Source organism: Strigops habroptila, chromosome 19 (assembly GCF_004027225.2).
Source record: "Strigops habroptila isolate Jane chromosome 19, bStrHab1.2.pri, whole genome shotgun sequence".
Lineage (NCBI taxonomy): Eukaryota > Metazoa > Chordata > Aves > Psittaciformes > Psittacidae > Strigops > Strigops habroptila.
Window position 1 is genome coordinate 1113753 of NC_044295.2, and position 68004 is coordinate 1181756.

General features: G+C 52.3%; 4 protein-coding genes and 1 non-coding gene across 10 annotated transcripts; 2 read left to right on the forward strand and 3 right to left on the reverse strand.

Annotated features, from left to right (window-relative positions):
* The first annotated feature begins 3002 nt into the window (after positions 1–3002).
* PHOSPHO1 (phosphoethanolamine/phosphocholine phosphatase 1) lies at positions 3003–9909 on the forward strand. 3 transcript variants are annotated; one of them, XM_030508764.1, is made up of 4 exons: positions 3003–3166; positions 4693–4795; positions 6991–7095; positions 7782–9909. In XM_030508764.1, the coding sequence occupies exons 3-4, from the start codon at positions 7051–7053 to the stop codon at positions 8541–8543; spliced, it is 807 nt and encodes a 268-aa protein (XP_030364624.1). In that variant the 5' UTR covers positions 3003–3166; positions 4693–4795; positions 6991–7050; the 3' UTR covers positions 8544–9909. The 3 variants fall into 3 exon arrangements, with proteins under 3 accessions (XP_030364624.1, XP_030364626.1, XP_030364625.1); XM_030508766.1 differs by lacking the exon at positions 3003–3166 and adding an exon at positions 3432–3488; XM_030508765.1 differs by lacking the exon at positions 3003–3166 and having other exon boundaries at positions 4197–4795.
* Positions 9836–14817, reverse strand: ABI3 (ABI family member 3). The gene is made up of 8 exons (XM_030508763.1): positions 14516–14817; positions 13418–13585; positions 12488–12664; positions 11913–11995; positions 11713–11808; positions 11172–11326; positions 10945–11070; positions 9836–10754 (listed from the first exon to the last, which is right to left on the reverse strand). The coding sequence occupies exons 1-8, from the start codon at positions 14627–14629 to the stop codon at positions 10594–10596; spliced, it is 1080 nt and encodes a 359-aa protein (XP_030364623.1). The 5' UTR covers positions 14630–14817; the 3' UTR covers positions 9836–10593.
* Positions 14757–18911, forward strand: GNGT2 (G protein subunit gamma transducin 2). 3 transcript variants are annotated; one of them, XM_030508768.1, is made up of 4 exons: positions 14757–14863; positions 15800–15921; positions 16771–16860; positions 17193–18911. In XM_030508768.1, exons 3-4 carry the CDS (start codon positions 16777–16779, stop codon positions 17316–17318), a joined length of 210 nt encoding a protein of 69 aa, XP_030364628.1. In that variant the 5' UTR covers positions 14757–14863; positions 15800–15921; positions 16771–16776; the 3' UTR covers positions 17319–18911. The 3 variants fall into 3 exon arrangements, with proteins under 3 accessions (XP_030364628.1, XP_030364627.1, XP_030364629.1); XM_030508767.1 differs by lacking the exon at positions 14757–14863 and having other exon boundaries at positions 15617–15921; XM_030508769.1 differs by lacking the exons at positions 14757–14863; positions 15800–15921 and having other exon boundaries at positions 16613–16860.
* A 511-nt stretch (positions 18912–19422) lies between these two features.
* Positions 19423–19494, reverse strand: TRNAQ-UUG. Its single transcript has one exon. It is a non-coding gene; the product is annotated as a tRNA-Gln (tRNA).
* Positions 19495–27600: 8106 nt separating this feature from the next.
* On the reverse strand, positions 27601–56667 carry IGF2BP1 (insulin like growth factor 2 mRNA binding protein 1). 2 transcript variants are annotated; one of them, XM_030508842.1, is made up of 15 exons: positions 56393–56667; positions 55335–55395; positions 36387–36435; positions 35873–35924; positions 35162–35225; positions 33331–33612; positions 32533–32667; positions 32187–32309; positions 31618–31753; positions 31396–31518; positions 30985–31101; positions 30746–30820; positions 30353–30484; positions 30052–30165; positions 27601–29256 (listed from the first exon to the last, which is right to left on the reverse strand). In XM_030508842.1, the coding sequence occupies exons 1-15, from the start codon at positions 56565–56567 to the stop codon at positions 29164–29166; spliced, it is 1731 nt and encodes a 576-aa protein (XP_030364702.1). In that variant the 5' UTR covers positions 56568–56667; the 3' UTR covers positions 27601–29163. The 2 variants fall into 2 exon arrangements, with proteins under 2 accessions (XP_030364702.1, XP_030364703.1); XM_030508843.1 differs by lacking the exons at positions 35873–35924; positions 36387–36435; positions 55335–55395; positions 56393–56667 and adding an exon at positions 35549–35563.
* Positions 56668–68004: the final 11337 nt, after the last annotated feature.

Consider the following 68004-nt stretch of genomic DNA (forward strand, 5'->3'; position numbering starts at 1 on the left):
AAATTCCTACTTGGCCTGAAATGTTGGCTGGGGTTCTGTGAATATTTAAGCTACTACCAGAAAACAACTGGATTTTGCTATACAGTGACTCATGGATTTTAATTAACTCATTTTAGACATGTATTTTCACTGATTACAGTAATCCAGCCACTCTGCCTGCTCTTTACAAAAATCAAGGAGCAATGTTAGATTCACACAGAAGAGAAATTCAGTGGTTGAGTTTAAACTAACATAACTTGTGGTACATTATGTTGCTGTCAGAGCTCTTGGTTTTTCCCATCCCACAGAGAAATCAGTCCCCAGGGAGCTGCAATTTAATCTATGTCCTTTCCGTTGAGGAGAGCCCTGCAGAGGACCCGCTGGAGGAGGATTAGCCAGGAGATGGCAGTGGAGCTGATCGCTGCCTGCTTCTCCAAGCAGCAAATGAAGCGGATGGAGGAAGGCAGCTCGCTGCTCTGCCGGTATCCAGGTTGGAATCTGAAGTAACTTACTGAAATAGAAAACATCTCCAATTTTCAGCTTGTTCCTAAGTAATCGCTAATGCCCTGATCCCTCAAGTTGTCACGTTGCTGAAGTGTTTCCCTAATTAGAGCCACTGAACACTACGTCTGCGTTGCAGTGACTCTTCGTGACTCTTGTCGGCACAATTGTCTGAGCTCATTTAGAACTTGCACCGAGACAGAGCCCAGAGTTTTGTTCTCGAGTGTTTTCTAAACACACTCAGCAACTTGAGGCTGCGATGAGACATTTGTCACCCCTGCCAGTCTCTTTAGAAACCACTGTGGTGATCGGTGTCAGTTACGTTGGATGACTGGCAAGGAGTAGGAGGCTTTTAAGGCTTGGTTTATGACAAAGCAGATTAAGATTGAGCTTGCTTCCATGGGTAAGAATAGGCTTTCCAGCAGCGTGCTCTACAACAAGGGCTGCAGTTACCGAGAGCATCACCTTGCTCTGCTCACCAGCACTGTGGTGTGAGCGTGGCCAACGTGTCGTGTATGGAGATGGTCAGTGTTACCTCTGCATCTCTTGTGCCACCTCAGCAGAGCTCATCCCACCTGATGAAAAGCTCAGTCTTGCCGCCTACATTTTCTGTTTTCTCCATGTTATCTTGAACTGAACATAGGAAATACTTTGAGTCCTGATGGGCAGTGACCTAACCACTCCTCTGGTGAGTCCTTATTTCTTCTTTGGTGACTTTCAGTGCTAAATACAAAACCAAAACCCATGTCAACAGGAGGAACTTAGGGAGGCCCCATGAAATGAATGGAGCTCGCTGTTGTCTTGCTTGTTAGTTCTTGAGGGTTTTCCTGATACTGACCATATAAATATTATTCAACCACCAAAACTCTGTTGCTATGAAAGACACGCTTTGTTAGAGAACACTGTGTTGAGATGGCAGGAGGTGACTGGCCGCAATTGAAGGTTCCTTTATCCATGTGCCTTGAAGACTGAGCCATAGCAATGGTAAAGGAAAGCTTTGGTTTTACACAGAGCCCAAAGGGCACCAGCACAAGGGGGTCCGACACAGATTCCATGGGTGCTACTGAATAAGTCGTAACCCAACAACTTCTGTGCGCTGCAGGATGGAAGTGAGGCAAGGGAGGGAAGGGACACAGCGACGTGGATGATGTGGGTTTTAGCTTGCTTGTGTGCTGATGCAATCTGCTTGTTGGTGAGAAAACAAGACCAGCTCCAAGAGAAACGTGCACCAGGGTGTGTGTTGTTGCGGGGACTCCGCATGTTGGGGCGAGGGCTGCCTGCCTGTTCGGGGCTGCCAGGAGCCGGGTCAGCCCAGTGCAGCAAGCGCTGTCCTCACTTGCTCTCCAGGGTTCTTAACAGTGGAAAATCACTGGGATACAAGGATCGCTCCTTGCCAGACTCCTCTGTCTGCGATGGTTCTGGAATGATCTTTGCCCCGCTGCCTGTCAGTGGGAAGGAGACGGAAGGCAGCAGAGAATTTGCCCTTTTGAGTGTCGTATCCCCACTGCCGTGCTTTGAACACGTCTCCTGGGTTAACAGGAGCTGGTCTAGCTCTGAAGGTGGGGAATATGTAAGGAGAACTGTCAAAGCCCACGCTGTGCAGGGGAAGCGGGGTGCACTCTGCCTCAAAAACCCTGAATGCCTCCAACTAAATAGAGGATAAAACACTTCCTTGAGAGCCAGGCTTGTTCCTGGGGGAGGCCGGTGCTGTTGGTATATAGAGGTCGGTGTCCTTTAGCAGCAGGGTGAGGTTGAAGGTCTCGGAATAGCAGCGGTTTGGCTGCAGCAACACTCAGAGCTCTGAATGGTGCCAGAATGGGGGGGAATGGAGAGCTTCGGGGGCTTCAGCTTGAGCCCGGGGACAACGTGGCAGTCCCTGGAGCAGCTCAGGGCAGGGAGCACAAACCCGCGGGGGTTTTTGCAGACCTTTGGCCTTTTATTTGCGTCCTTCTATTCTTGAACATCCTTAATTAAAAAGCAAGACAAAACCCAACCGCTGACGGGCTCTTAACGACGTGTGTTTAAGGCCGGGCGGCCGCGTCCCCTCCCTGCCTCCAGCCTTTGAACAAGCTCGGCTTTATGTGGTTTATCAGCACAAATGAGAGGTCCTGCAAAGCCACCGATACCGCTGCACCACCGCCCTGCAGCCGAGGGGAGGATTTGGGGCTGCGGGCGCGCCTGTGCCATCATAATAACCCGGCTTCCCGCTCCCCCCGCGCCCGTTCGGGGGGACGCTGCTCTTGGTCATTGCCTGGGGGCTGCCTCCCTGCCCCCCCTCCCCCTTGTTTTGGGGCAAAATCCCCCCAAAACGGCTAAATTGTTTCTTATTGATGGTTTTGCTGCTGTCGGGGGTGGGGGGGGGTGCGGAGTGAGCGGCCCCTCCCCGCGGGGAAAGGGGCGTGTCTATGCCAGGTCCCGCCCCCTCGGTGCGCGCCGGCGCGGCTGCCATTGGCTGAGCGGCGGTGACGTATGCGGACTGCGGTTGTTCCGCGGGGCAGCGCCGCGGCTCCGTTTGCGTCGCCTTAAAGGGGCCGCGCTCGGGGCAGCCCCGGCAGCGGCGCCGGCCCCGCCGCACCGCACCGAGCACCCGCCGGTGCCCGGCCCTAACAGCGGCCGAGGGGCTGCGGCTGCCTCCGCACCCGCCGGCACCGGGGCGAGCCGGGCGCTCCCGGGAGGTTCCGACCCGGTAAGGAGGCTCCGGGGGTTGATCGGTGTGAGTCGGCACCGGGGCGGCCGCTGCCGGTACCGGGAGGCGCCGACCCGGCAGGAGGCTCCGAGGAGTGGTGCACCGGGTGTCGGCACCGGGAGATGCCGATCCGCTGCGGCTGGTGCCGGTACCGGGAGGTGCCGATCCGGTAGCACCCTGCGGGGACCGGGGCGGCTGGTGCCGGTACCGGGGGGTCCCTGCGCGGTTGGACTCTGCGAGGATCGGGAGATCCAGTGTTGGGACCGGGAGGTGCCTCCCGGCACCGACCGTGCATGAGTCAGCCCCGTTGCGGCTGTCACCGGTACCGAGAGCGCCCGCGGAGTGGCCGTGCGTGAGTTGGCAGCGGGCTGGGGCGGGCCGGTGCCTGCACCGGAGCAGCCGCCGCTGTCACTCCCGGCACCGGTGCCCTGGAGGGCGAGCGGATGCGTGTGCCCGGCGGCGGGTCCGGCACCGCAACGGGGGATCCGGTTTTGGACTCCCCCAATCGGGCACCCGCCGGCCGCGGCGTTTTGGGGTGAAAACCACCTGTTTCGGGGTTGGCGGTGGCAGCGCAGCGGGCTCCGGGCCCGGCGGGAGCCGGTGGCTGCGGTGACACTGCGGCTCGGGAAATAGACACCATAAAACCCATGGAACATCCCCAGGGTGACCGGGACCATGTTCCCATTGCCGTTCCCAGGGGATTTTGGGGTGAAGCAGGAGCCGCGGAGCACAGGAAGGGGTGAGGGGGCGCTGGGCAGGGCTGGCGGAGACCCCTCCGAGCTCTGCTCTCCGCTGATCTGTTGTTATTCACTCATGTGTGGACAACCAGGGGTGGGAACGGGGCAGGTTTTATTCCAGGAGCACAGAAATAGTCTCATGATCCCGATGACGTGCCAGAGAGAGGTTTTCCCCTCCTTTGCTTTGGGGCAGCAGGACTTTATCCTCTTGTTTTGCCCTTGATACTGGCCTGGTGGGAGGTGGACACATGAGTTTGCCAAAGGTCAGTGGTGAAATTAAGGTGAAAAACGTTAAAACCAGGCAAGAACTGGGGATGGCGGGTGAGTAAAACCAGCCCAGGGGCTGGGAAATGCCCCCGTGTCCCCTCACTCCTGAGGCTCAGCAATTCCCGGGTCCAGAACTGGGTGCTGATCCCCACCCACACTGCGATGGAGGGTGGGTGTGCAGCTCAGCACCGCTCCTCTCCATGCAGCTTGTCCTGCCTTGAACCCGCTCCAGGATTAAGGCCAAAGTCTGCAGAGGTCTGCAGAGATAACAGGGGTGGAGAGGATTGCTGGGCCTGTTGGGGACAGAAAGATCCCGGGATGGCTGGAAGGATTGCCAGAGGGGAAGGAAATCTCAGGATTTTGGGGATAAACCGCCCTGGGAGATGGCTCTGAGGCTGAGCCCAGCAGCTCATTGCTTTTACCCGGCGTGTTTTGCTCTTCACCCTGAATTCAGTTGGAGCCTTTTCTGTTTGATGGGATTAATGAGCAAATCCCTCTCTTCTGTTCTGTTCCAACATTCAGGCTTTGCATAATGGTCGGAAGCGCGGCCACTTTTCCCTTAGCTTGGAGGGAGTCCCTGCTTTGTGGACGCTGGACGGACGCGTTCCCGGGAAGCAGCCGCTGGGTGAGTCATCTCCGTGCAGAAATAGCTCTGCTGGGAGCAGTGACACGATCCCGATGGGATTCACTTCTCCCTACTCCGGATGGAGCCGGCTGCTCCATCCCACGGCGCTACCGGTGTGCCCACTGCCTGGATTGAAGTCATTTAGGGCTGGGAGACTCCCTGTCCTGCATGGGGCAGAGCCAGGGGTTGAGGTCCCACGGCTCGGCTTTGCTTGTCCTTAGTGAGCACTGATTTATTAAGTCACTCCCAATGCTGGGATCTCCCTTTTCTGTATCCTAAAGGGAAAACAACACATAGGCAAAGGACATAATTTGCCCAACAGCCTCCAGAGGCTGGTGGTAAGTCCCATCCCGGGTCATTATTCCCTAAATAACTCTGGTTTAGGTTTTAATTTCCCCTTTGCACAAAAGCAATGCACGTTTGGATGCAATGAATAGAGGGCTGAGAGCAGAAGGCAGCTCTTGCAGGAGTGTGGTGGGATGCTCTGATCTCCTGCTGGTAGATGGGAGCAGCAGTTGTCCAAACTGACTTAATGGATTATCGTTTTCCTTAGAAATCCCATAGAAAATGGCCCAGTGGCCTCTTTCCTCCCCACTAACTCCTGAAGGGAAGCTGCTGTCTCCAGCAGGCTCCATGCAGCTGCACTGGGACACGGGGGCAAGGAGCCCAGTACGGCAACTGGGTTTGTTTTCCAGCTCTTGGGAGCAGTTGGATTTATCCCTGCTGGGGCTGGTGGTGCTCATGATGCTTTAGGAAGAGCTAAAGCACCACCGGGGAGCTGCAGGGAACTTTGCTGAGGACAAAACAACCTGACTTGAGGTGGGTGATGAGCTCATGCTGATCAGCTCATGAAGGAGAGCTAAAGGGAGCCAAAAGAGACCAAACTGGTTTTGTTCCAGCTCATAAGTCGGCTTTTGATGTAGAATCATAGAACCACAGACACTGGTTTGGCTTGAAGGGATCTTAAAGCTCACCCAGCTCCAACCCCTGCCACGGGCAGGGACACCTTCCACTAGAGCAGGTTGCTCCAAGCCCCTGTGTCCAACCTGGCCTTGAACACTGCCAGGGATGGAGCATCATCTACCCTATCTAGCTTGCCCTCAAACTCATCTAGTTTGACCTCATTCACCCAAAATCCAATATATCTGCTTCCTTGCTTTGCAAAATGCAAAAACCTTGGGCCCAGAAGAGCTTTTCCAGCGCGGGTTAGCTCCCTGTATCCACATTGTCCCTTAGAGTTGCCCAGAATGGTGTCCATAGGATCAACCAGCTATTCCAAGGCTTCTTCCTTGTACCACAAAGTCTCCTAAGGCTTCGACCCAAATTCTTTTCTCACTGTTGGCAGCTCTTTAGTGTATAAAAAGACACAAAAATGACAATTCCTCTTTTATGTTTACCCTTTTTCTGTTTCTTTTGGTTTGGACCTGCAATTTGTGGTGGCTGATTCCACTCCCAGGCTAAATGGAGCGTTATTTGGCTCCCAGTGATGTCTGTAAATACCCATTGGCTTTTGGTGGATGCTTCTACAAAGAAATAACTGGTGTTTGGTTGGAAGGTTCCACAAGAACAAGGTTTCAAGCTGGCCTTTCATTTTGGGTGCCTTTCGCACCGCGCCGCCGCCGAGCTGCACTTGTGGTTTGTTCTTTTAGCAGAGTCATGAGTCGTGGTGGTGCCCAAAATAGTTTGGTGCTGGGCTCCCATCCAGCCCAATCCCCCACAGATCACCTTCGGCTGAGAAACCCTTCCTGCTGTCGCGCTGATGACAACCACGTCATTGCAATCCTCCTCGCCCCAGCTAAGCCACGCTCCTGGTGCCCAGTTAAAACAGCCCTGGGTCCCAGCGGGTTATTCCTCTGCCTGGTTCATTCCAGGAGGATTCCTCCATTGAAAAACCCACCCCAAAGTAATGAGACTGGGGGAAAAAAATCAGGGCACCGTTGGAACAGAGCGTGCGTTGATGGGGTTTGTGGCTGAGCCGCTCTGCTGCCTGCTCTCACGTGCGGCAAAGCCCGGGTGCTCGGGGGAATTAAGAGGGATCAAGAGCATTAAAGGGGCTCTGCAGAGACTCCTTTAATTCCTCTGTTCCTGGTACAAAAGGCGCCGAGTTTGGGAGTTCGCTGCAGGACGCAGAGCCCGGCTGTGCCATTTGGTGCCAGACCCATTAACCAAACCCCTCTGTTCTTGGTGCTTTGCAGGCAGGAGAGCCCTGAGCGCTGCCTTCAGCAACACGCTGCCTGCAGAGTGATGCTCTTACCATGAAAAGGTGCTGTGAGGGCGTGGGGCTGCCATGCCTGTTTAAGGTCAGTGCCGTTCTCACCCGCCTTGTCCCCTCTCTCCTCAGGAGCAGGAATTGGGTCTCCCCATCCTGCAGATCTCCGGTAGGGATCATGGGAACAGCGGGAGGTGAGCAGGGGCCATGGTGGCTTTAGCTGAGGGAGGCACCGTGTCAGCTTTGGGGGTTAGAGCAGGGCGGGAGGAAGCTCTGAGTTATCCCACACTTCTCTGTGGTGCCTACAGAGCCCAACCGAGGGGGAAACTGTGTCCGGGTGATGGAGGAAAAATCGACTTGCAAAGTGTTTTCCTGTTGGGAAGAGCCAGACTTGTCCTGAAGGGACACAAACCCCTTTTCCGAGGTGGCACAGGAGCAGGTTGGGGGGTAAACCAACCCCCAAAGTGTCCCCTGGAAAGACGTATGCGGTGCTTGCTTGGCCCAGTGACCACCTTGACTGCAGGAACAGGATTAGCAGGGACAAAATGATCTCTTTATGGGCAGGATAAACGCCTTAGGGCCGGGGCTGAGGGATGTCAGCAGGGATTAGCCCCCCCCAAAGCCTTGCTGGGCTCATTAGCTGCCAGGGGGGTAACTTGGCCAAGGAGCACTGCAGGGCTGGCAGCATCTTGCTGCTGTGGTTGCCACCATGGCTGGTGCCGGGACTAAAACAAAGTGCCTTGAACTAACGGCTGGGCATCATCTCCCACCCCGCAGGGTGTTGGCATGGCCAGTCCCCGGCCTCCCAAATACCTCCTCGTCTTCGATTTCGACGAGACCATCATCAATGAGAACAGCGATGAGTCCATCGTGCGGGCAGCGCCGGGGCAGGCGCTCCCGGAGCACATCCGCCAGACCTTCCGCGAGGGCTTCTACAACGAGTACATGCAGCGGGTCCTGGCGTACATGGGGGACCAGGGCGTCAAGATGGGCGACTTCAAGACTGTCTATGAGAACATCCCCCTGTCTCCCGGCATGCCCGACCTCTTCCAATTCCTCTCCAAGAACCACGAGCTCTTCGAGATCATCCTCATCTCCGACGCCAACATGTTCGGCATCGAATGCAACCTGAAGGCAGCCGGTTTCTACTCGCTCTTCCGTAAGATCTTCAGCAACCCGTCCAGCTTTGACAAGAGGGGGTACTTCACCTTGGGGCCCTACCACAGCCACAAGTGCCTTGATTGCCCGGCCAACATGTGCAAACGCAAGATCCTAACAGAGTACCTGGCAGAGAGAGCCCAGGAGGAGGTGGAGTTTGAGAGGGTCTTCTACGTAGGAGATGGTGCCAATGACTTCTGCCCTTCCGCCACTTTGACTTCAGCTGACGTGGCTTTCCCACGGAAGGGCTACCCCATGCATCGGATGACCCAAGAGATGGAGAAGAAGCAGCCTGGAGCCTTCCAGGCCACTGTCGTCCCCTGGGAATCAGCCTCAGAGGTCGCCCGCTATCTCCAGGAGCTCCTGAAGAAGAAGTGTTGATGGCTCAGAAGAGACCTCTGTGCTATAAGCAGCTGGGAGAGGAGAAGCCTGGGGGGGGGGGGGGGGTGTCACACCGTGGACCCCCCACTCAATGGCACTGCTCTCTTGGCCCCCATTCCTGAGCTGCTTTCCTGCCTTTCCTCTCCACACTCCTTCCTCCTCTGTGATAAAGCACTTTTTCCAGGTCCCCCCTTCTCCTTCCCCTGCCACATTGAGATGAAGTCTTCTCTATGCACTCGGACATCTGCCTATGGGTGTTTGCCAACACTAATGGTGATTTGGGGAGGGTGTGGGGTTGTTTTCTTCCCTTTCCCTTTTGACTTCACACGAGCAATTCCCAAAAGCCCAGATGCCTGCTCCCCTCGGCTGGGCCCTGCACATGCTTCTTCCTGCCTTCATCCTCCTCGCCAAGAGCTGCGTGCTGCTGCCCTCATCCTGATGCTCGAGGGCTCTTCGCCTCTTCGTGAGGCCGCTGGAAAGGGGATCCAGGAAATCCGTGCTGCCCGAGCTCCTCTCTGCATCCCGCCTGGGCAGGCAGCTCCCGGCCCTGCTCCTGAGCCTTGCGATGGAGCTCATCGTCCCTTGAGACTGTATTCCCTGAAAACCCCATGACACGAGGAGCGGAAAGCCTTTGGAAAGGTGATACCTTGGAAAAACACCTCCTCTAGCGCATCCCCACCTGCTTGCCCAGGACATGGGCACTGCAACTGCATCCAAAGGAGGAGGACCTGCCTTTGCCTTCCACTGCCATCCTCTGCTTCTGCTTCCAGGGCGGACAGATTCCTCCTCATCCCAAGCCATTACCAGTCATCTCTTTGTGTCTGCTGGATCATATCAACTCCCCTCTTACCCTGGGGGATGAATTTCCCTCCTGACCTGGTTGAGAGGTGCTGAGCCTCCCCCGGGAGGTCTGGTGCTGTAGCACTTCTCCTGGCATCAGGTCCCCAGAGGCCAAACCCCCCCCCCTTCCCATGTCCCCTGCCCCGTTGCAGTATTAATTGCCCCTTCTAATTGCACTCTGCAGAGGGGACCTACAGTATTTGCTGCTCTCTGGTGTTGGCTTCTCTTGGATTTATCCACAGCCTTACCGGCCCCTGAGGGTGGCGTGTAACTCCTCCAAAGCATAGGAACCCTGACAGCAAACCTGAGCAGTAATAACCAAAGCAGCCCTGAGTTGTTCCTCCTCTTCCTTCATTCCCCCAACCCTCCTTTGTTCTTCCTCCTCTGGACCCTGTTCAACTGTGTGGAACTTAAAGCCATGGAATTAAAAGAAATACATATATATGTATATAGATAGCTATATCTATATATTGCAGATACACAAGTTGTTTGTAGCCAGGACATAAACCTGGGTGTGAAACAGCTCCGAGTTGCACGTACGTGTTGTTTCTCTTCCTTGGGCTGGTGAAAGGGAGGGGATGGTGATGGAGGGGGAGCAGCAGAGTGGGGCCAGGCTACAAGCGATGCTCTGCAGGAGGGAACCCTCTGGGCACCCCTTTGGTGGAGGATTGGGTCCTGGGCTCATCCCTTTCTGCATCTCAACAGCCACTGACACAGGGTGCCCAGAGAAGCTGAGGCTGCCCCATCCCTGGCAGTGTTCAAGGCCAGGTTGGACACAGGGGCTTGGAGCAACCTGCTCTAGTGGAAGGTGTCCCCGCCTGTGGCAGGGGTTGGAGCTGGAGGAGCTTTAAGGTCCCTTCAACCCAAACCAGGCTGGGATTGTGTGACTCGAGCTGATGGGGAATGGCCAGCAGGTTCCTGGGGCTGGGAGCATCACCAGCATCAGCCCATGGGGACCAACGTTTCCATCAGCTGAGGCCATCCCTGTGCTAAACCTTCCCAGTACCAGCAGCGACCAGTGCTGCTGCCATCAAACACACAAAGGAAAGGGCAGGGGTTGCCCTGGGTGCTGGGGGATGCTCTGGGTGCTGGGGGATGCCGGGGAGCCCACACAAGGGCTGAGCAAAGCCAGATTCCAAGGCAAAGCACAGCCCTGGCTGAGCAGGAACTGATCCAGGTGGGGATGATTCCTGATGGGAATGCAGGGGGCTCACAATGGCTCCACGTAGTTGCCAGGGAAGAATCCCGCTTCCTCGCCCATGACACCCTCGCACCAGCCATCCGAGTACCGCCGGGTGACGAAGAGGAGGGCGCCGGGCTGGAAGGAGAGCTCGTTGTCCTTCTGCTGCGTGTAGGGGTAGAGGGCCACCACTGTGAGAGGAAGGAGAGAAAAGGGCCATGAAGCCACCACAGGGAAGGGCAGGAGAAAGGGGGACATGAGCAGCCCACGGCATTGCTCTTCACTCCAGTCCCGGGCAGAGCTGGGCCCTCAGTGCTGTGATTTGAGCTCAACCAAGAGCACCCTGGCAAAGAGATGCGGGGACGTGGGGATCCGCTGTACCTCTCTCCAGGTAGTTCTCCGGGGCCCAGGGGGGGTCCTCTGCAGCGGGGGGCGGCGGTGGGACCATGTCCTCAAAATCAGGCAGAGCTGGAGGCGGCGGTGGCGGCAGCTCGAGGTCAACGGGGGCTGCAAAGTCAATGGGGGGTGATGGACTCCACAGGGGCAGAGGCCACACGCGCTCCCCCGTGTCCCCAACAGCCCCCTGTGATGAGCATCCCTGGGCTCACCTGGGGGCAGGATGTCCAGCGGGAGCACATCCAGGTCCCCGGGGAGCGGTGGCGGTGGTGGGATGGCAGCGGCGGGCGCTGGGCATGGTCCTGGCAGGGACGGTGGTGGCGGTGGGGGGGGGGGGATGATGCCTTCACCGGGAGCCCCGCTGGAGCTGGGGGGAGCAGTGACAGTGTCAGGGTAAGGGCCAGGCTGGGGCCAGCTTTGCCACCCCCCCCCCCCCCCCCCCCCCCCCCCCCCCCACTCATTGAATAGAGACACTCAGCCCATTTCGGGGTGGGTGTCACTCACTGGGGTGCAGGAGATCCTGGCATGTGTGTGTAGGCCCTTTCCCCACCCTGCGCCTCAATTCTGCCCATCAGGGACCCTCTCCAACAGAGGATGTTTCTGCTCTAGAGACGAGCCCTGTGCGGAACAGCGAATCTCCACATCCCAAACCCCCGTTTGTCATCAAAACCCCTTTGCAGCAGATGGGCAGTGCCTGTCCTGGGCTCTCCTGACCCCCCCCCGGCTCTCTCAGCCTCCCAACAGCACCGGTACCTGGTGGAGACCAGCGAGGAGGTGGAGGAGGCCGCGGAGAGCTTGCCCTCGGGAACCACAGGCGGCTGGATGGGCTCAGGGACACGGGTGCTCCTCCTGCGGGAAGAGCAGCCACTGAGCCCCCAGCCTGGCTGCTGGGATGGGGACGGAACCCCAATGGCATCGGCTGAGCCCGTGCCACATCCCCACCCGAGGCTCACCCCAGGGTGCCCACAGCCTGCACCGACGAATTGATCCCCTTCCGAGCCAGGGTGCCGGTGCGGGACAACTCGGTGCTGTGGTCCTGCGGGCACAGGGAGACACGGGGTGACGGCAGCTGCCAACAGAGGGCTGTGACCCCCCCCCATACGCAGGAAGCAGCACCCCGAGCTCTGCGCTGGGTCCCCCACGGGAGCCGCTGGGCGGAAGGAGCCATGAGAGGCGCCTGCACCGTGGGAACCGCAGCCCCGGCGCTGACACTTCCCCCCCCGGCCCCACAGCGGCTCCGTGGGGACTGAACCCCCCCCCAGTGCCTTCCTGTGCCGCCGGTTTCAGTGCTGGTAAAGGCACCGTGAGGGTGAGAACGTCGCTTTGGTGAGCACTGGGGCCTCAGTTCCCCTGTGCTCTATTGGGCCGTGTCCCCCCTCCCCAGGCTGGGACCACCGAGCCCCAGTGGGATGAATGGGGGGGACAGGCAGACCCCCCCATTGAACCACCTGTGAACCCACCAGTGCAACGCTGGGAACAGTGGGGACCGAGAGCCCATCCGAGCCCCTCACCGCAGCCTTGGGCTCACCTTTATGCCATGGCCGATGTGGTCCAGGACGCTGAAGTTGAGGGGTTTCCTGTAGTAGGGCTCCAGGCAGGGCGGGCTGGGGGGAGGCACAACCTTCTGGCAGGACGGGAACCTCTTGCTGATGGTCAAAGAGCCGATCTCCCGGCGGGAAACCTTCTCCTTGTGTATGTCAACCCTCTGCGGAGATGCCGCTGTCACCACTGTCCCATCCCGGGTCCTCCCCGTCTCCCGCTGCCCCCTCAGGGTCCCACCACCCTTCCCAGCCCCGTCTGTAAGGGAGGGATTGCAGGGAAGGATCAGGATTGAGCCTGAACCCCGCAGCCCAGCCAAAGCCACAAGGGCAGGTCCTGTTCTGCTCCATCACAAGCGATGCCCCTGGTGCCACCAAAGCAGATCTGGCCCTTCCTAAAGCAAGGAACGGGGGGACAGGGGGATGTGTGAGCCTCAGCCACCCATAAGCTGTTTTCCTGCTGCTCCCAGTGTGACGACAGGGCCCCGTCTCCTCCTGTGGCTGGAAAGGCTCCAGGCGGCTTCCAAGTGCCAGGAAGAGGGCGGGTGGTGATGGGAATCCACATCGGTGTCCCCAGGCTCTGGGACAACAAGGCCAACCCCCAGCAAGGGCAGAGCCAGGCCAAGGCCCCGAGCCCCATCGCTCCACTTCAGAGACTTCCCAGGCAGTTCCCATGGGATCCACTGGGATTTGCAAGTGCCCAGACTGGGACAACACCCCAGAGATCAGTGTCACAGCCCCAGCCGGACTCATGCCCCCCTAACACATTGGGTGACCACCAATGATCTTGCATTTCCACTGCAAGGTGATGCTATAGGGAGGGCTGACGGGCTCTGGAAGATTTGGGGGGTCTTTGGCCCCCTTTGAGCTGCTCAAACCCCCCTTTCCCAGACCCAAACCCTGGCACCGATGGGTCCAACCTGGGCCACGCAGCTGATGTCAGCCTCCACCTTGCGCAGCTCGGCCGCCTGCAGGTCCAGCAGCCGCAGGAAGGCGGTGGCCAAGCTGCTGACCTGGTAGGTGACACTGGCCAGGGACTGGGTGCTCAGCGCCATCGTCTCCTCCAGCGCCTTCCGCGTGTCGCTCGCCTGGAGAGGGGGGAAGGCAGGCGGTGGGACGGGCCCGGGGACCTTCACGTGGAGCCACAGAGACGCTTCCTTCTGCTTTCCAAATGCATCAAACTTCCCCCGGCGCCGGCGCTCGGCTTTCCCAGCACCAGGGATTCGCTGGTGCCCCCTTGGGATGCTGCTGGTTTGGTACCTCACCCCCGGGGACAGCCTCGTGTGTTACTGGGGATGGCAGCTCCGAATCCTCAGTTAGACTGGTTTGAGTTGGAAGGGACCTCAAAGCTCCTCCAGTTCCAACCCCCTGCCACGGGCAGGGACACCTTCCACTAGAGCAGGTTGCTCCAAGCCCCTGTGTCCAACCTGGCCTTGAGCACTGCCAGGGATGGGGCAGCCACAGCTTCTCTAGGCAAGGTTCTCTGAGTCTCATCACGTTTCCCCTTCAGCTCCACTATGGCAGGTCCAACCCCTCGGGAGCAGCCTTGGGGTCTGGCTTGAGCCTATTTTATCCCAAAAGTCCCCACCCTTCCCTCAGTGGGGGCCAGGAATGAGGAGGGACGCTGGTGGTGGCAGCGCTTCACGCGTGCTCTGTGTGTACAAGCACCCAGTTCACGTCCACGCTGCCAAGAGGTACCCCCAAACCCCTGGGGACAGCAGGGCTGGTGTCCCCAGTCCCCTCACAGGGGGGTGATTCCCTTCGTCCCAAACCCACACTGAGAGCTGAGCACAGAAGCTGCTGTGGAGCAAGAGGGGAAACTGAGGCACGAGAAGAAACCCCAAACAGCAGCACGCTGTGTTCGGTAAGAAGCCAACAGGGACAACCAGGTTCCCATCTGCAATAGCAGAGCCTTTCCATCACCCCCCCTCCAAAGACCACCAACCCCTCCAGTGCTCCCAGCATCACCCCAGCCCCAACCCCACGGCTCAGCCCACCCTGTCCCCGTCGCCCCTCACCTGCAGGTAGTTGCTCTCGCAGTAGTCGGCGACCCTGCGGAGGTTGCAGTGGTGCTCGCGCAGGACCTGCCGCCCCGATAGGATGTGCTGCTGCAGCTGCTCCAGCTCCGCCATGGTGCCGGGCTCTGGTCCCACTTCCTCCCCGGCGCCGCGGTTTGAAGCTCGCGGCAGCGCTGACGCAGGGCCACAGGGTGCCACCGCGTCCCCGTCCCCACGAGGGACACCCCAAGAGCCTGAGGCCCACCCCGGCCCCCGTCACATCACACTGAGCTGAGCGTGGTGGGGATGAAGCCTCAGCACCACGAGGGACGTGCTGGGGTCACGGCAGCGGCGGCGGCGGCAAAGGATGTGAGTCATGGACCGAAACCCACCCCGAATCCCATGTCTGTCACCCGTGTCCATGAGCCCTCCCGCTGGTGTCGGGTGATGCCCCTTCCCTTCGCCTTTACCAGCCAGGCAGGAGACACAGCCCAAGCCCCCCGCTCAGCACCACCCCGGTCACCCAGGTCCGGAGGGATGTGCCCAGTGCCCCCAGCGAAGCGCCCGTCCTCCCCTCGCAGGGACCGCGCGTCCTTTGCTGACAACAGGTCACATCCCTCGGGTGAGGCCGGGCAGGAAATTCCCACTTCCCCGGTGCTTGGAAGTCCCTCTCCACCCTCTCCCCCTCCTGCAGGTGCTTCCTTGGGGCCTCCCCTGCTCGGTCCTCAGCCCCAGCGACTCCGCACCAGCCAGCCGGGAGCAAAACCCATGTTAGGGCTTGGCCCTTCCTGAGCCTGTGGCCCCACCAGCACAGGGATGAGGGAAATGATGAATTTCCTCCAGCTCCTCACACCCTGAAGGACCAAGAGCTGCTGCCGGCCCCCACCGAGGTCCCCTGGCCCCAGCTCCTCTCCTCTTCCTCCCCTTCTCAACTCAGGGAAAGCTGCTCCGATTCCCTCTGCCCCAGCCAGGGCAGGACACTGGGCAGGATGCCCCATCCCCGGCAGTGCTCAAGGCCAGGTTGGACACAGGGGCTTGGAGCAACCTGCTCTAGTGGAAGGTGTCCCTGCCCGTAGCAGGGGGTTGGAACTGGAAGAGCTTTAAGCTCCCTTCAACCCAAACCCATCTGGGATTCTGGGATTCTATGACACAGACACCCATGGGAGGGGTTCAAGGGCTTCCTGCCCCATCCTCACCCTCCCCATCACTGATTACCCTGAGCTTTGAGGCTAATGCCCAACACCTGACCAGCTTATTCTCCTGAGCCTATTATCAGCTTAAGGACCAAAGACATCTGCTCCCCAGAACCCTCCCGCAGAGCTGAAGGAGTCCTCAAGCCTGGAGCAAGAGAGCAAGAGCGCAGTCAACGGCATCTCCCCTCGGATGGGTCTCTGAACGTCTGCAGGGCTGACCCCTCGTCCCCAGAGGTGAGTGATGCTGCTCCCTCCAGGCACAAAATGCATCGCGGGGTCCCCTGGTTTAGGTCGGTAGCACGGCTGTGCCATGGCTTTTGGCTCCTTATGCTCTGCTACGTGCATCTCCTGGGGCATCCATGGGGAGAGGAGCACCGGGCACACGTGCCATGAGCAGCCACGGAAAGCCAACAGGGTCTGGGACACACCAGCTTGAAAGCCCAGTTCTGACATGGGAACACACCTCAGCAGGACAGGCCAGGTCATGCAGGGATCTCACACAGCCCTTGGATGGGCTTTTCCAAGCCACATGGCCCCAAAATCTTCCAGTAGCAGCTAGCAACGCCTCTGGGTGCAAAAACAGGCAAGTTTACAGCAAGGAAAGGGCCATAATCTGTGTTCTCTAGGGGGGAAGCACTGACCAGGAAGGTTTGGTTTGCAAACCTGGGCATCCAGGTTCTCCCACGAGGCTCCTGCTCCGAGAGCTCAAAGGCAGGAGCTTTTCTCCAGGCTCAGGCAGCCCCACTCACGGCTTGGGGAGATCTCTGTGGTAGCAAAGACCTCTTCAGAAACCAGGCTGGGTCCTGCTCTGCTGCCCTCAAACTGCGTCTGTCACCCTGTGCCTGCTGAGAACAAGCCAATGGCAATCTGCTTCCAGCAGATGGTACGAGAAGGGCTTTGAGAGGTGCCTCCTGCCTTTAAAACCTTAGAAAGGTTTTCCTTTAGCACCAGCCCATCTCTCACCGTGGGGGGAGCTGAGACATCAGAGGCATTTGCAGCACTAGTAGGGCTGAAGCAATGGTCCTAATGTGCCTTAGGAGAAGCCCAGCTACACACTAATGAGCTGTTTCCACGTGATTATAGGGCAAAATGGCTCAGGACATGACAGAGAAGGAGCTGCTGAAGATGGAGCTGGATCAGCTGAAGAAGGAGGTGAAGAACGAGAGGCAAATGGTGAGTCTTCCACCAAAACACAAAGGGGCTGTGCCCTGATCGTGCTGCAAGGGAAAAGAACCACAACCCCTGCAACTAAACATCCAACAGGCAGCAGAATGTGCGCTCACAGCTCTCTCCTCAAGGCAAACATCCCCCTCGGGCTTAGCCCCGTGTCCCTAGACCCCAAGAGGTGCCCCCAACACCCTGGGGATGCTCCCGAGGATGCCCCATGCTGGGTGGGATGCTCATGGCCACGGTTTCCCTCTCCTGGCTGCACAAATGGGTTGTAGGCAGCTCTGCCGTGAGGACTTGATCCCGTATGTCCCATGGAATGTCTCCTTCCTTGGCAGATCTCCAAGACAGGCAAAGAGCTCAAGGAATACATCGAGTCCATGGCAGGAGAGGACCCGCTGCTGAAAGGAGTCCCCGAGGACAAGAACCCCTTTAAGGAGAAGGGTGGCTGTACGATAAGCTGACCCCGCTGCTGCTGACACCGCTGGGCACAGGGATGTTCCCATTTGCAAGCCAAGACTGTCCAAACCTGCTTTCCCTGTAGTCTGCCCTCAGCACTGGGGAGCCCAGAACCCAAGCGTAGCGCATCTAAGGGACAGCAAAAGCAGCAAACCAAAGAAGAAAACCCCATGTCACCCCACTGCCACGGAGATGAGGTTCAGCAGCCAGCACAGCGCCAGCTTTCGTGTTCTCACAGCTCAGCTGCACTTGGTTTCCTGCAGGCAAAACTTCTGCATTTTGAGCAGCCAGCAGCACACTGGGCTTGAATGAAACCACAGAGCTGGGGGTGCTCTCAGGCACCTCCAAGCAGCCCAACACCAGAGCTGAGCCCCACTTGTTGCAGAAGAACCTCCCAGCAGGACCTTGCCCAAGCCAGTTCCTCTCGGCGCATTAGGCACAGGAGGGGCAATACCCACTGCTTTGAGGTCAAACCCTCACCCCACGTCTCGGTCTCGCTTCCTCCCCTGGAAACCCCCTGGCAGCCATGGGAAAGCAAGCCCAGGTCCTGCCTGCGACCATGGTGGCTCCGAGCTCTGCCTCTGCTTCCCGTCAGCTCCCTGCTGCTGCCACCGCCAGGCCCCAGCGAGGGGCAGAGGGGCTGCAGAGCCTCATCCCACCATGTCCCAGCAGCCATGGGGATGACTTGGAGCAGCAACTCCTTGGAGCGAGCAAGGCAGGACTCACCAAGCCCTGAGCTAGCAGTGCCAGGCCATGATCCTCTTGCTCCCAAGGGCAAATCTCATCCCTTGCTTGGTAGAAAACAGCCAGCTTCTGTGTTCTGGAGGGTGATACTTTGGGGAAGAGTTCTGGGGCTGTTTGGGGTTTTTTCTGATCAATTATAGCTACATATTATCTTTGGGAAAACACCCCAAAACTTGCCCAATCTTTTTATTTCAGCTCTTTTTATTTGCAGCTCTTCTCATTTCTGAAAGTCCCTCAGGTCCTGTCCCACTTCTGCTTCATGCTAATCCACCTCTGAGACCACAGTAGATCTCAGAGCCCTGCTCTGCTCAGTTACACACATCCCATGGCAGATTCAGACCCAGCAAAGACAACGGCTGCAAACTTAGGGCAGGGGCAAACCTGTTTCATCCAGCGCTAGGGAAGAGGCGATGGTGCAGCAAGTACCTGTTGGGAAGCGGGTGTGTGGGTACCACGATCCTGCTGAGGCTCCAGGAGCACATGGAAATGGGTCTGGCCCTCAATTCAATGCTGTGCTAGCAGGGAAACTGCTGTTAACCCCACTTGGAGCAGCGTTTTCCTGCCTGCCTGGTCCCATCCACGACCAGCCCTGCTCAGCACCGTCCATAGGATCCCTTCAGCCCCAGGAACGCCCCAGGATGGGGGTTCCCTGGCAGGGACAGACACTAAGGAAAAGGCCTTTCCTCAGGTGGGGGGGTCCCCACCGCTCCCTGCAGCCACTACCGGCACCCACGCACCTCCCTACCCAAAAAGGACCGAAATAAGGTGGTTTCGTTCTTTCCTGCAGACGCTAAATAAACCCGCCAGCTCCGCCACGGCCTCTGTCTTTCTTGCGGCGGAAAAGGGGCAGGGTTGGGGGGCGGCTCCAGCGGGGCGATAAACCGGGTCTCCTGCGGGGACTGACCCGCTAATCGACTGGAAATGTGCGTCAGAGCCGGCTAAGCCGCTGCGGAAGGGATTCCGGCCGCTTCTGGCCTCAACGGCGGCTTTTAAGTCTGAGCCCAACCGCGACCCGCCAGCACCGGGCTCCTACGCTGTAATGAGGCGTCCCTCCACCGACCGCGCTGGGAGGCGGGGCGGAGCGCGCTTCCAGCCAATAGCGGAGCTGAGATGTGGGAGTGACAGCCCGCAAAGCCAATCAGCGCTGAGAGCTGTGCGAGCGCACCCCGTCCTCAGCCCCGCCCCGCCTCTCCTGCGCATGCGCAGTGAAGAACAGGCGCCCCCGCACAAAATGGACCCTGGCGGGCGCCGGGGGTGGGACGGGCACCCCCGGTTCTTTCCCGTTTCCCGTCCCGCCCCGCTTCGCTTCACGTCCGCCTCCGTTGCGTTACCGGAACGGCGGCGGAGGAAGGCAAAAAGAACGTGAGGTCCCACCGAGATTTGAACTCGGATCGCTGGATTCAAAGTCCAGAGTGCTAACCATTACACCATGGGACCGCTGCGTAGCGTTTGTGTCAGTGTGCTCTCACTGTACCCCGGTGCCGTCCGGGTGTCCGGTCTCCCGTTGTCCCTTCGTTGTGGCGATGGGATTCTGCTTCCTATCCCTTCCCTTCCCGCTCCGGTACCGACAGCGCCGGGATCGGCCCCGCTCCGCTCCGTAGCCATCCATAGCGAGGTCGGGAGGACCCCCCCGTATGTTCTTTCCCTGCTGCGGGCAGCCCCCGGACCCCTCCCGGGCGACTCAAGGGCACGGAGAGAGGTCGGTCGCTCTCCGTGCCCTTGAGTCGCCCGGGGGGGGTCCGGAGCCTGCAGCCGCGGTGCTGCACATCCAGGACGCAGCTTCCCCCCAGGGGGGTGCTTTTCAGTGTCTCCCCCCCTGCTCCATCTCCCAACACCCCCGAGCTAGAAAATTATACGAATTAGTCCTTAAAACCCCGTTAAATCACGATACCGGCCCCGTTTGGGTGCTACCGGCACCGAGGACAGGCTGGAGCATCTTCTGTGATGGCTCTGAGCTTCACCGCTGTCACCTGCACTCATTCGCCACCAACCCTCAACACCGATTTCCTCTATTTCCCCTTTATTTTTCCTTCACTCCCTCTTTTACTTTCCCCATTTCCCCTTCATTCACCAATTTTTCTCTATTGCCCCCTTTTCCCCCTCTATTTCCCCCTTTATTTCTCCATTTCCTTCCTATTTTCCCTTTAATTCTCTGTTTTTCTTCTATTTCCCTTTTATTTTTCTATTTTTCTTCCATTTCCCCCTTTATTTCTTTTTTCCTCCATTTCTCCTCTATTTCTCCCTCCTATCTTCTATTTCTCTATTTTCCCTCCCTTTCCCCCTTTATTTCTCTATTTCCTCCCTCTTTCCCCTTTAATTCTCTATTTTTCTTCTTTCCCTTTTATTTTCCTATTTTTCCTCCATTTCCCCCTTTATTTCTCCATTTTCTCCCTTTTTCCCCTTTAATTCTCTATTTTTCTTCTATTTCCCTGTTATTTTTCTATTTTTCCTCTATTACCCTTTATTTCTTAATTTTTCCTCCATTTCCCCTCTATTTCTCCTTCACATCCTCTATTTCCCTTCCATTTCCCTCTTTACTTCTCTATTTTCCTCTTTTCCCCCCTTATTTTTTCTCTATTCCCCCTTTATTTCTCCTTTCCCCCATTTCCCCTTCATTTATCAATTTTTCTCTATTCCCCCCCTTTTCCCTCCATTTCTCTTTATTTCTCCATTTCCTCCCTATTTCGCCTTTAATTCTATTTTTCTTCTATTTCCCTTTTATCTTTCTTTTTTTCCTCTATTTTCCCCTCCCTTTCCCCCTTTATTTCTCTTTTCTTCTATTCCCCCCTTATTTTTTTCTCTATTCCCCCTTTATTATTTTCCCTCCATTCATTTCCTCTATTTGTCCTCCATCTCCCCTTTATACCTCTATTTTTTCTAGCCCTCTTTTATTCCTCTATTTTCTATTTCCTCCTGTAATCCTCTTTTCTTTCCTCTATTCCCCCCTTTATTTCCTCTGTTTCCTTCCCCCCACCCATACAAACACACACAAACACATTGTGAGGTGTTTTTTTTTTTGCTTGTCTTTTTTTCCTCTTTATTTTTAAAATGAAACAGTGGAGTGAAGCGGTTTGTGGCAAAAAAGAAACCAAAACAAGAAGAAAAACAACCTCGCTGGAAGAGCAACGGAGCCCATGTCCATCCAAAACCCCAACTCCACATCCAAGCCACCAAACTGCCTCACGCGAGGGGACAAGGCAAGAACACGGATGAGAAGAGGAAAGGAGGAGAGGGAGGGGGAGAAAAGGCGAAAAGAAATCAGCTGAAAAGAGGAAAAAACAATTCTCAACACAGGAAAGTACAATTTGAGCTTCGGAATAGCCTCAAGTTGCATTGGGGCGGCTGCCGGGAGGAGCAGCACCCGCGGGTGCAGCCGGCCGGTGGATGAGGAATGGGTGCTCCTGGTGTTGGGATGCAGAGTGATGCAGCACCCCCAATTCAGCTTGATCCCCTGCCTCACGCTGCCACCGACCCCAAAAAGCCACTGGAAAAAGAAGGAAAACCAGCCCATAGCCTGCGATTCCCGCAGCAAAAGCCAGGCTTGGACCAGCGGGCCTGGGGAACGAGGAGGATGGAGGCGCACTGCTATGGAAGTACTGCTATGGAAGAAGTAAATAGCCAAGTTCTAAAGGAAAAAAGGAAGTCATGGAAGATTGAGCACTCAAAAGAACATCAGTCACAACCAAACATTTTGGACTGCTGAGGTCTGGAGCTTTTACAACTAACGACCACTTTCAAGTGAAAAAGAAAGCCCATAAATTCTATTCTTAAAGAACATTTTTCTTTGGAAAAAGAGAGTATTTATTTTTTCTTTTTTTTGTTTTGTTTTTTACTTTTTTTCCCCTAAACTACAGCCTGTGGAGTTGCCACTACCTAGATTTCCATCTATTGTCGCTAAGAGGTAGATAAAACAAAAATGAATTGGTTATATATAAGGTCGTGCCCCCCAGGTTTGATGTGAGGTGAAGCTGAGGGACTCCATGGGCACCGGCCCCTTGGGGCTCCCGGGAATAGCTCAGACTTCCCAGGAAGTTTAGTCTCCTCTGGAGCCACCCTAAAATCAACTGGGCCGCAGGAGGTGGCAGTGGCATGGGGGGTGTCATGGGTTTGGGGCAGTTTTCCTCCTGAAGTCAAGGAATTTGATCCCGAGATGAATCTGGATGTGCTTTGAATGAACCAACATGATGAACTGCTGGGTAACGAACGCTCACACCAATTACAGCCATCTGAAGGATTACTTTCTGCCCCGATTCCGGTCAATTCGAATGATTTCCCAGGATGATCTGCCAACAGTGATGGGAGAGCCTGGCAAGCCCAGTGCCATTCCCTGCCTCCCGTCCTGCCGGAGCCATGCTCCGGATCAGCCCTTCCCCACTCTGAAACACCAGCAAACTCCTTCCCTCTGGATTTGGTGCTGCTTTGCTGAGCCCATTTCCCAAACTGGACTAAACCGAAACCAAATGGCTTCAGTCCTGTTGTACATTCTGACTCCTGGGGCTGAAATTATTGATTAAATTGGGGTTTTCTAAAGCAAAAAACATCCCTTTCGGTGTCAGCTCGTGCTGATCCGCAGCACCCGAATGCTTTCCAAAGTTCATAACCCACTGCTCTGCCACACCAGTGGCGACAGGCTGCTGCCGCGGTCCAGCAGAGCATCCCACTGCCATGGTCCAGCAGAGCATTCCGCTGCTGTGGGCCAGCAGAGCATCCCACCACCACCAATCCGAGGTATTCAAACAACTAAAGCATCCTGTAATGCTCAGTAAAGCAGCAGGGATCAAACGCTCACCCAAGTCAACCCAGGGCTGACTTATCAAGGGGTCCAACTCACCCACCACCATCCTGGCATCCTCCAGAGCCTTCCTCATCAGCTCTCCTCTTCCACCACACAGCTCTCCCTAACAGCCAGGACACCAAAACTGCCTCCCCACCAGCAAGAAGGGTCTCTGCTGAGATCGGGGGTGCTGGAGGCCAGATCCTGCCATGGGGGCAATGAGGGATCCCCCCGTCCATCCCTCGGGGCCCCGCATCAGCTCTGAGGTAGTTTGCACGTGTGTGTTTCCAGCTCGCAGCACCTGCACAGTCTCCGTACTAAAACTCATGCTTTCAGAGCCTCGGGCTGGTTTTGCTCCGCTCTGGATCTCATCCACCATCACCAATGAGTTAACAAAAAGACATGAAATGAAAATAAACACAAGCAAAAAGAAGAAGAAAGGCTGATTCAACCCAATGGGGACATCATCTCTCTCCTCCCCGATGCGAAGCCACCATTGGGCATCCCAAATCCATTCTAGCCTTGAATAGTTATTGCCAAGCACTCACTCCGAGGCTGCTTCCCAAGCGCCGTGTACCCGGCCTGTGGCCACCCACCTCCAACCAGCAGATCGAAGCCTCCTGAGCTCAAGCACTGCTAATTCCTGCTGCTCCCAGAGCAAATCCATAGCCAAATCCAGCCCTTCAACCGGGAAAGACTCAGCACAGCACAGCCCGAGCCCAGCACGTTATGAGGATGCCGAAATACGTCCGTGCCCTCAGGAGAATACATATTTCACAGGATCACACCGATTTCATCCAAATGAAACAAAAAAAAAAGCTACAACAGAAAATGAAAGAAATTTAAAACGACCAAAAGAAAACCAAAAACGGAAAGAAAAAAAACAACCCTCAGTTACTAAATTCTCCCTCAAATAAGAAAGTTCCAAAACTATCAAAGCCTATGTTGTGTGGAGCAGCAGGGGACAGGGAGGGAAGACCAATAGAAAGGACTTAAATTAAAGAAGTTTTCAACTGTCTTAGAGCAAGTCTGTGTTTCTGATCTTTGCTTTTCCAGAGCCTAGAAACCATTCCCAATAGCAGGAGCTTCACAAAGGTTTTTCTTTCTGGCACTGATTTTCTTTCTAACTTTCACTGCTTGCTTCTTTTTGTTCTGCACTAAAGCAATAAAACCAAACCCAAAACCTAAGGCCCAGGAAACAGAAAATGAAGCTTCAAGGCAGTTTCTTTCCAATATTTGCAATGGATTTTCCTTGAAGTTTGACTCCCTTCCCCACACATCAGCCGGGTCAGGCTGCAGGGAGGGAGCATGGTCCAGGCAGTGCTGCCAAGCCCATGGATGCTCTTAACGACTAAGATAGCATTTAAAGCTTGGAAGAACCATTGGATTTGGGGATTCTCGTGTTCCTTTTCCTCTCTTTTTCTCCAGCTGCATGGCAAAAGAAGCCTCTGATAGCACTGAAATCAGGCAAACCCCCAAATCCAAGTCTCTCCATCACATGGTGGTGGCTCGTTCCAGCAATGCTTTGCACAGGATACAGCACCAGGAAGCACCAAGTGCTTCCAAGACATGAATTTGCCCATCCTCACTTGAGCCCTATGAGGTAGGAGAGCAGCATCACCCCCAGAGGGGCGAAACTGAGGCACAGAGAAGCACTTTGTTTCCTTTTTAATCCTGTTCCCAACCCTGCCCGGATGCTCCCTATGTCCACTTAATAGCTCTGCATCCTCCTTACCCCATGGAGAAGGATGTTTCAGGACCCCACCATGCACCCCAGAACGGGGCAAGGGCTGGGTCTGCTCCTTGCTCATGGGGAAGAAAAATAATTGCAATGAAAAATAGAATTAAAACCACATTATTTCTGTTGTGATAAAAACAAGGCAGAGAAGAACCAACGGCACCGCTCACCGCTCCATGTGGAAATTGCCCCTCAATTACCTCTTATTCTGGAACAAAGACAGCAGCTAGAGGAGCTACTGTGGGACCAAGAATCCTTCCTGCTTGCTTTTGGGGTTCACTCCCATGATTTTTTCCTGGTTATTCACTCCATACATGATCCAGGGCTCACTCAAGTCTCCTGCCACCCATCTCACTACCCAGCTGTGCCGGGGATCCCAGTTTATCCCACTTTTGCTCTTCCCAGCTCAGCTTGGCTCCAGAGAAAGATGGGAGAAGCTCAGAAGCGTCTTCCTTACTGCAAATCACTTTATATATATAAATAATTTCCCTTAGGAAAACAAAGAGATTCCCCCCCAATAAAAGCACCAATCGCTCCTACGTTATGGCAGCGGGACCAGCTTGGGGGTGGGAAAAGCATCCAAAGTTTCCCTGAATCATCAGATATTAGGTCATCTTCTCACTGCAACAACCAGACTGACAGGACTGGGGGTGCTCGGGGTGGGATTTGGGGTGTTTTGTTGGGGTTTTGTGAGTTTTTCCCTTATCCCTCAATGATACAGTTTGAAGCAGTTATGCGAAACGCTTGCTGTTGGAAAAACAGTTCTCATCCCGATGTCTGAATACACTGTTCTGTGCAAGGCTGGAATTAAAGGGAAAAAAAAAAAAGGGAAGTAGAGAGCCAGAGATTTCAAGCAATAAAACTGTTTTTCCTAGGAGAAATGCCAGGCTTCCTAAAAACCAGAGACACCAATGAGGAAAACCCCACGGAAGCCCCTCTCCCACCACATCAAGGGGCAGGAGCTGCTGGCAGGGTGCTGCCAAGCCTGAATTTTGCTCTGTTGAGCCCAAATTGATGGGAAAAATGATAAAGAAAAGGGTCAGCACTTCCCTACTGGAGCTGGGCTGCATCCCACGCTCCTCTCGCACCCCAAACCTCTCAGTGGGGAGAGGTGCGGGCGCTGGGGTGAGGACGGCAGCACTCACTGCTCCCAAATCCACTTGGTCATCACTAAATCCTTTATATTTAACCCCCATTCAAGCAAGGGCCGTTTTCTTGCAGGTGAAAAAGAGCAAGATGGGACTTTAAAAACCCCATAAACCAACCCCGGGAACCTTTTAGAGCAGGCAAAGAGGTTCAGGCCCATCAGTCCTCGGGGTTGGATCCATCTTTCCTCTCCTCTATGCATCTATATTAAAAAATGTGGCTCCCGTTCATTTATATTTCTCCTCTTTTTTTTTTTTTTTGCCTTTTTTTTTTTTTTTTTTTTTTTTTCTTTTTTATCCTTTTTTTTAAACTCATTTAATCCTCGGTAAAACGGAGGCAAATCTCTGTCAAATACTTAACAGCATCATAGTGGAGAAGATGGTTTTGACGCTGCCTCCGTGGCAACCCAGGAGGCCGATTCGTTTGGGTTCTGGGATATATATATAAAGATATATAAATATATATATATATATATATGGCTTCCAAGCGTTTGTATAAAAATTGCCTGAGCTGGTGTGGTTTCAATACCAGCAAACCCCTTGTACCCCACTTTGCATAGTCAATGCTGCCTAGGAGTCCATCCTTGCATCCCGGGAGTGGAAGATTTCTGATCCCAAAGCTCTTTCATACTTTGATTTCTCGCTGGAGTTGGCTTGAGAAAAGGCCTTTTGCAGCCAGTGGCAGGTTTTTGGTGGGTTTTTCTCACTTAATTCCCAAAAAAAAAAAAAAGGAAAAAAGAAAAAGAAAGAAATTAATTTTTTTTTCCAATCAAAAAAAGAGTTGGTGGCTCCAATTTATCCAAGGTCTCGAAGAGTCGTGACATGTGACAGCTCTTGTGTCGTGCTGAGATTCATTACATGGCATGAAAAGGCCAGAACCATCAAAAAGCAGAAGCTGCTGCCATCTTTTCCACTATGAAATTCCTGTCGTTCTCCATAGAGAGCTCATAACACTTGGGTTTACCTGCACGTCACTCCTGGCTCAGAAGAAATTATCCAACTTAACTTCTCTTTTTTTCATTAAAAAAATAAAATATTCAAGACTATTCCGCTTTTATATAAAATATCAGCAAGCCCCAAAGAAAAAACTAAACTCAAAAAAAAAAAAAAACCCAAAAAAACCAAAAAACACCAAAAACATCCATTGCTGAGGTAACGTCATACCTTGAGGTAGCTTTTTTTTTTTGCTTTTATCTTCTTTTCTTTTTTTTCCCTCTTTTTTGTCTTTTTTTTTTCTTTGATGTTGGCGGCGTTGTTCTCTCATTGCTCAAACACACGGCAATACCTGGCCTGAACCCCCCACCCGCCCCACGTCTCCCTGTTGTTGCAATGGTTTCAAGGACAGGACCTGCTGCCGCGTTCCCTTCTCCATGAAAGCCACTCGTCTTCCTGGCCTGCTGCGTGAGGTGAATTTCAAGCTGGGGTTGGATTTGGAGGAGGAGCCCAGGAAAACGGCAGCTGGAGCGGGAAGGCTGGTCTCCGCTTGGGAAAAGAACTGGTTAAAAGCACCAAGTTAAGGTTTGTTCCCAATTCCCTCCTTTTAGCTGCAAATTGGCTCACCCAGGAGTTGCTCTCCCAGGTCTCCTCCCGCCCGGTGTGTGCGGGATCCAGCATCACCCCTCTCCCGACAATGAATCCCAAAGTTGCTTTCCCACCCTCCCGCTCCAATTTGCGGGAAAAATCAGTGTAAATCCACATTTTGGCTGGATTTGCAGTGGAAAAACCACGTTGTGGGTGCCCCACCGTGGAGACAAGCCCTTCCCCTGCCTGGAAGAGGCGATGGCAGCAGTTACTGTCCCTTCCAAATACTCACTATTAAAACCAAATCATTCCAATAGATCTACAATAGCAAATCCACATAAGAGTGACGGGAATCAGTAACCATATTACATTCGGTTGACGTATATATTTGGTATCGTCTCATGAGAACAGTGATTCTTACTGCAGAAAGGAGGGTGGTGGGTGGGTTTGTTCTTTAAATAGTGAAAAAATATCTTCATAACTGAGAAATAGGCACTAAACGTACCAATTTCAAGACTCTTTTTTTCCCCGCCTAGAGAGATTTGGAAGAAGGGGTTGGAATGAGATGATCTTTAAGGTTCCTTCCAACCCAAACCATTCTCTAAGACACAAATAGCCTCAGGGGAATTCACTCATAAAAAGACTCCCTGCGTGTTTCCTCAAAAACCCGGGAGGCTCTGATGGGATTTTGGGGCACAAACCTCCTGCTCCAGGTGAAGAAACCAAGGCTGAGGGTGCACAAAAGGAATTTGGTACAAAACCAGCCCTGGAGCAGCAGCAAAGCTGAGTCCCCTGTGCTGGGCATCTCCTTGCTCAACCCTCCAACCCCCCAAACCATTCTGCATGTGTTTAGTTCCCATCATCTGATCACTAAAGAGATGAAGATGAATTCAATGTTTCCTACCAAGCAGGGGTGGTTTTTTTGCTTTTCTTTCTCTTTTTGGTGGTGGATTATTGCTGTTGCTTGAAGGGAAGAGAGAAAAGCAAATGTGCTTTCACAGCCCTTCCCTTCCTCGGGCAGTTTGCCTCGTCTCTAGGACGGGTTGTCACCTCCTCATGGAGAAAAATGGTCACTTGTTCCACTCCTGCCATTATTTCATAGGCTTAGAAAGAAATAAAAAATAATAATAACAAAAAAAAGGAAATCTTTCTTTAAACTAACCTAAAAATGAAAAGAAACATTCAAACAACTGAAAGGGGGAGGAGGGGAAAAATAATCCTGGGAAATAGAGGTGCTCTCCTGGCTTCTAAGGCTCTACAAGGCACTGCACTGCAGGCAGCACAGGCAGGAGGAATCCTGCCCTCCTGTGGTTCTGAGGCTGGAGCAGTGCAGAGCTCCCAAGGGACCCAAATCCATTTGGTGCTAAGATGAGGAGGGGATATTTCTTTTAATTATTATTACTTTTTAGCCCGCAATGGATCTTGTGACCAACAAGAGTTGGTAAAAATCCACTGGGATTTCTCTTCCCAAAACTAAAAAAAAAAAATCATCAAAATTAACTGCTCCAAAAGGCTTAATGTCACTCTGGGAATATCCAACCAGCTGCAGGAGGGAGGGAGGGAAGACGCAGCCACTGGGCTGGGATGGGAACCTCCAGAGGCTACTTAAATGAGAGGGTGAATGCTGCACCCATGAAACGGGAACTCGGCTTCACCGTCCCCGGGCACCCGGTGCCGCGCCAGCCTCGGCATCGCTGGCACACTGCAGCACCTCTCGCTTCATTTAAGTAGCTGTCCTGGCATGTGGAGCTGAAAATGGATCCAATGTTTTTCCTTACCCTAGCCATCTACCTCGGAAGCCAATCAAACTGCCTTTAATCTCGATGGGTTAATGAAAAGTTAGCATCTGTCTACGGTAACTGATTCCCAGCCACTCTTAAGCCTGGCATTGGCTTGTTCCGCTTTTCCCGTTGGTGTCAGTGCTGCTCTTATTTCCTCCGTGCTTGTGTCTGACCGCTCTGTCCCTTCTGGTGCTGCTGCTTCACCTGGGCCAGGATGTCTCGGATCTTGCGCTGAGCCATCTGCGGATGAGAAGACCAAAAAGGGGAGCAGGGAGACAACCCAGGTGAGACCCCGGGGCAAGGCCAATCGCTCCACTTATTGCGGAAGGTTATACAATCCCAGCCTGGTTTGGGTTGAAGGGACCTTAAAGCTCATCCAGCTCCAACCCCCTGCCATGGGCAGGGACACCTTCCACTAGAGCAGGTTGTTCCAAGCCCCTGTGTCCAACCTGGCCTTGAACACTGCCAGGGATGGGGCAGCCACAGCTTCTCTGGGAAAAGTCTGTGCCAGCGCCTCAGCACCCTCACAGGGAAGAGCTTCTGCCTCAGAGCTCATCTCAATCTCCCCTCTGGCAGGTTAAAGCCATTCCCCTTGTCCTGTCCCTACAGGCCCTTGTCCAAAGCCCCTCTCCAGGTTTCCTGGAGCCCCTTTAGGCACTGGAGCTGCTCTAAGGTCTCTCTGAAGCCTTCTCTTCTCCAGGCTGAACAAACTCAAGCAGGTCAGATGCTGCAGTGTTCAGCAGGGCTGGGTGAAGCGGCTCCTGGCAATTCCTTCCCGCCCTATTTTTAGAGTGCTTTCCCCCAGAAGTTGGATTTGGAAGGTCACACCTCCCATATACACACACTCTTGCAGCTCTCCCTGCTTCCCCTACCATCAACACCATCACCCACAGCAAAAAGCACAGCTCACCACCACCCGCTTCTGCAAACACCACCGGAAAAAGCCTTCAACAGGAGGATACACACATGGACACAACCCCATATGAGCCACCAGAGAATCCACCATCACTTGTGCAGGAGCTGCCCGGGCCGTACCTGGCTGGCGTAGAAGTGCCCAATGATCTTCACGATGACCTGCTCATTCTCATCAGGGGTCTGGTCCCGTGGCACCACCACCTCTGCTGCCGTTAGGTTCTGCAGCTCATTGACCTGTGGGGAAGGGGCAGAGGCCGCCCCAATCACACCGTGCGGGAAGGACAAGCCCCTCCGGGAAATCTCAGCCAGTCCTATGGGAAGTCTGTCCCTGGGACAATCCGCAGGCACTGGCATGGAGCAGCCACCCTCCCAGGGACATCCCTCCCTAGGGTGCTCCCATCCGAGCAGTGCCTCTGCTTACGGTTTTGCCCCCTTTGCCGATGACCCTGCCCGCGGCCGAGGCGGGGACCCGGATGTGCGTCTCCAGCTTCACTTCTTCCTTCGGGCCAAAGAAGTTCTCCTCCTTCAGCTTCCCATAAATCCTGCCTTGTGCCTGTGCAAGGGAGGGAGCACAGTGTCAGACATCATCTGAGATGTCCTACCCCCTGCATGGGACAGCATCCCAGCAAATCCCAGTTCCTTGGGGTTTTAAACCAACTCATCCCCTGGGAGAGCTGATGCTGGGTTTACCCAGCCACACACGGGGGGTCAGAATTGGGGCGACCACCCTCCTCCTCCTCCTCCCTTCCCAGCTCCATGGGGCAGTGGAGAGGGATACCCCGAACCCCCACAGTGACAATAGCACAGGAGTAACCTTGAACTGGGCTTCTGGAGGGCCTGTGATAACCACCATGCGCACTTTGGAGTCCGGCGTCTCCGGAGGGGCAATCTGGGGGGGGGAAGAGAGATGGTGGCTGCGGTGGGGAGCAGCACAAGCAGGGTGGCCATTGCCCTCCCTCCCCTGCACCACAGGACTGCATCTCCAGCCTGACCATCTGGGATCTTCCAGTGGTTTTCCCAGCCAGAAAGGTCTCCCCGCTGGGGCAACCCTACCTTGATAGAGGCACTTGCGAACCGGGAGAGCTGCTTGATGTGCTGGCCCTTCTTACCGATGATGGCACCGACCGCCTGCGCGGGGATGAAAACGTGCACCGTCTCCTGCTCCGGAGGCTGTGGGTACAGAACTCAGTGCCACTACAGGGATCAAGGTTCCAAGTCCCGTCCCAAGTGATGCTCACACCTCTCCCAAGCGTGCAGGGCTGAGCCATCGCCAGACCCTCTTGGGTCTGAGCAGCATCTCCGCCACATTTGCAATAGTTTGAAAGACCAGATCCTGCACCCACACTGGACCTGACCTGCCTGCTGGCAGCAGGGGATGCTGAAGACGTCACCCTGACCATCACAAGGGTCTAGAGATCCCCGAGCTGGAAGCAGGAGCAGTTTTGCTGCCTGGTGTTCACTCACCATGAAGGAGCTGTACGGCGCGGCCCCAGAGACGCTGCTCGGTGGCGGAGGTACCGCATTGGAGGAGGCAGGGAAGAGGCCAACCGCAGCCAGGTTAAGGCCAGGGATGAGGTGAGATTGCAACTGAGGGTGAGATGAGAGAAATGTGTGTTGCTTTTACCAGGGCATCCTCCTGTAGAGTTCCCACCAGCTGAGACACAGGGTAGGGCAAACCCCACTCACACTCATGGCAGCCACGTCATTCTCGTAGGCTTCCCTCACTTTCTTCATGATCTCCTGCTCTGCTTTGCAGCAGTTCTCAATGGAGCCCTTCACTGTGATGGTCCTTTCAGGGTTGTACAGAGTCAGGTCCTGCAAGCTAATGAGAAAGCCACCATCAGTGCCAAAACCAGTGCTACACCGGCTCCCCTGGTCCTTCTCATGGGTGCTGTTGAGGTGCCGGGTACAGAGTGTGTGCTAAAGTGTACCAGGACTGCCTGGTCCCAGCCAGAGCAGGGACCAGCATCATGGTTTGTACTGGGAAGTCCACTCTGTCTCTCCCAAAAACATGACTTAATAGTAAAACTCCAGTTCTGGGGATCAAACCAGTGGGTCTTTAGCTCTGCAGCCCTGGAGGGATGGGGAGGGTGCACTGAAGGGACAGGAAGGGGACACTGAAGAGATAGGAAACGGAATATAGAAAATACAAAGCCTTGATTCCCATCTGACCCACTCCCATCACATCACTCCTCCCCCTCCTCATCCTCCCCGCCCGCCCCAGGCTGAGGAAGGTCTGCCCTGAGGAGCCTTACGATGAGATGGTGATTTTTGTCTCCGTGTCCTGCTCCACTTTCTTCAGGTTTCGCCCTTCTTTGCCGATCAGGCGCCCCACAAAGTTGTTGTGGGCCAAGATTTTCAGAGGCACTTCGTCAGCTCTTGAGAGAGGAATGGGGGAAAACCAACATGAGGATCACTGCAGCCAGAAGAGGAGGGATGTGGTACAGAGGGATGTGGGGAACTCAAGTCCCCTTTTCTTGGAGTCCCCCAAACTAAAGCTCCTGCACACATGGGAGCATCACGAGGATTGGGGTGATAGGATGGTACCACAGCGTGGTGAAGAGGGATACACATGCACAGAAAGGCAGGGGGAAACCTTACGTCTTCGTGTCCTTTGCCTCCTTCTGCATGATCTCCAGAATCATCTTGCAGGCAGCAGAGCAGCCCTCAGGGGTGGAGTGGATGCTGATGGCTTTTTCTGCAGCTCCTGCATTTTCTTTCCGGTGCACATCAATCCTGCAAGCACAGGATGGGAGCTGGGGTGGAGGAAGCAGCTCTGCAGCTTCCCAGCAGCACAAGTGCTGGCTGCTCCATTCCCCATGGAGCCCACACTTGACTGTAAGGTTATATGCACTCAGGGAAGGCAAGAGGAGTTAATTCTGGGCTCGATGCTCGGTGTGGACACAGCGGTTAGGAGCTCAAATCACACAAACCCAAATAAGGCATCAGCATCTATTTATTTTAAGCAACAGGAGTGATTAAGTGGTGGAACAAGCACGTGCCTGGGGGATGGGATGGGCTGTCCATCACTCCACGTCTTAGATAAAGCCTTCCTTGGGGGACAAGAGCCGGAGCCAACATAAGCTCAGGGGTCAAATGCAAGAGCAGGGGGGGTGAAGCTCCACAAGAACGTGCTAAATGAGACTGGCTGAAGTAGCAACTTCCCCACGTGCTTGCCTGGGTCCCATCCCAGCAAGGGCGGCCCCAGCAAAGGGAGACACATAGGGAAGTGTACCCAGAGAGCCTGGCTGGGGCAGGGCATAGGAAAGTGGCTCTTAGACACACAGCACAGAGGAGCTGGGGGGGCCTCAAAAAACAATCCATTCTCCAGAATAATCCAACCTCATAAATCACTGCAAGCCACAAGGCGCAAACCAGCTCATGGGAGAACGGACTCACTTGGACTGTGTCTGCTTGGTGATGTTCCTGATGGTGGCCCCTTCCTTGCCGATGATGGCACCCACGTACTGGGTGGGCACCAGGAGGCGGAGCGGGATATCCACCGGCTGCTGCTTGACCGGAGCCCCTGCGGTGACGGGGGAGCCCTGCCTGGGAGCACCCCGCGCCCCAAAGCCACCCCGCCGCCCGTTCTCCGGCCCCTGCATGGACTGCTCGTCAGGGATGTAGGAGACCTTCAGCGCGTGGTTCTCCAGCTGGTGCCCGTTCAGCTTCATGATGGCTCTGGAAGGGGAGAAGGGGTTGGGTGAAGGATCCATCCTGTCATGCTCCCACACCAAGCAGCAGCACATCAGCATCAGCTTGACCCAAAACAGGCCAAGCCCTCCCTGAACATAACACCCAGCAAGGTGACACTGGGAGCAGGGAAAGGAGACGTCACTGGTGCTGTGGGGACCTGGCAGGACTTTCCACCTAGCCTGGATGAACCCACATATTTTAAGGGGAACCTCTCCAAGCCCCTGGGGCAAGGACAAGATCCTGCAGGGAGCGATTCCCACATCTCCTCCTCTTTATGAGTTTTGTCCAGCATCTCAAATCTCTCTCCTGGCAGGACTTCAGGGGCTGCAAGAGCTGAAAGCTGTCGATAGATGGGGCTGGCAGCAAGAGCAAGGCAGCAGCTTTGGCCAGCGCTCTCTGCAGCTCCCAAGTGGTCAGTGACTTAAAATAAACCCACACCAAACCCAAGAAGCTCTCAAAGTGGCTGACCAGAGCCTTTCCCTGCTGCAGCCCCATCCCTGCAGGATGCAAAGGGATCAGAGAAAGATGCTTGATGAAGCACACACATCCCCGGAGGAGGAAGGAGCAGGGGAGAAAGGCTGCAGATCTGAGAGCAAAACTATCAGCGTGAAACTCTTGCTGGTAAAAGCAGCACAAAATATTCCACCCTATGGGGTGCAAAGCACAGGGTTGGTGTGGATGGAAAAGGGACAGGAAGACAAACTGGGAATATCCCTCAGCTCCACGGCTGGCCCCTGCCTCTGTTATTACATGAAGCCAAACAAGACAGTGGTTCCCCCATGAAGTCTGCTGCGGCCACATGTGTGACCACAGCAAACTTGGCTTTCACAGCTGAAGTATTATCAGCTGAGTGGCCATTTGGAAGCCAACACTTCAGCAGAGTGACCACAGGAGATGTCTCTGGGGACAGCAGCTTGGCCACAGCAGCCACATTTGACACATGTTCACCTCGGTGACGGAAGCCTTCCTAGATAAAAAACCTATCCATCAATCCCTGTGCTCCTCCAGGCTGCCCTCCAAGGAAAGTGCTGATCCCATCCCTTTGCAGAGCCCGTGATCAGGGCAAAAAGAACACAAAATAAACAGCATGGAAAAGCCCGATCTTCCCCGGGCAGGATGGGGAAGGGAGCTGCAAGTGTCCAAGTGATACAGCCATCAGCCAGGGAGGACACGTGTTGCCCAATACCTACCAGCTCCTGTGTGGTTTGGTCTCGTTATTACTTTTTCTAGAGACATAACTCCTGAAATCATGTAAGTACAAGAAAATCTCCACTTTTCCTCAGGCAAAAACTTATGTTTTTACTCTCTGATCTGCAGAGAAAAGCCTAAAAACTTGGATGTCCCTCTGAAAGTGAAGGCAATTGGAGCTTGGGGAGGGCACGCTCAAAGGTTTCCTGTATTTTTAGCCAAAATGTAGGGATTCTGGTGTGATCTGGCTCCCAGCACCAGGAATCCTGTTTTCTGCAGGCAGGGAAGGGGCTGGAGCTGCAGGAAGGAGGCAGCCTGAGCTCCCAGGGGACCGCAGGGCACTTACTGCCTGGTCTGCTCCCGGTTGGCGTAGGTGACGTTGACGACGGCCGTCTCGCTGTCTGTGTTCACTGCGAACAAGAGGGGCAGGAATTAGAAAGGCACCGTGAACACCTTAGACCAAGGCTTGTAAGTGTTTTTCTCCTGCACTCAGGCTGGGATTCATCCTGGGCAGCACAGAGCATCCTGCTTTATAGAAAGGATCCTGATGTGCCATTGTGCTCTGCAGTAAAGCCACCAAAGCCAAGTCCATCCTGACATCCCCCACCGGAGCTCAGGGACAGCCCCAGGAGCTCCTCACAGCCCTCTTTTCCGTTTCTAAGAGGGTTATGGTAACTCTACTCTCATTAAACATCCCGGGGGCAACATTAAACCTCCTGTCTCAACAAATCACCATTAGAGGCTGAGATAAAATCTGCTGAGTGGAGACAGATAGTCCCTGGCCAGCCTCGAGAGAGCATCCTACATTGTCCCCTGAAACAGCTCCTGGTGGGTACCCACAGGTGTGACAGGAATGATGCGCCGGATGCAGGGATACTCAAAGCCATTGCATGGGTCTCAGCTTTTAGCAATAGGGAATAAAACAACAACAAGAAAATCCCAACATCTTTAGCCATTATTACTGCTGGCAAAGGAAAACCGTGCATCCATCCTCTCCCTTCTCCCCACCAAAAAGTGCAGAAAATACCTTAAATACACCTGCTTTTTTCAGTCCTACCTTGCTCACAGTTTTCTACAGTGCCATACTGGGCTAGCAAACCATCCAGCACCTGGAAAAGGGAGGGAAAAACATGCCACTTTACACTAGGATTGTCAGGACAGAGCAGGGAAATACAATCAATGAATCAAGGCAGCTTTCTAGTCCTTAAGATACCATAAGCAATTAGATAAAGGAAGCTCCTGCCTGCCCCAGGACACTGGACCAAGGGGCCTTGGAAAAGCCCCAGCAGCTGGCAGGAAGAAAGGATCCCTTTTTGTTCCTTATACGCTAAATAAATCATACAACCCTGTTATTAACGGGGATTTTTTTGGTGGAGCTCATGTTGCTTCAACCGGTTGATTTTACTCCTGTAATGGAAGAGGAATGAGCTATGTGGATGTAAGGGTCTAATATTAGATCCAATTAGTAACAAAGAAAAGGAGAAATTAACTTTAATCCTAAGTAGAGAAATATAAGGGGGGGGAAATGAGTCCTTAAATCTGATCTACCCTTCTCCACGTGCTCCTCTTACCTCCCATCGCAGCTGGGGTGGGATATTTCGGATTTGGATTTTCCGGCTCCTGAAAGAAATGAGAAGTGGTTAAAAAAGCAGATTTGGTGTCCAGAACATGACCACCCTGTGCTGAACCCCTGCATGCTGATGCATGGAATCAAGCTGTGCATTTCCATACACTACCAGGATTCCTGAGGGCTTCTGGCTAATTACACCCGGTCAGTGCTGGATTTGATGGGAACTTCAGAGAGAACAAGATGCCAAAATCCCCCCAAGCACTGGCTGGAGCCTTAACATGGGCATGGCTGGAAAGGCAGAGACTTTTGCCAGATTAAATAGAAGGATTTGATAGCAAACAGAGAGCCATGTGTTCACGAAACCTGCCCCGCGCGCTGCTGGGAGGAAGAGATGAACCCTGGGGATGCCACCAACCACTACTGGAGCATCACTGGTATATCCCTGGCAGTGTTCAAGGCCAGGTTGGATAGAGCCTTGGGTGACATAGTCTAGCGTGAGGCATCCCTGCCTGTGGCAGGGGGTTGGAACTGGATGATCTTAAGGTCCCTTTCAACCCAAACCATTCTATGATCCTATGATGCTGAATTTTAACTGGTGAGATCAGGACATGGGACCACAGCTCCACCACCCGAGATGGTCTCACGCTGCTTCTCCACTCATATTTTTGGCTCTTCCCAACCTCACTTTTCCCAAAATAGAAACTCTTTTTGCAATTCCGATGCCAAATTTGCCCCGGGGGTGCTGTCCCTCCCGCACCCCTCATCATTCAGCTGCTGCAGACAGCTGAGAGCAGCCGTGGGTTCACCCAACACGCCAGTGCACATCCACACCACCACAGCTACCGGCACCCCGATGTGCTGACGGACACCCCACCTAAAGGCAATGACACCTTTGGGTGCCCAAGGCTTTGTAGGACACAGCTTTGCGGGTGGCAAGCCACATACAAGCAGACCCCTATGGACAGCTGCTCCCCATCATTGGCCTGTTTCACAGGAATAACCAAACCCACTGAATGTGAAGATGCCCAAAGATAAGGAAGATAAACGCAGGCAGCTCGGTATTGGGTAAATACCCTTGGACCTGCTCAACACAGACCCGGCCTCAAATCCAAAGTATTTATGTGTGAAATGATCCCAAAAAAAGGAGAGAAAATGAGATTCTGGATCCTTATCTTCTAATTACACAACTTCAGAAAGTGGCTCAGCTCATCTGCCAATGAGAAGAAATCGTCTCAGCATGAAATGGCCCAAAGCCATTGGTGTGGTTTAGCTACACAGGTAAGGATGGATCCCTCCTCATCCCCTTCATCCTGTGAGGCAAAAGCAGCTGCCTCCGGCATTCCCCCTGATCCACGCTTCTGATGTAAAGCCACACACATCAACATCCCTGAAAGGGCTGGCTCTGGTCACTTGGTTTTCAAACAAAACCAGATCTGATGTTTCCCAAAGTCACCAAAGATTTCCCAAAGATTCACACCAGAGGGATGCAATGGACAGATGCGAGGCAGCTCCCCCTCTAAAAGTCAAAATGAAGCACAAGATTTTCCAGTGCTCCCACCAGCTCAGCCACTGGGAAGGCTCCGAAACAGCACATTTTGTAGCTGCTCCAGATGCAAACCAGGTGGATGAGGGAAGAAGAAACCATCCCAACCCTTAAAATCACAGCGTGCTACGAGGGGCTGCAGGAAGCCAAGCGGGGGGATGGATGACACTCTGAAACCAGATCTCTCGTTTACATGCTAATCCACATCCTAAAATGAATAGGAGAGAGATTAAGAGATTCAGAATGCGAAGAATGTCCCAGTCCAGGGAGGGTCAAAAGGATTTGAAGTGATAGAGGAAACCCCGAAGGTCTCCCACCACCCACCCCTGCCACGGAAACTTCTCCAGATAGCTCCAAGCATCTGCATGGGCAGAGCATGTGTTCTGCACATACGTGACCAGAATCAAATGTGCTATGGAGAGAAAAGAGCCATTTATGTCCCCACTCTGTCATTCTGCTGGTGGCATCTCATTTTCTCCCCCTAAAGCCCCCCTAGAATCAGATCTCTTTTTCTGGGCTTGCTGGAGCACCCACCCAGGCAGAGCATCACCCGTGTCCCTGACGGCAGGGAAAGGTGTGAGGCTGCTCTGCCCCTCACCATGGCTTTTATTCGTATGTTAATTAACCAGTAACTCCTCCCATCACAACCACAGCACTGGGATTATTCCCCACTCCTAACAGCCTCCAACACTGATGGATATTAAATCCCCACGAGGCCACGCTTGTAGGGAGAGATGGATCTTTTACCATCCCAACCAGGTGAGCTGCACAGAGCAGAGCATGATCCCATGAAATCCTGGGATACTTGACTTCTGGCCCATGTCCATCAGTGCCCAATCCTGCCCCAGGGAGGGTGGAATCGGAGCCGCATCCATCACCCTTTGGTGAGGTCTGGCTTGATATGGAGCTGCCCCAGAGCGGGTGGAAATTCCCCTCCGATGATGCTCGGCTCCGGCTCTGCCCGGGCGCTCGGCAGCGGCTGTGGTTAGAATTACAGAGGAAGTCATGAATAAATAAACCCTTTGCTAGAAGCAGGTCCTGCTCTATTTAAATCCTCGCTGTGAAATGCCACCACGGAACGTGACAGCCCGGTTCTGCCCGCTCCCACCTCCGAATAAATAACTCCGCGAGACGGCAATTCCCGGCTTCTTATTCATGATGTGCCAAAGGCGGGAGCTCCTCCTCCTGCGTCGCTAAAGGGAATCTCACAACATCCACTCGCCCAAGCTCAGCTGCCAAGACCAGCACTCATGCCCCTCGGGTGGGCAGGAGCCACCGACCAGCATCTCCAGCCCATGGAGAAGGCAAGAGCTCTGCTGGACGCTGCTCAGCTTATGGCAAAGGCAGAAGTCTCCTAGATCCTCGGGGTGAGCCGGAACAAACTGCTGGACCTGGTAAAGAAATGTCTACTTGCAAATCTGGGCAGTTCCTGTGCATGCTGGTGGCTTGTTTTAACTTAAAAAGAGAAGAAATGGGGGAGGAAAGAGGAGGGTGATCAACTGCAGGGATGCGAGAGGAACCACAGGTCCCGGGGAAGGATCCCGGCGTAGTCCTCCCCCTGCTCCATGCCTGTGATGTTGAGATTTTAGCACCCTACTACGTGCATCCTTCAACCCTCAAAACCCTGCCAATGTGCCTGGCAGCCCCGTGCAGATCTGCAGGCTTTCCTGCAGAACTAGGAGGCAAAGGGAAACCTTCGGAATCTCTTGATGCTCTCAATAAACCCTCCCCAACCATGGACTGGACTCATTAAGGGGAAAAACCACCCATCCTGATGCACTTGGGCTGTAACAGGACCAATACCACAGACAAGCATCTTGGGTCATCCCCTCGTTACTCTCAAGCAGTGGAAGCACCAAGATTTGCTCCATCAATGGCTTTCTTTGAGTTTTCCTTCTGCCAGCTCTTTAAACAGCTCAACACACCAACAGGTTAAACATCACCAGAGGGAAAAGCAAAGAGATGGAGCAAAGTGCCACGGAGCAAGCGGAGAATCCAGGAAAGGGGCAGGAGGATCCTGCAATACCCGGGTCCTGCAGAGATTTCCCACCCCCTCGCTCTGTGCCCATCATGGATCAAACCCAAAGGACACCAGGAGGAACCTCTTCTCCAGAAGGGAGAAACCAAGGTGAGACGGGAAAAGCGGCAGCAAAGGAAAGCTTCATTCATTCAGAAAATACTCACTGCTGGTCTCCAACAGCCTTGGAGCCAGCTGGAACCCACTCTGTGTCCCTAATGCACCCAGAGCCCAGAGCTCCCGGTGCCACATCGGCAGCCGCATCCTCAGAGCCATGCACCCTTGGGTGCATGACCAGATTGCAGCAACCTTCACAGTAAACCCTGACCAGCCAGGGGAGCAGAATCATCATTAAGACCCCCCAAAAAAATTCAGTTCTGGGTTTGGGGGTTTTCTCCTTTGGTTTTTCTTTTTTAAATCTCACTGAGAAACACCCCAGCATAGATTCATCCATCGGGATCCCCCTTCCCTCCCCCCGGGATGCATCCCCAGAGACTGCCTTTGAGAGGGTGGCCAGACCCTCCTGCTTCATTAAGAATCTGCTGGTAATTCCCTGGAGTGGCCTGGCACGGTGGCAGTGGTGGCAGGGACCCAAGAAAGGGGCACTAGCTAGTTAGGAGCAGGCAGCCTGGCCGGGGGCCAGTGGGAGGCTGGTCCTAATAGTGTTTTGGCCACAGGTTCCAGCTGAGACAAGAGCACAGAAAGCTGCAGAGACGCTGGGAGAGGAGCATCGCTGCATCCACAGCCACTGAGCGGGTCGGTAGCAGAGTTTGGGATAAAACCTGCATCTCTCCATCGTGTTCCCACGTATGGATATGCCTCCTTCCCATGTTCCTGCAGCATGGAGCCTCATGGCACAGGCAGGGGGTCACCAATGGACAATGGATTTGGCCTCAAGCATCACCAGCACTGGTTGCACGGAGGCAGCTGGAGGGATCAGCACTGAGAGGAGGATGGAGGTGTGGGATGCTCAAGTCACCCTGACCATTGCCTTTGGAGCTTTTAGCCCCAAACGACATTCCCTGTGATCCAGAGGGAACAGACACTCACAACCGCCTGTGTTACCAGCACACGATGCTCTACAAGGCTCATTTTAGGGAGCAATGACAACCTCCATGCACAGGATGACAGCACGAGTGAAACAGCCCCATGGTGCGGCTATCTCCAGCACAGCCATCCCTATGGGTTTCCTTCCTCTTCCCCTATGGATCCAGGTTTTGTTGGGACAACTTGATTTCTCCTTAGCCCCCAAGCCAAGGGCTGATTCCAGCCCTGAGCACTGCAGCAGGAGCTGCTGGTCCCATGTCCTGCATTGCTCTGCTTTAGGGTGTCAGCAATAACTCTGCAGTCGCACCAGAGCCACACACACCCCAGGCACACTTTCTGTGGGGTGTTGGCTACAGCATCTCCCTTATCCATCACCTCCTGGACCTTCTCCATGCACCACCATGTATTCCTCAAAGCAGAAGTGACTAAAGCCACCAAGATGATGAGGGACCAAGCACCGATAGCAAAGTACATCCAAGCTCTGGGCTCTTCCCCAACCCCAACCTGGTGTCTCCTACCAGAACCATTTACACAGCTCCTTAGGGCTGGAGGAGAATGTGCAAAGCCAGAGACATGGGGGAGACCCTACTAGAACTGAACGACATTAATGATGGCTTTTCAATCAAATGCAAATGTTATGCAAATTTGGGGGCTGAAAACACAGTGCATCCCTGATTCAATTAACAGCATTTCATTTATCTAGTTAGGCTTTGATTCAGGAAAGCACTTAATCCTGTGCTTAATGTGTTGTTGTTGTTGTTTTTTAATGTTTTAAACATTTTTTAATAGGAAAATGTGGTTGCTAAGACACAAACGTTGCCAAGGGGACTCGGAGAAAAGTTATAGCAGAAATTACTTGCTTTTCCCTTATAAATTGATAGGCTTTCAATTTGCCGTCATCTCCTAGAAGCAGGAATACTATCCCTCACCTCCCTTCATCGACAAGGAAACAAAAGCACAAAGGAGGAAGTACCTGCTGGAAGCCCACGGCAGATCCCTACCACACCTCCAAGCACAACCCAGTGTCATCCACCCGTTTGGATGGGATCTGCTCCAGGTTTTAAGCCACCTCTCCTGTGGTTTGCCTTCTTTTGCATTCCCCTCCAAGCCAACATGTGTCTCCACTTCCCCACGTGGTTGTTGTACTATTAAACCCGCTGGCACATGGACTTCCCAGCAGGACCAGGCACACGAGGTCCCCACTGGAAGCACTCACACACTGGCAAAGCAGGAGAAAACCCCACATACCTAATTCACCAGATGATAGTTGAGCAAAGCCAATGATCCCAATTCCCTCCTCAAACGCAGCACTACAAAGGTTTGAGTCCTGCTTAAGCAGAGACAGATATTGGAATGTTATCTGAATCCAGACCTCCCGACCCAGTGCTTTATGAAGGTGCAGCAGGTCCAGGTTGAACTTTTGGAGCCTTCATGGTTGGAGGAAAAACCTCAATGCAGGAATGGGGAGGAACGATGGAAAAGTCTCCCCCTGAGTCTGCAAAGAGCCTAAAACCAAATCTGAGATTTGGAGGCATCACATTAGTTTTGAGCCTTAACGCCACAATGGCAAACATCACGAATGTTCAGTTTGAGCGTATAAGTATGCCAGCATTAAGGTCATCCCTGCCCTCTCCTGACCATGTGTCTGCCCATTACCAGTCCCCCCACTGCAGCACTGCCCAGGCCCCCTGTCCCCAGGTCAGGCATAGTCCCACAGAGCAAGAGAAAAAGAGGGTAGAACTTCACCAAAAAGCCCCCAGATGTGCTAAAATTAAGCAGGATCCAGGAGGGATGGAATGGGAAAGAAGAGCACCCCTTTTCTTGTCTGGAAAAGGGACCCAGCTCGCAGCTTGCTCAGAAAACACTAATTTAAACACTGACTTTTCCATATCTCCCATAAAGAAAAAGCAAAGGTCTCCCAGAGAACCATTCCCCTTCTTCCAAAACACCTCCTCCCACCAGACCTCAACTTCATGCGCAACCAACTCAAACTCTAACACCCTTTCTTCTAACAGCATCTCGTGTTGTTTCAAGCTGCTATCCTCCGTGCTTCCAACCCCAGTGACCTGCTTGCCCTCGCCTCCTAAATCTTCACAAAGAAACAACTTCTCCATAACCACACACCAGCAAAAAGCCTCTGTGGGCAGTGGTTGCTGTTCACTGGGGGACCTGGCCAAGGCAGGAGAGGAGAGTCCCAGCTGTGCCCATGCGACAGCAGAGCCAGAGCTGCAGGGTGGCTGTCAGGGAAGAGATTTAGGGGTGGAATAAAAGGAAGAGGAGGTTGAGAAAGAAATATGCAAATACATGTAATGACAAGATGAAAGCAGCAGCAGCAGAAAGGAAAGCAGCGAGAAAACCAGGCTCATGCCTTGAACAGCAACGATTCAAGAGGCCCCTCCTGAGGAGATCAGACCAAGCCAAAAAAGACTTTTGGCTTCTTGCAGCTGGAGGGATGCAGGAGCGAACTGGCCACGGGATTTCAGAGAAACACATCACCCACCAAGAGTCTCGTCCAGACCTGCTTGCCTTGGCTAGTAGTTATCTGTGGCAAGCAAGCATGACATGATTAATCCTTCCCATCAATCAGCTCAGCAAGCAGAATTTGATCTTGGGCTAATAAAGCTGTCTAATTGGTTTCTCTCCATTAGCTCTATTTGGGAACCACTTTGTACCCGGAGAACCACACCTAATAATGGATCAGGTTTTTTCCATGAGTTATCTATGAGCATCCCTTTGAAAGCCTCAGTGAACTCAGTCCTGGGTTTAGAGGAGCTGCTGTACCTTGGGTGCAGAAGGAAGGGACTAGTTGATGCCCAGAGGTGGGAAAAACACTGTCTTATATTCCCTCCTCTGTGAAACTGCTGTGCTACCTCTCCACTCCTCATTTTCCCCACTGATCCTGCATAGATGGTGCTGGCATGGAGCACACACCACATCCATGCTATAAAGTGCCAACCTCTGAGAGGAGCCACCTGAGGAAGCACCTCGGTGCTTCCAAAGACGCAAGAAACCTCAAAACCTCTTATCCTCAGCTTGCCCAGAGGAAGACTCCAGTCATCTGCCGGGCTTGTGCACTTAGTCCTTGCCAAAGCCAATACATCAAGTATCTGCAGACAGGACAAGTTTAACAGTAAGTAATAGAGAAGAAAGATGGATGAGTTTCATACAATGCATCCATTTTGCATTATCTTCCCATTCTAATTTACTGGCGGGTTGCCATATATTGAAAAGCTCTTTTTGATGCTCTAAACATACCCCAGAGCCAAGCTCAGGTAAACTCAGTGGGTTGCCTCAAACTGACCTTCAATCAAACCTGACCCATGAGTTGCACCGGATGAACCAGGAACACACCAACAAATGTGATGCTTAAATGCAAGTTTTCCTGCAGACCATTACACGTGGAGGGGTGGCAGAAGCGGGACTTGTTCCTCTCCCCATCTTTTCCCTGTGGACCTCGAAGCACTTCCAAGACCATTACTTCAGAGCACAGCACAACACGACAGGCTCTAAAGGAGCACCAGCATCACCTGCAGGGCCTTACAGCATCAAAGCACTGTTCTTAGCTTCCCTCCAGCCCTGATGGGGATAGAAAAACCTGAATAAAAGCACACACAAAATAAAGTATATTCTGCATTTTGGTGCATTCTGCACGTCTCAGAGCATCTTCCTTCACCCTCCAGTGCCAACTGGAACAGAAAAGGTCCTAAAGCATCGATTCTCCTGCCTCTAGGAGCTATGGCAGCCACCGACACAGGAGATGCCTCAGTCCACCAGATCTCCTGCCATCCTCCCCCAAATCCAACAAGGCACAAAATAAAAGCTGGGATGGTGAGAAACCCACAGCATGGTCACACCAACTCCAGCTCTTCATGAATGCCTTTGTTAGGGTGCCGGGGATGGGGTTCCAGCAGGCACTGGGCACCATCCATGAACCCCTTGCCCACTTGTCCTTACCACGAGAGGACACCTCTGCCCTCCTCCAGTGCCCAGGACTCTGGTTTCCAGTGGCTCTGATGGTGCTGTGGGCTCGGGGATGCTTTGAGATGAGTTCAGGTTACAAAAGCAGCCAAGTGAAGCTTCAGGCAGCTCCCACACACTTGGCGTCAGCAGGAACCCCAAGCCCCATCAGCACATGCCCTTGGGTGGCTCTTAGACCACTCTAATTTCCCAGTAATGAAGCATCATTACCAGGGTGATGGAATGTGTCACTTTCATACCATTTGGGCCACAGAAAGTGGCCAGGGACATCTACTGACTCTATTTCCAGCCCCCTCATGCAGTGCGGTATTGGCCTCTTACAAACCCCACAGGCTCGGAGCATTTTGAGCAGGGGAAATAAGGAGGGATTTGATAAAGCCGAGGGGAGCTGCAAGGATTCAGGGACCCAACAACCTTAAGCTGCACAAGCACCAGCATGAGAAAGGAAGAGGAAACAAAACTTGTGACTTGTGAGGGTTTTTCTGGTTGAGGTCTATGTCTGGAAGAGGGGGAAGAGGAGGAGGCAGCACAAGGACTGGCAGCTTTGGGGGCTGCTCCAATGCGACGTCACAGTGCTGGAGGAAGGCATGGGACCGATTTGGCGGATAAGACTGGAGTCAAACTTGATATAAGTCACCCTGTGGGGCTCTGTGCCAGTGACACTGAGTCTGTTTTCAGCCCAATCAGGTTGAACCAGTGCAGTGATTGCAGGCAGACAAACCCTCCCAGATCAAAGCAAAGGGAGACTCCAGAAGCTGCAGCTCTGATTGCGCTCTTCTGAACCGGATTCAAGGGTGGAGACCCTCTTGCCAAAAATCCAGTTAAAACCAGTGATCAGACCTGCCAGTCCTCCCAGTTCGGGTGGGGAGATGGTGGGAGGCTTCAGACCTCCACCACAAGCAAGCAGTACACCTTGTCCCCATTGTGCCAGGCACAAATCCCAGCCCAGATCCCAGACAGGAGCTCCCAAAGCCCTGGCACCAGCATTGACAGGTCCAGGCAAAGATAACACACAAGATCTGTGTCAGGATTAGTGTCAGAGCCAGGGCTGAGCCCCAGCTGGGTTATCACCCCCATGTATTTTCCACTGAGAACTGCAAGTGGAATCAAAATGTTTCCATTCTTCTGGCTAAGGGAAGGCAAAGAGAAGCAACAGGGATGAAAAACCCCACCAGCTGCTTCCCTCATTCCACTGGAGCTGGACCAGCAGCAGAGGAGATGTGAAGTTTGCAGAGAGGGTGAAGATGTCCTGTGTTTGATGGTTTGGCTTTTTTTAGCAAGGTGGTCATGAATAAGAGAAGGAAAAGGTTGAGGCTGGGGTAGGACAGGGCAGGAACTGGATAACAGCAAAGATGGGGCTTTACTACTCCACTGCCTCGTTTCAGGGTAAATAGCGGCGCTGAAGCCGCTTACACCCCACCACTGCTTTGGCACAAGCAACCTGACAAACACATACCAAATACATTCAATGCACCATCAGGGAAACCCAGCACGGTCTGCATATCTAATGTGGATATTTCCCTCAGTGAATTCATGCTCGTGCCCCCTCTCCTGTCTGCATTCCCTAAACATGCACATCGCCAAGTTTTACCGGCACAAACAGTGGCAGAAAGCAGCCTCCAAAGAGCAAGTATTTGGGGACACTAAGGATGAAATTTGCACTGTGCGAATGCTCATGCAAGGGTGTGGGAGGAACAATACCATGGGGCAGATCAAGGCTCACCAAGGGAAGCTCTTCATTCAAGCCTAAATATTCTCTCCCCCCCAATCTGTTATCACATATAAGTCACAGGCGCTTTGCATCTCTGCCATAAGCAAGAGGAGGCTACAGATGTCAGAGCAATTTATTGCATTATTAGTTCAGCTGTAAGTGAACGCTAAACAATGACTATATAAAGTTCATATGAAGTTGTATATTTAGGCTCAAATTCAGCCCATGCCTCATTTTACTATCGAAGCAGCCCCATTCACTTCAAAAGGACGGCTTCCCTCTTTAAAAGCACATCCTTCAGAGCTTTGTGAATCCGAGCCTGAAAGCACAATATTTATATGAGGTTCTTGGCTTCTCATGAAATTACACCCCAGCAAACAACTCCATAAAAGCCTAAAGCAGCCCCAAGCTCTTCTTCCTTAGAGAAATCACAACTTCCCTTTAGTTCTTGCTCATTTGATCAACTTGTTTGTAAATATTTTCATGCCAGAGGCTTGAACCACAGGAGATCACCAAACACTTGTGAATGTCTTCATAGCAAAGAAAACATATACACTCATATATATTTATATACACACACACACACACACAACTACCCACTCGTGTGATCAAGTCTGCTTGAATGTGACTAGTAATAACCAAGGAATAACTTGGATAAGATGGATAGTCCTGGTTATAAGGCAGAACCTCAGAGCTCACCCCAGCCCAGAAGCATTGCTGTTGAGGACACAGTGTTTCCCAACACCTCACAGGTAAATGCTGCTATTACTTGTGATACCTTCACACAGATACAATTTCATTGCAGGTACTTCTCTGCATGCCACACAATCAGGAGGTCTGATCCCATAGCCTTGGATCATGCAGAAGTTTAAGGAAAGCCAGAGAAAATGTAAAGCTGGAAGGGAGAATGGAGCATCCCAGGCATCACTCTGTCCCCATCTCACCAGGCAGCAGCTCTGTGGCCCTTATTCAGGTCCTAACCCCTGTTCATGTGCACTCCCAACATTCCCAAATAGTCCGACAACCCGTTCTACATGAAACATAATGGCTATCAATGCAGGTAAGAGCTGAAAAGAAGGGGAACAAGCAGCTCTTCTGGACCTGCCTATGCCCCTGGCATCCATCCCCTCTTCTGGGGCAAAGCAAGACCCAGAGGAGCCAGTAACTGCTGCAACCTCCCAGTTGTGTGAGCTGAAGGACACAAATCCCAAGAAACAAGGAGGAATCCCACCAGCCCAATGTGTTTCAGGAGTGCTCAGCACATCAGGCACTAATCACTGCTGAAAACAGAGCTTTTATTTAGACGCTTAAATGCAAGTTGGAAAAATCTGGCTCCAATTGTGGGTGAAAATCTGGCCCTGAGAGCCCTTTTCTTCTTAATATTCTTTTCCCTTTTCTTTGGCTCTAAAGCACAATTCTGTCTCTTCTCCACTCCGCACCAGGAGGCAATTCCCACTGGATCTCTGCTTTTAACCTTGGAATAAAGGCAAACTACAGCAGGACCTTCATCGGAGTCAAACTTTTCTCCTTTCCGTGCAAATCCATTTCCCTGTAATCTCAAGTGCTGTTTACACATCCCAATACCCTGGTCCGGGTGGGATTTGCATCTCGCCGCGTGCTGCATGGAGCCCTGCCAGCTCCCAGCGGTTCCTGGTGCACGGGGCGGCTGCTGCTGCTTTTCCTGGAGGTGGGACCCATGTTCACAGCATCTTACACCCAACCTGGTGGATTGCTCTTTAAAATACAGCATGGACCTAGTTCTGCCGGGGAGAAAGGGTTGGTTTTCCTCAAACTGGTTTGCTCCTCACGGACCAGACAATTACAGTAGCCAGAAAAGTGTGAAATTTCAGCTCTGACCATGTCAGGGCTCCCAAGTGTCAGTTACAATAAAATAAATGACCCATTTCCTGACGGATCACAAGGGCTCCTCTGAGGCAGATGGACACATTTTTTTATGTTTGTTGATTTTCTCCTTTTTCCGCCCCCCCCTTTTCCTCATGGAAAAGCTGAGCTTCCCTGCTCTTTCGCATCAGGAGGTGGGAGCAAGGGAGGGATGCTCTCACCCCTGTCTCCCTCCCGACTGCTCCCATCCCATCCCCAGCACTTTCCCCACCTACATCCCCTTCTTCCCCACTGAGCATCTCCAAGTCCCAGCCCCTCGCTTCCAGCCAGCATCTCAATCAACTGTCTCCCCTTCTTTTTTGGGTTTTATTACTCTCCTTTGGGAAGTTCCCATCCAGGGGCTGTAAAGGCAGCAGGAGCATTAACCCAAGGCAACAGCACAGAGAGGATCAATAGGTTCCCAAAAGCATTTCCCAACATACACAGACCACTTGGGCACCCCAAAGCCTCCCTTCCAAACAGGCATCAGCACCCAAAAGCCACAGTGATACCAAAACACAACTTGCTTTGCCTCAGATGCTCCTAAAACAAAGGCAAACCCCAGGGAAGAAGATCAGAGTTCCCTGTGGAAAGGGAACAGAAACAGGCTGCAGGACCCCAACCCTCACACAGACCCTTTCTAGAAAGCCCCATCTATTGCTAGCTCTGTCCAGAGGAGAAAACCGAACATTAAAGCGTTATTTTACTTTTAAATCTATATACTTAAGCCCATGAAGATGGCTCCAGCACCTTCAAGAGCCATGGACACTGGGACATGTACTGATGTGGAGCTGATTTCCACTCCCCTTCAGTGGGTTATTCCATCAGAAGCAGAGAACACACACTGGTTTTAAGAAACCCAGCTTAAAACAACACTTTACATTAACTTTCCCACAGCTTCCCAGGGGCATGACCAATACATGAGTGGTGTAAAACCTCCTGCCTGCTTTGGCCCGAGACCTCTACCCTCAGGACTTGAGTGGGAAGGGAACTCCTGAGGTCACCTTGGCCAACCCCAATGTTCCCCCAGCCCATTCCCACTGCAAAGACATGGGTCTCAACACTGCCCAGAACATACCACAGCTTCCCAGCAAACACGCAAGAACGAGAGAGAAACAAGGAAAACCTTCCAGCCACAACCCCTGCAATCCCTCAGCTCCACCACCTCCTGGATAAACTTAGAATTTCCAAGTAAACCCCAGCAAAGGTTCCCAAGCCGAATTCCCCACAGGGTTCACACATTTACTGGTCATGAGCAGACGACCTGGGAAGGCAGCTGGGATAAATCACCACACACATCTCCAGAATGGACAAACACCTCCATGGGTCTGGGCTTCTCCTTTCAGAAAGGGTTAAGAAGAACTTTCCAGGTGAACAGAGTATTCCCCAACTGCCTCTGCCACACTCCAGCTAAAAGCCATCCCATATGGGGTGCAGGACAATACAGGACTTCAGCCCCGTCCATCACTGATGCATTTTTCTCTCATGCCGCTTGTTGGGTGAGTGGATTTTTACCCCCCCAGGTACCCACTATAGGACCCTCCCAGATCATTTCCATGCTTCAAACTGGACACAATAAGAAACTAAAGGGGCACAAAGGCTCAAATCCATCAGCCTGGCAGTGAGGAGGAAGGACAGACCTTGCAAACTCCTTCTCCTACCAGTTCCTCCCCCCTGGTTTATCAGGGTCTGGCTGGCACTGGGGACCCCTCTCACCCACCAACCCAAAGAGGCAGCCGTCGGTGCTGCTCAGAAGGGAGTGATTTAGGGGCGCACATCCTTGCTTAAGCTTTTAAATGAAAGTTTTCACCTAAAAAGCTCAAAGAAAAACACCCCAAAACCAAATCCAAACCAGCAAAATCTGGGACCTCTTTAAAAGGCTTTTTTTTTCCTCTTTTTGTTTCCCAAAAGAAACCTGCACCCTCCAGGTTTAAGGCTCCCCAGTTTTCTCCTACTTAATTTTTGGGCAAGGGAAAGACACCAGCATCCCCTGGGGGCTTTCTTACGCATTTGCTTTAGGCTCTCACTTCTCCCCATCCAAACTGTTCAGTAAAACACCATTAAAAGAGGGAAAATAAGAAACCAAAACACCTTCTGCCTGTACTGACAGAGGCACCTTCCATTCATCCCTAAATCCTGCACATCTGGAAGGCAGCGGAAAGGCAGGAGCTGGAGCCCGTGACCCCGGCAGGGAAAAGGGGCTGGAGACGTTTCCTCCTGCTCCAGCCTGGAGCTGCAAACCCTTGGGCCAACCTGAGCAGCCTGAACTCCCCCCCAAACCCTCCTGGTAGCTCTGGAAAGCATTAACAGCGCTGGGGGATGGGGATGGGGGGCAGAAATCTCCTTTTTGCAGGGTTTTTTAAATACTGAAAGGTCTCAATTTTCAAAGCAAGTGCTTGAACCCCCACTTCCCTTTGCCACATCTCTGTTTGCTTGAGGTTTTTAACCTAAAAGGCAAAGATAGAAACAAATTCAACCAGAGAAGCAGCTTCAGTCCTAGCAATCGCCACCAAACTTCTCTAGGGAATTCAATGTCTTTCTTTGCTTCCGGGATTAAAAATCATCAAGCTCTTTAACAAAGAGCATCTACATGGGATGGGCTCCATCTCCTACAGGTTCCAAACTTGAAGCTCTCAAGTTTAAAAGTTAAATTGCAATTTCTTGGATAGATTTGCCACGTGGAACAGGGGAAATAAAAGCATTTCGCTCACTTCAGGCTCTAAATTGGTAAATACATTCTTCATCAATTTTAATCTGTCTGGGAGAAAAAACAGCTCAGTTTCAAAGCTCATGGATGAAATTTCCTGACAAATTATTAATGATTAATTTAACAACAAATTCTTTCTAGGTTTTTCTAGCTGGAAAGCATCAGAATGTATTCATTTCCATGGCAGGGGGGTGGGACTGGATGATCTTAAAGTCCTTTCCAACCCTAACTGTTCTAGGGTTTCCAGATGCCCACCATTCTCAGAGGTGTACAATCGATAGCAGAGGGCTCTCAGCTCAAAGCTGGGGGCTCACAGAACTAAAGCAAAGAACTCCTCAAGTTTCTTACCCTTTTTGGTAATCAAAAAAGCAGCAAAACACCAAATCCGCTTAAACTCCACATCCTCAGAAAGGAGCATTCATCCTGCCTGTCCCTTTGCAAGCCCTGCTTGCAGCAGGGGTGTTGCTTCTTTCTTTTAATGATACTCTTAACTTGTAAACCAGACTTGGTTTAAGGGGAAGAGAATGATTTTAAGGCTGGATTCAAAGCACATTTTATCTCAGCATTCAAGACAAGTGTCTTGATTTCAACATGGGAAAGAGCTACCAAACTTGTTTTCAGTTGAGTTTTCAGCTCATCCCCCCAGCATGGGGCAGAAAGGCACATTTTTGGGTTAATGCTGACAAACAAAGGAATCCCCCTCGCTGTTATCAAACCATTTCTCAGGATTTCGTTACGAACAATTAATTGCCCCATTTTGCACAGGCAAAAAGAACCTTTCTCCGGTGTGAAAACATTCATTTAAAACAAAGACTAAAGTGGTGGGGGGAAGGTAATTTTCAGTGTTCTCCCTCCATTTCTATGCACTACACTAAATCCTCCCATCATTAACGATGTTTAATAGCTCCCACCTCTGCTCGGGAGCACACAGAACCTCCAAACCTCTGAGCTGCTAGTGAAGAAGTTCTGCTTAAAACACCCCTTTGGGTTTAAGTCTATGTGCTGTTATCAACCCAAGTCCCTCTTCCCCCCCCTCCTCAATTACTCGGTTTCATTCTCTCTGGCCGACTCACTTCCACATTCCTCATATTTGGAATGTCTGCTTGATGGATTCACTTTTTTCCCCCCTCACCCCTCCTCCTCTCTTCATTCATTCATTCTTTTCGACCCCAACGACTTTGGGCTTTTCAGATTCCCAGTTCCAACTCCCCCAAACCAATATTTCATATTAAATAGGAAAACTGAATTCTTTTCCTTCCTTTAGGAATTTTTTTCCCCCCTTTTTAACCTTCTGAAGAATAAAACATGAAATAATTTTCAAGAGTTTTGGAAAAATCTTCAGTTTCTCCAAGTTTTTCTGTCATCAAACTTAAAGGAAAAAACCCAACAACAACTCCCCAACAGCCATGAAATGCTTTAAACAAATCTCAACCAACTTGAAACCTCATTTTTCTTCATGAAACAACAGATTTATCCCCACTGAGTTTTCTTTCCAGTCTGATACTTCTCAAGTCTTTCGTTAAAATGGTTCCCATGATCATTAACATCATTCGCAGCTTTAAGTGTTATTTGAAGAATCACTGTAATTAAACAACTCTAAATCAGTTTATCCTCCTTGGCTACTTCACAGCAGCAGCTACACCCCCCAATCACTCTGCCTGCTGCCATATTAACACAGTCTTTTTCATTCATTCCTCTGATGGGTTTCGGGAGAGGGGAGATGTGAAAGAAGGAAATACACCAGCAGGAAAGATTCCTTCCCAACATGCAATTTCAACCAGACACGTTCATTTCTCACACGCACACACGCCCCCCAAAAATCAGTTTTCCCGAGCGTTCCTATTGCCACTTGCAACCAGCAGAAAACACGACCAAAAAGCCAACTTTTATTTCATTATTATTAGCATTATTTTAGGAATTAGCTGGAAGCACAGCAATGCCCATCATCTGTTTTCCCACATTTCTAAAGGGGAGGGAAATTAATATCAGGTCGGGGAGGGGGGGGTGGGAGGAGGTTATTTGGTTTCGATCCCACCAAACCCATCTGATTCTCTCCTCCCTGCTCACACTTAATTAACCGTTTCCTGTTCTATGGGCTTTTAAACTGGAAAATCCAGTCTGAAAAACAAGCAGAAAGGAAAGGAGGAAAAAGAAGAAATTAAATCAGTAGCTTTTGAGGCAGTTCCCCCCCTGCTTCATTCAACCCAGAACTGAGCAAAAGACACCAAACGACTCCCCCAAAGCTCCAACCTGCCGGGTTCACACGGAGTTGCCAAAAAGTTGCCTTTTCCCGACCCAGGAACACAAACTACTTCCCCAAAGCGAGACAAAGTAACCGCGGTCCCCGGGAGGGTGGTGGGACCCCCCCAAAGCCCCTTTCTCACCTCCCCGAGCCCCTACGGAACACCCAACAGAGGTTCCTGTCCCTTTAAAAGCAGCACCCTAGGGGGGGTGCAGCTCATATTAACTCCACCACAGCCCCCCCAAAAACGGGTTTAGCAGCTAAACACGAGGCACAGCACAGTTTTCATGAGATTCAGGAGAAACACAAACCCACCTTCCTTCCACCTATTGTAAAGTTCGCACACACACACCCCCCAAAGCATTTCTTTGCATTACGCCAAAAAAATATTCCCATTTTTAGTGTATTTCTCTTGGGGGGCAAGATCTGGTCCCCCCCCCCCCACCCCGTTGATGATCCAGCAGCACTATGGAGGGTGTATTTTTTAAGCATTATTATGTTACCCCTCGTAATGCAATTGCTTTTCCAATCACACCCCTCTGCTCGCCCATATTTAAGCCACATCGAGTCACCGAGCACTATCGATCGCCCTGCCATGAGGTGCTAGGGAATAAATAACAGGAACATTTTGGCTAGGGAATGACTGAATGGATTTGGGGTTTGCCTTCGGGACCGGAGGAGCCCGCTCTGCCTTTGGCCATGCAAAGTCGGGCAGCCCACCAAAGGGAGGACAAGGGGTGACCCCAGAAACAGGCTCCCACTGCCCAGCCAAGGGGGGTGGTTTGCCAAGAGATGAAGGAACCGGGAAGAGTTTGGGGAGGAAGAGTTGGCTTCGCCTCCTCCCTCCGCGCCCGTTGAAGTAACCGCCTCATCACGTGGCCGACGCGGGTTTCGGGCTGCGCGATCCAACGTGGACTATTTGGGGTTGGGAACTAAGTCGCCCTTAGCCCGGGCGGCCCCTCCTGGAGCTGGGGACGGGGACAGGGATGCTCTGCACAATAACCCACCCATTTAAAAGACTCTTTCTATTCCACAACCGAGCCCCAGCGGGGTTGGGAAGCGCGGTGCCTGGGCTGCTCTGGCGTCCGGCGCGCAACAACAAAGAGCCAAGAAGATGGAGAGGGCCGGGCTGGGCAAGGCCGGCAGCAGTGGGCGAAGCCGCTTTGGCAAAGAGATGGAAAGCACCAGGAAACGTGGGTCTTGCCCCAAAATCCAAGTTGATGGTTGGTAGGAGCTAGGCCAGCGCCTGGGTTTTAAATCCCTCCTCGGCATGGCACGCCGAGACCAGCCCCATGGCTTGTTGTTTTTAGGTCGTCAGTGCCAAATCCCAGCAAATTCCACTTTAAAAATATATAGCTATTTATATTTTTTATTATTATTATTATTTGGTTTTGCAGCTCTCACGGAAAACAAAAGGTTTCGCCCATTTCACAGCAAAGGAGCTGAGCGAGGCTGGGAAATTCTTCCAGTGCCACAAGTTTGAAAACCCCAACCCAAACCTCAGCCATCCATCACCTTGGCCTTAGGAGCTGCTGGATTATTGTTCAACCTTTTCTTTCTTTGCCCTTTTTTCCCCCTTTTAAAACTTGCTCAAAGACGAAGTTTCATGAAAAGAAATAATAAAGAAAATTCAACATTGAGCCTCAAAACTGCCTCTCGCCGCGCTGGGGACGGATCTAAGGCCAAGGCACCAACAGCTCTTATTTTACATGCTCATATTTAGATATAATCTTTTTTGCCTCCTTTATCTTCCATTAAATTTCCCCCTCCCCACAATGGAAATGAATCGAATTCAATGAAAAGACATTAAAACATGGCATTACCTTTGCTTTTTAGGTACTGAATGTTCAATCTCGAGCTGTTTTCCATGAAGCTCCACTTTCCCTAAAAACAAAATGTGTCTGGCTTTTAAAATGGGGGTGGAGGGGTCAGAAAGCTTTGGAGAAGACACTTCACGTGTGAAAGCTCCCCATTTCATTCCCATTACAAGCAACTCCGCACAAATACGTCCCCTAATTCCTTTACAAGTGCATTTTATTCAATGTAAGACTGGCTTCAAATGGGGAAGCGGTGGGAGGGAGTGGTGAGTTTGCTGCCTGGACAATGTTCCTTAGGAATATTTCATTCCTGAGTTCATCCTGCTTTTGAGCACGAGAAAATGAGGAATAATATTTGGAAGAGCAATTCTTCACTGGGATGGAATTCCGCCCTTGTTTCATCCCTCCAAGAAGTCCTTCGGGCAGGAAGGACCCCATGAAAAGGCTCAAAAATTGTAACTCCATGGCAGGAATGGATTTCTCTTTGGAAAATGGAGTGGGATTCTCTGCTGCGGGGTTATTTATAAGGATTTTTTCCTTTTTTTGGGAAGGGGGGAGATGAAGGGAAGGCCCCGGGAGGGGGAAGGGGAGCTCGGGGAGGGGTCCAAAAAAATGTTAAAATTCCAAAGATTTGGAGACTCCTCAGCTTCCCGGGGAGCTTTCTCTCTCCCCGCGAGCAGCATGGCGACCTTCGCGCTACTCCGCACATCACATGCCCCAGGAAACCCAGTTTCAAATCAAAATGGCCAAAGTCCCAACCCCCCCGTCCGCACCGCGACGGGACCCCCGCGCCGAGCCGGGCCTGCGGGGGGTGTGAAGGGGATGGGGGGATACGGGGAGTCCGGGGGGGGGGGGGACCCCGCTTTATCCCCCCCCCCCCTCCCCTCCCCGCCGGTGCTTCTTTGGGGCAGCGCTAGGGAGGGAAGAGCGGTCCCGCCCGCGCGGGGGCCCCATGGGGGGGTTTTGGGGGGTGAACCCCGGAGGTGGGGGGGGGGGCCGCAGCTCTTCTGGGAGGGGGGAGAGGAGGAGGCGGGTGGGAGGAAGAGCGAGATAACGCCGCTTACCCGAGAAAGTTTCGATGGCTTTCATGGCCCACTGCTCGTCGGGGCAGTCCACAAAGGCGTAGCCGGACTTGACGAGGAACGGGCCGCTGAAGGAGATCTTGTGCTCGTTGAAGACTTTCTCCAAGTCGGCCGGGGTCACGCTCTCGTTTAGGTTCCCGATGTAAAGCTTGTTCATGGTGGCGGCGGGGGGGCGGCGGGGCTCGGAGCGGGCGCCCGGGCGGCGGGGCGGGCGGGCAGGCGGGGGGGGCTGCACCGTGCGCCCGCGCCGTCGGGCTCCGGCCGCGCTGCCGCCCCGGGGGCTCCGCCTGCGGGGTTATTTCTCCTCAACCCGCCCCCCCCCCCGGCTTTTCCTTTTTCCCGTATGGCTTTTTTCCTTCCTTTTCCTGATGGATTTTGTTTTCCTCCGAGGAAAGGGGGCGGCTGCCGGAGGAGGAGGAGAAGGAGGAGGAGGAGGAGGAGGAGGGGAGGGAAGGGGAGGGGGGGGTGGTGTCCTTGGGGAGGGGGCGGCGGCGGGGGCCCCCCGGTCGGCGGAGCGGTACCGGGGTGTCACCGGACGCCTCTCGCAGTAGGGCACCGCCTCTAAATAAAACCGACCTGGAAAAAGGAGTGAAAATGTTTGCTGGAGGAAGCCACGTGGTGATGCGGGAGGGTCCGGCCCCCGGGGGGAGGGGCCGGGGGGGGGGAAGGGGGGGAGCCCTCCACTTATTTATTTATTATAATTTAAATACTACGTTATTTACCTTCATCCCCCCTTCCTCCGAATGGGGGGAGCAGCCGCCTCCTTACCCCGGCTGGTTGTCCCCCCACCCCCTTCCGAATCCCCCCCCTTTCTCCTCCCAAAGCCCGTCCCGTCGGAGGCACTTTCCCATCTGCTGCAGCCCCCCGCCCCCACCGCGCCCCTCCCCCCACCGCGCCCCTCCCCCACCCCCCTTTTCCCCCGGTGCCTCAATGGGATTTTTCTGGGTGTAAAAAACTTCGGCATCAAAGGGGCCGGGAGGTCCCTGGCGCCGGGGATGGGGGGTGGGGGGTAGGGAACGGCCCGCCCGCCCCCCCGGGGCTGGCCCGGCCCGGCGGGGCTGGGGGGGGACCCCCCCTATGCTGAGGGGTGCATTGTCCCCGGCATTGTTTTAAGCTCTTCATGTGCAGCCCCGCGGAAGCCTTCGGGGGAAGGGAGCGGAGGGGGGGGTTTCTCCCGCACAAAAGGGCCCCATGGTGAAGGGGGGGGTATCTCCCCGACGGGAACGGGGCGCGGGGGCCCGTCGGTAAAGCGGAGCACACACACCCCCCCCGCCTCTCCCTCCCCGCCTGCCTTTTCTGGAGACTTTTATTTTTAGGCTCAAGATGGGTTGAAAATAGCAGCAAATCCCCCCCCCCGCCCCAAGCACCCACCCCCCCGCATCCTGCCTCCCTGACGGGGCGGTCGGGCGAGCGCCGGGGCCTCGGCCCGGGATGCTGCAGCCGGGTCCCCCTTAATCCCCCCCCAGCCTCCGCCGCGCTGCAAGTAGAGGCACGGTCCGGCCCCTCCGCGCCTGCAATTAAATGTAACGCGCCCGCGGAAAACTCGCGACCGGTTCCCCCGGCTCCGCTCTGTACCCCCCACCCCGGGAAACAGCTAAAATAAAAGAAAATAAAAAAATAAAAAGAAATAAAAGATTTAAAAATAATCATAAAAATTCCGGCCACAGCGTTTAGCCCATCGAGGGAACGGCTCCGCTGAGGCTCCCGCGCAGCTCCGCGCTCGTCCGCGGGCGCGCAGCCGGCTCAGCGCCCCTCTTTTTCCAGCCGCAGTCTTTCGGGGTGACCCCCCCCCGTCCCCAGCCGAGCTGCGCCTGTTCCATCCCTAAATATTTGTGTGCTATTACCTAAATATTTATTATTATTATTATTGTTATTTTTCGGAAGAGCCGCGCGGGGGGTTTGTTGGTAAATAACTCGATCTGATCCCGCTCCGGAATCCCAACGGGTGTAAGCCTTAAGGAATAGATGCACGTGCCCTTGGGAACTCATGAAAACGAGGGATCAGAATCCTGGGAAACGGTCATTAAGAACACTTGAGCTCTCTCCCCTCCTGTGTCGGATCCATCCCGCTGTCCCGGGAATCTTTGCCTTGGAGCCATGTGGGTGCTGCTGCTCTCTGAGGACACTTGGGTCCCATCCACCCCATCCCCATCCCGCGTTCCTCAGCTCTCCTGAAGCACCGAAGCGAAGGAGGAACCTCTGCTTGTTCCCGAGGCTTCCAGCGTGCCCCAGCCTAAGGATTCACAGGTGAAAAGGGGGAAAAAAGCAATGGAATTGGGAAATAAACTTCCCGCCGCTTAGGACGTACCCCCCACACACACCTCCAGCCTGGCTGCAGCTTCCAGCGTGTATTCCCCCCCACCCCAACTGAAATAAACGAGCAGGATCTGCTTCGGATCTATCGCTGAGCTTGCCCAGGGTACTTTTGTTGTTGCTTTTATTGGTTTACTCAGTACCTTCCCCGTGTAACATAATCCCCTGCAATAATGAAGTGAAGGAAACCAACCTAAGGGGAAAAAAAAGGGGGGGAAAAAATGCAAACAAAGAGGGAAGTCTTCAATTTAGCTCTGCACCAGGGAAGGCTCCCAGGGAACCCCCTTCCCCTCGCTGCAGCCTTCCAGATGCGAGGTATTTGGAGAATGCAACAGCAGAGCCCAAAGCATTGATCTGCTGCTGTGGGGAGGCAGAGCCGCATTCACCCCTTTGCAGGCGCTGGGGGGCTGCCCCTGGACCTCAGCTGCACCCCCCGCTCCCCAACTAACCCCAACTACCCCCAGACCCCAACCGCACCCCGGACCCCAATTGCCCCCATTCAGTCTGAGCCAGGGCAAACCCGGCTCTGCACCCCCCACTAAGGGAAACAGCCCCCCCCGACCTAAACGTACCAGCAACTGGGTGGGATTCCTGGAGCAGGGAAGGGCTGAGCAGCAGTTTGCACCCCAGGGCTGCCACTCCTAAACCCCTCCGAGGCCTTTTTCCTCCCCCAGGATTTCCTTCAATTGGGTTGGGAGTTTCCAAAATCACTCTGAGGAGCTGATTTCTTTTCGTTTCCAAGTGTTCCTGCCCCACTCTCCCATCGATGCAAAGCTGCTTCTGATTTCATACATCAAATCTGATTTGGGCAAAGGTTTGGGGGGTTGTTTTTAAAGATTTAAATCTTCTAATCAGGCAGAAATGGTCCTAATGAGTTTTTACAATTTCTCCACAAATTCTAATAGTTATTGTTGCCACTTAGGAGTTTGGGGAAGTTTCTGAAGGGAGAAGGCTGAAGCTGGGTGGTGAATAACACAGCTGAGATTTCACTGAAATGGGGGTTTGATACGAAGGGGTTTAATTACTGCAGCCTGTGAAGTGCTGTTGATCTGAGGCAGAACACAGCTGAAACAGGACTAGTTTTTATGACAGAGTAGCAGGAAACAAGAGCAGATTCTATTCTGCTCTTGTGCTGCCACTTATCATTTGAATCTTTCTTCGATTTGTTTATTTGGGGTGTTGCTTGGATTTTAAGATGTATTTCATTGGGACAACATTAAAGCTGCACTCAGAAACCTCAGGAACTTTAAAAAAAACTCATTTTGGAAAGTTTGGAAATCTCTATGAATTACTACTTAATAAATATGAAAGTTTTCAGGAAAATCCACAGGTCACCAAGAAAAAAAACCCAAAGTTTTGTTTTCATAGAATCTCTTTCAATCCAATCACAACAAGCAGAAATAATTGGAATATGGAGCAAGCCTGTCCTTAAAACATAGGTGAGAATTCAACAGGATAAGAAGAGTGAGGGTTACAGTTGGGAAATATTTCCTTTTACTTAAGTGGAATCCCAGTTTAAAGCACCTTTTGTTCAGTTTTTAGTCTGTGGAAAATATTCATGACTGGAAAAAGCAGCTCATATCGAAGAAGATCCAGTTGATTAACGCTCCTGTTGATAAATTTGTTACAAATCAAACTTGCTGTGAAATTAATAGTTTGCTTTAAAACCAAATCAAGGTTTGAAGGAGGTTAGTGGTAACCCCCTGGTTCTCTGTGCATTTGAAGCATCATCCTGGTGGTTAAGGGATGTTTTGTTGGAGCTCAGGGGCAAAGGCACATCCCCAACCCAGGAAGGGGCTGAGCAATGGGAAATGCCCCTCTGCTCCCTGGGGGGGTGGGAGGTTCAGATGCAGCAGAGCTGAAGATGGAAATGGTTAAACCTGCAACTGGCTCCAAGAGCTGCCTGTTCCCTAAACATTTTAGTGCTTCAGTTAAAAACAAAGCAAATAGTGCAATAAACTCTGCCTTCAAAATCCACTCCCATCTTGAAAAATCCTTTAGTTCTGGTACTAAAAAGCTGGAGTCTCTTTCAAGCAAACCCAACAGAAACCCACAAGCAAACAGCTTTTTGCTTCCCCTATACATCTGCTGCTTTGCAGTTTCTGGGCTCCCTCCAGAGCAGGGTGCTCAGCTCCACATGGGGCTGGTGGCGCTTCCCAGGTCCTGAATTCTCCTTTGGGCTTTGCAAACACAGAGAGAAGTGTTCAAATTGCACCCTCACAAAGGTGCTTTGTATGGCTTCATTTCCCACACACACAATGGAAATGGTAAATTTGGGGGGTTGTACTCCTTTTGGGTAAGTGGTAAACTTTAAATGCAAGGAGAGGAAAATGGTTGTCAGGATGAGCCCTGAAATGTGGTTGTTCAGATAATCCCTTTAATTCCCCACTTTTTTCCCCCCCAAAAGAATATGGCACTACTTCTTTAGAGCAGACCTTTCTAACCTGCCAATTTAGGTTTAACTCATCAAAAATCACTGGGAGCAGCTCTGGAGCAGCCATTTCTCCTATGGATGGCTGGAACGGTGGGAGAAAGCTTTGGTCTTGGTACAATGACAAACTAAAGTAAGCTGGTTGTTGAGAAAGCATCGTGGGGGATGAATCCTGCCGTTGCTGAACTCCCCCTGACCTTATTTCAAGTAAGAGCTGCTCTTTTGAACCCCCCTCCAAACATTTGCAGCACTTATAAAGCACAGATGAAATGTTTTCCTTTCGGTAACTGTAGGTATTTGTATCACATTTCCTCCAGCCCAAAATAAATGCATTTGTATCAGATTTATGCTCCACGAGTACAAATTTGGGGGCCCTATAATTTTAAGACCCCCTTCAAACCCCCTTGAAGAACAGTGGGCTCTCCAGCCTTCACCACTTCTCATCCCTGTAGCAGGAGGCAATGAAAGGCTCAGCCGCTAATACCAGTTTTGCCTAATTCTCTCTACCCAAAACAAGTGTATCCCGGGAGGTGGGCAACTGCCCAGCAACACTTTCTGCTGTGGGTCACTTTAAAACAGAGAGGTCATTTCACAATGGAAACCTTGAGCCATACCCCACCGCTGGGCTGCCAGAAGGGTGATGTTAGGAGAGCAGCAAGGGCACGAGGTAGAACTAATCTCACGTTACTGACCCAGCCACTCGGGCAGGCGCCTTGCCGTGGACCGGGCTCTCTGGTTTCTTGTCCTGCTGGTACACGCTCAGGATTGAGCAGGACTGATTATTCCCTCTCCTTTCCTGCAGCTCCACCGCTCTCATCTCCTCAGCTGGTTAGTTCTGGCTCCATCTTTGCTCGACGGGGGGGAATAAAGGATGGTTTTCACATTAGGAGAGCTGCCACCATTCAAAGTGCTAACGGGGTAGATGTAGGAGGTATCATCAGAACAGGTAGTTTTGGTGCTAGAGCGAGTCCAGATCATCTCTCCAGCCTCTACAAGAGGCGATGGTGCTCGCTGAACAGAGGGAAAAGAGGTTGTGAGATGTTAGCATGCAGCTCAGTGTTCCCAATAAATCTTCCCTACATGGATATTACAGGTGTTGTCATGGGCTTTGTGTTCCAACAGTTACTGTTCTGTAGGTCACTGCTCCTGGGGGTTAAGACAAGCATGTGAGAAACAAGCGGAGCACGCAGCAAGGAGAAGTCCGTGTTCCCCGTGGTTTGTGGTTCCCGTTCTTCATTGTTGTGGGGGTTTTTTGCCACCTAAAGAACTGGTGATCAGGCAGCTCCAAGAGCCACCCCAATGAGCTGAATGAATTCACCAAGAACAACCACTGGAGCCTTAAAAGGCCCTAGGGTTTGTATTGGCATTTAAAAACATATCTGGTATTTTGCCATTGTGAAAAAACCTGTTCCATTCCCACCAGCACTGGAGGGGAAAACAGGTCTGGACCCAAAAGAGAGGATGAAGCAGTGTTTGGCACTCCAAAGATGCCCTGTAAATCCATCCAGCCCATCACTCGTGTCCTCCGTGTGAGCACTGGGCAGTGTTTCACAGGAGAGGTGGGATGAGGAGCCAGGCAAACCTTCGCTGCCTTCAGCTGGAGCCAAAGCCGTTTTCCCCACTGTTTGGTAAGCCTGAGCTCCCTGGCAGAGTCCTGGCGCTCAGGATTGTGTGTGTGTGGTTTCCCCTCCCGACAGCACCAGCCTTTGCTGCACGAGATACAGATGATGCCATAACATAGCTGAGGCTGTGAGCAAGAGCCCAGGCAGCCGTGGGAGTGGAGGGGAAAGCTGGACACGAGCTGTGGGGTCAGGGCTTGGAGGACAGCAGGGAGAGGATGGGAGTGAAAAGCTTCAAAATCCCTCCTTCCTCTCTGCCTGTGGTTTGAGGAGCAGAGCAAATTCTAACACTGATCCATCATGGCCAGATACAATCAGGAACCTCGGATCAGCCTGATGCTTGCGCATAAAACAGAGCAGAAAGTGTTATATTCACCTGGGACGTGCAACACCTGAAATCCATCTCTGGCAGAGTTGAGGTGCCCTGAGCTGTGCCACACAAAGCAGCAACCAAAGAGCTCTGCTCCAGTGGGAAAGGGAAAACCTTGCTCACTATGTTCACTGGGGAGAAAGGTGTAAGCTGTGCCTTTGGAGCTGAGATGTTAGAGTGAAACACTAAGAAATGCCTTGGGACATTTGAAGTGTTCATTTCCAAAAGCTTTTGGGAATGGATCAGACTCGTCCTTTCAGAGTGACTTGAGCAGAGCTGAGGCTGTCTGGGAGCAGGGGAAGGAATGGATGACCTCTTAAGGTCAATTCAAGCCCTATTTTCCATTATTATAGGGACATCTAATACTCGAAATGCTTGGTAATCAAAGTTGCCCTTGAGATGTTTCGGTGTCTCAAAGCAGAGCAGAAGGACCATTTCAGCAACGCAGCTGTGACCTTCCCAACACATTCCCGAATTCCTGAAACACCAACTCCTCGAGTCAGGTCTGCTGTGGAGAAGAGCAGAGCTCACTCAAGCAGAGTAGGATGAAGCAGGGCAGCCCCAGCTCCTCTGTTTAACTTGCAGGGAGCCAAACGCTGTGGCTGGGTGAAACCTAAGCTAAAGCCTCCTCTGTCCCAAGCTGCGACCCAGCTGAAGCTTGTGAAATGATTTGTGTTATCAGAGAAGGCAGCAGAGCACAGATAACGCTGTGAGGGTAGTGCTGCCATAGCTGTGATGGGCTGAGGCTAGAGGAGAGCAAGGTTTGCATCATTATTTAGACCTCCCATTACCCTGGAGGAAGCAGATGTGGGCATGGGGCCCTTCTCCACGTCAGCATCTCACCCATCGCTTCCCAGCCCTGACGTGGCATGCAGAGATCCAGCATCCTAGGCACTGATCAGCGGATATCACACAGATAGGATGAAATACAGACAGTGTCCACTCGCCTCTGGAAAGAACTTCTTCATATCTGGGGGTTTCTGTTTGAAATCTTAGAGTGATGCTGCTGTCCGAACCACGGCATGAGCAGATGCCCTGAAATAACCGTAACTGTGAACCCTGGGTCAACGTTTAACGTTGCTGGATATTTATTTCACTCTATTAACTTTATATCCTACGGAGGCACTTAATGAGAGGAAAACAAATAGGTTGCACTATGGAGAAACAAGATATCTGAGTTGGCTGGGAGCGAAGTACCCAGAATACATATAATAAAGACATGGGGATAAACTATTCCATTTTATTGATCAGCAGCTGTGCTAGGAGTGTAAATTGGTTCCTTGTAACTATTATAGTGCATCATTTATTACAGGAGGCACAACGTTCCTGCATGGAAAAGCTTTTGGAGACCCCGGCATGCTCATGTGCTGCTAGCTAAAGGACTAAGCCACGTGTTAAATAGTTCCTGTGGAAGTAGTAATTACTCCCTAATAGCACCAAACTCTTAATCTACACTAATAATGTCCTTCTGAGCCTATACCTTAATGCAATATAGATGCAACACTCTTTGCTGATTGTATAACCACAGGGCAGCAAGAGCTCACCACTGTCCACGTCGGGATGAGCTGGATGTGGTTCATTCTGTGCTCTGCGGACTCCTGGTGCAGGAACATAGGTAGTGGTTGAAAGGAGCCCGTATCTGGCACTCCGTCCCTGCAGAACTACTCAGAAGAGCAGAAAAACCCCACCACTTGTAGAAAGGAAGTGCCAAATGGAGACTCTTTACGTGGAGACTCATAGCTCATCGCGCTGGATTCCTGCACGTGTTCGGGACAAGATCCACCAGGGCACTGTGCCAGCACAGCGAAACCCTCTCCCACGCCGAAACCACCGACACTTCAGTTTTGCCATTATTACTGCAATTCCATTAAGGGCTGCTTCTTGCTCAGCCCTGTCATCCCAAAATCCTCCTCTTACCCACACAAATCCCCAGTGTAGCTGAGCCAGCACAAACCTGGGAGGATACACACACACAGATCCCTCCTACAACCAGGTGTGTGGGGTTCCTGCTCTGAGGAGCTCTGCTGAACTCCATGGGTGAGCAAAATACGAGGCTGGTAGACCTGTGGGGAAGGTTGTAACTTGGATAACCTCCTGCAGAGTTCAGAGTGCTCCAGGGAAGTGAGCAAGGACGGGAGCGAGCTCTGCGCTCGCAGCCACGGGCACTGCTGAGCTCCAGCAGTGGCGAGAGCAGAGCTCGGCTTGGGGGTTAGGCAAGGCACCAACATCATCCTGCTCTGCTCCTTCAGCAGGTTGGAGCTGGGTATGATGGGAATCCTAAACCCAGTAGCAGTGCCTGAACAGGATTTCCATGTTAAAATGTAATGGAACCAGTTCTCCCAGAGAGACCCAGGGGAAGCATTGCAGGTCAGGCACCGAGGAGAATATCTTACCATGCGCATAGTCGCAGCAGAACTGATGGAAGTGGATTTACCCCTTGTACTTTGATGGCACAATGAACATCTGCAGAACATCTGCTCTCCTGGATCCAGCTGTGCAAGGGCAGGGTGAGGTGGTGGCCTCGCTGACCCATGTCCCCAGCAGCTGCAGAGCCGCAGGGAAACACTCCATCACTCACTCAGGACAGAAGAAGCCCAAATGGGTGCTCAGGTCCAGCTGCTCCCCTTCACCCCACACAGGCTGCTGCTGTGCCTCCCTATTTCCTACTGGTTTCCTATCTGCCACTCTCCATCCTCAATTTTCTCCTCTTGGAGCACACATTTTGGGGGACAGATGCTGGATTTAGTGTCTGGGGGGTTGTACAAGGGTTTGCAGACTACAGTCATGATGCTCAGACTCAATGGTGACAAAAATAACCATGATGGGGGCTATCGATTTTAGCAAAGTTATTCCTCCTGTGAGGAAAAGGAGGAGCAGGTTGGATCTCTCTAAGATAGCATTTACACTGGCAAAAGAAAAAGTAGAAGTTAAGGAAGTTTTTACCATGGAAAGGGGATGCTATATGGAATTAAGGTTTAGACCAATGCCACATGTATTACACCCAATCCATATTTGCTCTTGATTTTGTGATATAGTAATGTTTAATTGCCATTAATGTCAACATATTTTAAAAGGGTATTTTCCTACTCTGTAGGTCAATAGACTTAATGAAGCAGCTCTAAATGGGTTTGAATTACATTGATTAGGTGCTTGATTTCCTGTTTGCCTCATGCAAGTGGGTTTGGTTCTGCACAGCGAACGTATATAAAAGCTCTGAAGGGTCTCCCCAGCACCAGAACCAGCTGAAATCTTCTGGGCAGCTTCAGAGACAGAGAAAGGTAAGAAGCTCTATGTCATTCTTTCTTTTCAATGTGTCTTTTCCCCTGAAATAGCTTGGGAGTGAACAGTGTTTGATTAGGTCAGGCATAGCAGAGCAGGAGCAGCCCATACCTTTGGTTCTGCAGCAATGGATGTGTTGGGTTGTAAAGGGAAATGCTGTTATTTCAGAGGAACAGTGGGTCCACGGCAAACAGCAGGTTGGGATCTGCACCTACACAGGGAAATAAGGAGAATTTGGTTCTTAGTTGCTGTTTGGGACCTCCCAGCTATGGATAAACAGGGACAATGCTTCTTCCAATGCAGACAGGATTGCACAGGGGACGGGAAGAGCTTTGTGTTGTAAAGATTCCACCAGTTGCTCCTCCCTTTGTGAAGAAGTCAAATTATAGGATCAAAGCAGCACAAATATCGCAGCAAACTCCATGCTCCAGATCAATGTCACCCAGTCAAAAGGGTCCTCTATTAATTCCAAAATGGTTTGTCAATATTCCCTGAAAATGCAGGCTGCTTTTCCTCCCTTTTTGGGTAAATTCTGTGAAGAGGAGTACTGCCCTTCCTCAACATTAAGGCTCCGATGCATTTCCTCTGTTAGCATCATCAATAATCACCTTCCAGCATAACAATATTCTTGCACAACTTTCCTAATTTCAGATGCATCATTATACCCACAGTTCCATCACCAAGAGAAGAAATAAAAAGCAAATAAGAGGGGAAAACCTCAGTTATTTAATCATCACTTTTTTCCCCCTTCTCATTTAAAATACTCCTCAGCTTTTTGTCTAATGGGATTTACCTCTTCTGTTAACACACTCTGTAATGATTTGTCTTTTATGGCTTTAGCTGGAAGTACTTTAGAGACTTTCAGAATCTTACACCTTTGCTTTTAAGAGCATTCCTCAGAACTTGCTGTAGCTGAGAGAATGGAGCACAGTGAGTGGTTTTCTCTCTTAATAATAGGAAGGGCTGAAAACATTAGTAAAAGATGCCACCATTTTCCAGGAAGAAAAGAACGCCACGTTTCCAAACAACATCCAAACTTGCCCATTCTCTCTGTGCAAAACCAGCACTGGGCTAGTTTAAGAGTATAAATAACTACTTGGAGGAAAACAGTTCTATCAACATACGAATAAATATTTGAAGGATGGATACTTGAGTCCTGATAAAGACCTTCTCTTTTTGTTACTGTATTATTCCTGTTAACAGCAGCTCTCCATTGCAATGCTGTTTCCAGAAAGAGCTGTAACAAAGAGTGAGGTGAGGAACAACAAAATGTGTCTGTGAGCCAAGATCAAAACCATTTTTGTATAGAGTTTGCAGAGCTGGAATAGTAATTAAAAGAGCTCAAATGTCCAAGGGCTATGGAGCTGAACTGTGGATGTAAGGACTAGGAACAGCTTGAAACTAATAAATCTTGGAATCCAATCCTGTCACTGTCCATGGGATATTTTTCATAACTGATACTCACCAGCTCTGGCTCCAGTCCCTACATAAAGCATTATCCATCCCAGCAGAAACTCCCCTAGGAATTAGATCAGGCTCCTAAATCCGGCAGAACCACAGTGTGGGATAAGCAGGATGCCAT

Excerpts from the sequence above, each read along its gene's own strand:
- PHOSPHO1 (XM_030508764.1), top strand. The coding sequence starts at position 7,051 with ATGAAAAGGTGCTGTGAGGGCGTGGGGCTGCCATGCCTGTTTAAG. Across the intron at positions 7,096-7,781 it reads GGCTGCCATGCCTGTTTAAG|GGTGTTGGCATGGCCAGTCC; the intron begins GTCAGTGCCGTT and ends CCCACCCCGCAG.
- ABI3 (XM_030508763.1), bottom strand. The coding sequence starts at position 14,629 with ATGGCGGAGCTGGAGCAGCTGCAGCAGCACATCCTATCGGGGCGGCAG. Across the intron at positions 13,586-14,515 it reads GCGAGAGCAACTACCTGCAG|GCGAGCGACACGCGGAAGGC; the intron begins GTGAGGGGCGAC and ends CCCCCTCTCCAG. Across the intron at positions 11,809-11,912 it reads CAGGCTGTGGGCACCCTGGG|GAGGAGCACCCGTGTCCCTG; the intron begins GTGAGCCTCGGG and ends CTCTTCCCGCAG.
- GNGT2 (XM_030508768.1), top strand. The coding sequence starts at position 16,777 with ATGGCTCAGGACATGACAGAGAAGGAGCTGCTGAAGATGGAGCTGGAT. Across the intron at positions 16,861-17,192 it reads TGAAGAACGAGAGGCAAATG|ATCTCCAAGACAGGCAAAGA; the intron begins GTGAGTCTTCCA and ends CTTCCTTGGCAG.
- IGF2BP1 (XM_030508842.1), bottom strand. The coding sequence starts at position 56,567 with ATGAACAAGCTTTACATCGGGAACCTAAACGAGAGCGTGACCCCGGCC. Across the intron at positions 31,754-32,186 it reads ACAAAAATCACCATCTCATC|CTTGCAGGACCTGACTCTGT; the intron begins GTAAGGCTCCTC and ends CTTTCTCATTAG. Across the intron at positions 31,102-31,395 it reads CGCCGTACAGCTCCTTCATG|CCTCCGGAGCAGGAGACGGT; the intron begins GTGAGTGAACAC and ends CTGTACCCACAG.